Source organism: Netta rufina (assembly GCF_964035555.1).
Source record: "Netta rufina genome assembly, chromosome: 5".
Taxonomy (NCBI): Eukaryota; Metazoa; Chordata; class Aves; order Anseriformes; family Anatidae; genus Netta; species Netta rufina.
The window spans coordinates 21,327,550-21,384,991 of NC_140128.1; the positions used below are offsets into that span (position 1 = coordinate 21,327,550).

At 35.2% G+C, this 57,442-nt stretch overlaps 1 protein-coding gene across 1 annotated transcript; it reads left to right on the forward strand.

Moving 5' to 3' along the window:
- The first annotated feature begins 2,996 nt into the window (after positions 1–2,996).
- HEATR5A (HEAT repeat containing 5A) lies at positions 2,997–56,835 on the forward strand. The gene is made up of 36 exons (XM_084286970.1): positions 2,997–3,040; positions 4,244–4,497; positions 5,496–5,707; positions 9,281–9,389; positions 9,933–10,082; positions 10,367–10,547; positions 12,411–12,571; positions 15,098–15,353; positions 16,452–16,607; positions 17,463–17,713; positions 20,558–20,669; positions 21,557–21,709; positions 22,981–23,080; positions 23,848–23,957; positions 27,971–28,134; positions 28,233–28,408; positions 29,863–29,968; positions 30,915–31,105; positions 31,564–31,723; positions 32,769–32,958; positions 33,527–33,696; positions 38,555–38,693; positions 39,783–39,962; positions 40,707–40,946; positions 41,670–41,851; positions 43,693–43,761; positions 44,190–44,369; positions 45,613–45,847; positions 46,282–46,530; positions 47,310–47,437; positions 49,187–49,334; positions 50,021–50,293; positions 51,893–52,117; positions 53,020–53,174; positions 54,700–54,913; positions 55,193–56,835. The coding sequence occupies exons 2-36, from the start codon at positions 4,372–4,374 to the stop codon at positions 55,492–55,494; spliced, it is 6,153 nt and encodes a 2,050-aa protein (XP_084143096.1). The 5' UTR covers positions 2,997–3,040; positions 4,244–4,371; the 3' UTR covers positions 55,495–56,835.
- Positions 56,836–57,442: the final 607 nt, after the last annotated feature.

Here is a 57,442-nt window from a genome sequence, read left to right on the forward strand (position 1 = left end):
ATTTGAACATACATGCTCAATCTGTGTGGTAGGTTCCATTACTGTTGCTGGTCTTCCTTGAAATGATGGTTTATAATTAAAAATTTATTTTTTGGGGGGAGAGGTTGGTTTGGAGTCTGTTTTATTCCAGACTCTTTTTTGTTTGTTTGTTTTTACACAGAAGCAAAATATACTATGGGTTGGAAGGAAGGGGAAAAGTTCATTACGTTGTCATTACTGTTCATAATTTTTCATTTGCAGTTCATTCGTCTTAGACTTGCATGTGGAAGGAGTACTGTTGTCTGTGGACTGCTTCCCTCAGCCTTTAAAACATGAGGTCAGCTATCTCAGAACAAGCTTGATACACATAATAAATCAAGTTTGAATTTCAGCTCGGTGTCTTTGTTATAACTTTGTAATGGGTGGTGACCTGTTGGCTCTCATATTTTAAAGCCAGTTGCTAAAGGAAGCTGTTCAGATGGGTCTTACACTTGTTTGGTCATCTTTTTTTTTTCCTCCTTTTTTGAGGACTGAAAGTCCCTTTTTTCTCTTTGATGTAGTTCATTAGGATCTTTTGAAACTCGGTTGCTTTACCCTTTAATGCTTGATTTGCCCTATATTCCTTTAAATTTACAGGAAACATTCCATGTAGAGCATCTTCAAAGCTCTTGCAAGCTGTCTTCTGTCAGTCTTAAACAAAATCCTGCTTGCCAAATTGCTAGTTAGCAAATGAAAAAAAATAAATCAGTACTGAGTAGGAGCAACTTCTGCTTTGTCCAGTTCATCTTTGTGACAGTTTTGTAGCATAGTTAATGCATGAAATAAAATGAACCTAGTTCATGGCGGGGGAAATTGGGATGTTTATTTGATTTGCTCTTGTAGCACTGGTGGGAAAGTGAATCTTACTACTTTTTTTTTTTTTTTTTTTTTTTTTTTTTAATCTAAATAAAAAAAGTATTGCATATCATACCAGCTGGGAAATGGAGATCCATGTTTTTGTTTTATCATCCATTTAGGTCTCTTTTAATTTTTGTTGATGGCATGGCATTTTATTCAATGAAACTTCACATTTATTTTTTCCAGATTTCTGTTTCAGATTGAGAAAGATCAAAATCATAACGTCAGGGGGAAAGAAGAATGCCAAGGGACTATCAAATAACTCAGCATTTTAAAACAGGTTTCGTGTGACTGTGGCTGCATCTTCACATTCATAAATTGTATTTGCCTCAGTTCACTGGTGTGTGAGGATGTTCAAGGAAGGAGCGCCAGCCCTGGCTGGTGCAGCACTCGGTCGTTCCTCGTTGTGGCCTGGCCCACCCCACAGCTTCACCTTTCTTCTAGTCAGAGCAGAGTTGCACCCGTGTTGGGTGTACGCATTGAGGTGTGAGGTTTCCTTCTGCACTTAGGTATCGCCTAGTAACATCTTGTGTGCATAACAAGGTTATATTTAGTGTGAATTAATCCCAGCTTTTCTCCACATTCTGTGCTTATTTTCTGTTTTGCATAGTCCCGTAAGAACCATGCTTTCTGCACTGTCCACCAGTGTGATTGCAAAACCGCTGTTTTGTGGGAGAAATGTGATTGCCTACCTTCTCACCCGTGTTCTCAGAAGGCTGTATGGCTGTTTCCTTTTGGTGGTGGTGTTGCTATTCCTTTTGAGGCTGGTGTGCAGGCTTACCATTCTCTAATGGGTGTTTCAGTAGGTTTAAGATGGGCTTTTTTGAAGGGAGTGGGGAGTACGCAGTTTTGTGCCTAGCTTTGTGGAAGCCAAGTTTGCTTGTTGGCCACAATGGGAGAAGTCAGGTCTGTGATCATCTGCTGCACTGACAGAGCTCAGCTTCTGCAAAACCAAGTCTTGCGTAATGAACAATCAGCCTCTGTAATTCAGAAGTGATAACAGTCTTTCCTTTGAGAAATGAGAGCATTTCTAGCTATGTTAGCAGGCATTCATTACAAGGATCGGCAACTACACTACAACATTTTTCCATAATTTAGATTACGCAAATCCTAACCAAAAAAAAATAAAATTCAGAGTAAGTTCAGCAGAACAATACAAACTTGTATCTTTGACTGCTATTAACAGAATACTTCCCATAAGTTGACAGCATGAGTTGTGAGCGGGAGAGTTGACAGAATATAGGCTTGTCCCAGGTGAAAGGTGCCTTAAGAGGTCTTTCTGTAACAAGACCCTAGTCCTTTGGTCTGCTGCCTGACCTCCTGATGTTACAGCCTGGTGTGCTCTGGTCTTGCCACACTGGATGGGTGGTTAGGACAGCTCTGAGCAGTGCTGCAAACCTGCAGCTACTTTCCTTCGTGGGCTTGTTTAGCTGTTAACTTCGCTGTGCAATATCTAACGAGGGTAAACTGTCGTACGGAGAAAGAAGTAAACACTGATAATGTTAGCGATCATTGAATTTGTGCTTTGGCCATACAGCACCAGCTGTTCCCTAACTACCATTGAAGATGGAAATAATGAATGGGAAATCTTTGGCCTTTATAAATACTAGAAATAAAGATTTATAGGAATGAAGTTTAAGTCACATGTGAATTTCCAAGTAATTTGAAATTGCTTTCAATTTTCAAGACTGATTGATAAGTAGTTACTTTTAAAATAGCATGCAACCTCTGTTTTGTGTCCTGCCAGACTAAATTCAAGTTAGATAAGGTTTAAAAAGAAATGTTATCTTTGAGCATGACACCACAAATGTTTTCTACTATGAACTTACTTTTTTGTGTGTTTTCAAATTAGTTAGCAAAACAGAAATAGGTGGTTTCAGTAGTGAACTTAATCAAATTCTATGGTGATATAGTAGGTCTGCCAACTTCAGATGTAAAATATGATGAGTTAATATTTGTGGAGCTCCATTTCGGCGTCTTTTGGTGAGCCATTAAATAAAAATTGTCAGTATGCAAGTCTTGGAATTGTTGTTTCCTGTAGAACAGATGCTTATATCTCATGTGCTTTTCAAAGCTGATCTTTTGTTTCCTTTTCTAGGAAGGAGTTCTTGACATCCTTTAACAGAGAACCTTTTTTTTACAATGAGAAGGAATTATCTGCTAGGTAAGTCAAGGGCCAGTGTCTGACAACGATCCATGATCTTTTCAGCTGGGGGAAGAAAGCTGAATTGTAGTTCTCATTTCTGCACGCATGTTGAAACAGTTACTGGTGTAGTAGTTTGATTTAGAGGTGTACTAGGTAGTGGATGAGGAAAGAGGATGCTGTGTGACCTGCACTTGTGATTCCTGTGCTGAGCAGTCGGGAAACTCTGCTCAAATGTTCAGTGAATACATAATCCTACAGATTATGTACATTTATCTGTACTTGTTTTATAGCATGTTGCCTGTTATTTCAGGCAAATTAAAAATCGAAGTTCATTGCAGGAAAATAGATGTGCTAGTTTCCTTTGAGCGAATTTTGTATACAAATGTGTAGAAGGTAGTAAAGGTAACCTTCTGCAGTGTCTGTGATGTAAACCTGGGTACTGAATTATTTAGCGCTGCTTTGTATTGCCCACTGACTGTTTGATAGATCATTTTACACTATAATATTGTTAATGCATAGGGAAAAATGTGTGTTCAGCAGTCTCAGTGACCTCTGGAAAGGATAATTTGTTTGGGATTTTACAATATGGTTAACATTTTAACAGAATCTCCTTGGCTATTTTTGTTTACAAAGCCTACAGAATACTGTATTTTGTAGTTTGAGGCTACGTGGCATTTAGATGGGGGAGAGGAGAAAGGTGTCATTAAAGTATTTTTCATCTTGATTTGCTTCTAGCTGTTACTACCCGCAATGCAGGAATTACTAAAATAGTCTGAGATAAGTAAAAAATCCAGCAACTTCAATGGGATTTGTTCTTGAAATATCAATTTTTCACTTTCTTAAAAAGAAAAGGGGGGGAGTACTACAGTGTTTTTTTTTCTTTATAGCTTGCTTGGCATTGCAAATAGATAAAGTCTTTGAATATGATGCTAACATTGGTATTTGTGGACATAATTAACATGTTCTTAGGTGTGGGTTGCTCCCACTGCTGCACTTATTTGAGACAATAAAATCCTTTGTGTTTGGGGCCAGCTGATCATTATTTTCAAGTATATGCTTGAGCATATGCTAGAAAACCTCACTTAATCCAAAGCATAGTGAATTAAAAATAGTAGTTCAGTAAGAACCCCTCTGATGTGTTATTTGAAATATTAATTTTTCCTTTCAAAAATAGTTTTTGATTATATAATTGCTGATATCTAAAAACATTTTCCTGTTTAGGTGTTCAAACTTCTGACATCTTCTATTAATGGAGAAGAAAACCTGAGTGATTAAGCCAGTTCTGGTAGTTTATTGTTGTGTTTTTATTCTGTGATTTTTGAGGAGAGATTTGAGGAAAATTTCAAGGAATGGAGTTAGCTCACAGCTTACTACTCAATGAAGAAGAGTATAACCAGCTTGGTGAATATCAAAAATCGGAGTTCATTTTTGAATGGTTACGGTTTTTGGAAAAACTTTTACCAGTGACTAGCAGAGTAAGTATAATGACACTTGAGAAGAAGAGCGTGTTATAGAGCTATTTTTCTCCGTCTTGTTCCTTATTTTCTTTCAAAAAACAAACCATTCCATTTCCTTTGCTTGATGTCTTTTACTTACACGTAATGAAAGTACATTCAGTGATAGCAGCAGCTTCCTCAAGCCTTCAAGTGGGAGATTTGTGCAACAAAACAAATTTGGGAAATAAGTGTTCTTTTTAAAATAAAAACCAACCATACAAAAAACTTGGGTTATTAATGCAAGGTTTTGCAACACTGTGATGAGTAAGAACAGTCATACTTCCATCTACAGTGGCACAATTATTTGATATCTCTCTAGCAAGCAGGAATTTAACATCTTTCCCTTTGTTTTTCTTTTCCTAATCAAATCATATGAGGTCAAGCCAGCTCTTGAATTGTTTGTTTCATTGTGTTGTGTATATTAAGTAGGGTATGTGAGTAGGTAAGAGTAAAACAATCTAGATAATGTTATTTAAGAGCTAGATATTTTAACACAAATAATTTAAATAGAATACATTGTCAGCCTCCATCTATTTTTAAGGGGAATTTGGAAAAAAAAGTTGAGCTAAGACTAAAGTACTTGATTATTTTAAGAAATAATGCTCAACTTCTTGAAACTCTGGTAAAGTTCTTTATTACTTTAATTACCTTGAATTACCTTGTGTTGTTTTCCTTTAAAAGAAAACATAAAAGAAGCAAAAAATGGCAATTTTATTTTAGCAAAACTTAGCAGTAATTCCAATTGCCATAGGGAAAATGCCCTTGAAATGCTACTAGAAAATTGTGTTCCGACGAATATTCTTATTTTTGAGATAGGTTTTCTTTATGTAGAAAGGTGCAAAGAAATGTTAATTTTTAACCAAGAATGTCATAGTATTAGAATAGTAATAATTGAAAAGTGAAGAGAATTTGCATTAATTAATCTCTTAACCTTTACATTTAACTTAAAGTTAACTGGTTGCTGATTTTATTTCCAGGCTGATATTAGGGAAAACCAGAAGAAGCTGGTTGAACAATTGACTTCTTTATTAAACAATGCACCAGGACCTCCTACTAGGCGACTAGTTGCCAAAAATTTAGCTGTACTTTATAGCACTGGAGACACTTTCTCTGTTTACCAAACGATTGAAAAATGCAACGAACTCATTCGGAGTAAAGATGATTCACCAAGTTATCTGCCTACAAAACTGTAAGTATTTTTCTTTTAACCCCAAACAATAACAACGGAGACAGATGTACATGATGAGAGAGGAGTGTTAGGGGAGTGTGTGCTCCCTCATTTCTTCCAGTTGGTCGCCACAGGCATTTTACTGTATGACACACAGAATTTGGGAGGCTCCCTGATTAAAAATTATTATTGTGGGTGTACCCAGATAAATTTTTTTTCCTCTAGAAGTCTCTGAACTTAAGGCTGAGTACTACAAAGAGGAACTGACTTCATCTGAAACGTGAAAGCAAATTAAAATTACTAAGCATTGTAATAATTGGTCATTTAATATACACTGTCTTCAGGACAAAGTTGTGAATGGTTAAGTATTTGTGTAGCGTTTTATTTATCCCTGTATGTGTCTTCACTGGAAAGTTCTGGTTAAGTGCAACTGCATGTTATGAATAAACTCAGGTCAGTACTTTATAACATAAATCACCTGTGAGTTCATAAACTCATAAGAGTTTAATGAAAAATGGATTTTTCATCCTTATTTAAAAGTTTATTTTCATTATTTGCATAAATACAGTGTAAAAATCAATCACATCAAAACTCATTCAAATCACATTACTTTTGAAGCATTGAACAAAATGGTAATTTGGTGGCTGATAGGACTCAGCATAGACTGAATATGTTAGAGCAAAATTTGACCTACCGAGATGTTTAGTATTTACTGCATCCACTGGAAGGAAACACCTTGAGTGATTTGAAAGCTAAGCTGAATTAATTTATTTAGGAATGTAGACATGCTAAATCTGTATACATGTGCTGTTATTTAAAACTATAACTGACCACAGCATGCTTTAAGGTAATAAGGTAAAGTAAGGATGGTTTATGGTTTTGTTGAGTGAGGAGACAGACAGTTTGCAATACATGTTGCTATATGGAGGAAACCATGCTTTACAGCAAGTCAGATAAACGCTGCTTTTTACAAAAGAGATGAAGAAAGCTTTTAATACATAGCTTATTTTAACATTAATAAAAGAAAAGAATTTACCTGACATGATAAATCTGAGTTCACTGCCACAGGATAGATAATGAAAGAAAGGATGTGGTAGTATTAAATGTTGTATATGTGCAGCAGGAACGAAAAGGATAGAAGACAGTTGGTGATCTCCATCCAGACAATTGAAAATCAGGCCAGAGAGAATAGCAGCAATGGATAACAGAGTGTGAGTGGGCAGGTGTTCTAAAAACAAGAAGAAGGCTGAGAAGAGCAATAAAGCAGATGAATACAACTCCAGGTACAAAATACAGTTATTGAGCAAATTTCTTAATCAAAGTTAAACTGGATGTAGTTAGCTATTTACAAACATTTCAGGTGTTTCTAAATGTATAAAGTTAAGCCAACAGAACAGAGGCAACATGAACTGCTCTTGCAGGATGTGAAAGCAAATCTTAAGGTACAGAAATATTATGATTAGCCTTCATGTGTGAAATATTATGTATCTTTGATTGTAGTCAAGTTAATTTAAGTTAAAGGTGGCAGCAAGGCAGAAATGACAAAGACAGAAACAAGGGAGAACCAGAGACAGAACGTAGAAAAGTAGCTAGGAGAGAAAGAGAGAAGAGGCAGTGTTCAGAATCCTGATGGACATGATTGGTGAGGAGAGTGAACGTGGAGAAAAAAGCACTGGTAAAACATGACTTACTTTAAAATGGGCATGAAAAAGAGATTTCTTACAGTAGTAGCAGTGAGACAAAAAGCTACAGAAAAATAATTGAAACGGCAGAACTCTATTGAATAAAAGCTTTCATCTTGTGCTGTAAGTAAAGGGACTACTTGGAGTTCAGTGAGGGAAGACTTTTATTTTTTATTTTATTTTATTATTTTTTAATCTTGATTAAAGTTGTGTCTTTGCTTGCCATCTGTCCTTGTCATTTAGCATACATTCCCATGTTGTCTGGTAGCAGTCTTTGTTAGTGTATGTTGATTCACCTGGAGATTCCTTTAAGTAGATTTTCTAGTGATTTTCTTTTCCTCTCATAATTTATCGTTTTTCTTCTTTAATATGGGTGGAAGATAGAAATATTTTAGGCAGGCGTGTTTAAAAGAATGTGGTGCTCATGTAAAGCAGAGTGTGATGTCAGTTCTGCATCAGGTCAGACATATAGGTCATTTAATGTGACTACAGCTTACTATTTTACTTTAAATTACAAAGTTTTAAAAATATCCACTAGGGTTTCTTTAAATCGTCAGTATTTTAAAAGCATTTGGCTGGTTAGAAAACTTTCATAGTTGCTAGAAACATTTGTGGAAAAAAAAAAATCAGACAACTAGAGTTACGATTCTACAAGGCAGTCAGAAGAGCTTTCTAAATTCCATGCTTCCAGCTTTTATAGCAAGTTAAATACTGATGTACAGAAATAGGTTGATTCTCATCTTTAGGTGACTAGATGATACTTGTCAACAAACAGTGCCGAGTTGTTGCCAAACATTACTATTTAACGCAGATGGATCCTACCATCAGTAAATGGTGGTACTACCAACCACATGAGAGTGTTTCCAGGTCATTCCATGATGTAGTCAGGTAGTCCTGGGGATATTTCTTTTTATCTGTGTTTATTAAATATTCTATTTTTCTTACTGTGTTTTGTTGTTTTAAGGAGTTACAGTTAATATTCAATTCATTTTCCTAATTAAGAATGTGTTCAGTATGGGATTTTAAAACTGCTTATGTAACACTCGAATTCAATTCTCATCAGGAGAATACAGTTTTCCTGAAGGTGATCCTCTGCAGTGTCACTGCATGTTTAGGAAGTCTGACCAAAGAGCAGAAAGCTGAGTAAAGATACCATTTATTTTTTCCTTGTATTCATCGTAAAATTGTTTAGTTATAAATACATCAATACAAAACCAAACTGTGTGCCTTAATCATTTAAAGGAAAGCATTCTTTAATTAAGCAACTCTTTCTATTTCCTTTTTTTCCTCAAAATTTAGCACTTTTTGCTTCTGCTAAAGGAAACTCCAATAAGCACACAGAGCACGCAGACTCCAGTTGTCAAGTATTTCACCTGGAAACTAAGCTCAGCACCCGTATATAGTGAAAAGAACATGGGCTTAGACTTCTGTTTCCTCATTATGTGTTGTTATACACATATGCCAGAATTTTAAGTATTAGACTGTTTGCAGTCTACTCCTGACCATCATGTTGTAAATAAACCAATCCATGTCTACTTCTGTCAGTATCTGTTGTAGCGCAGTGACATAGACTGCAGGATGCAGGGCATTCTTTGTTAGAAATTCACTTGTAAGGCTTAAAGGCGTATATGAAAAATGTATGTCAATTGTAAAATTTATTGGAGGTTTGTATTACCATAATTTGTTATTCAAGTTATCTTCTTAGCCCCTGTATGTTCAGTTCTCCTGGAGTGTGAATGTGTGCCCCACTCAGACCACTTCTTTTTTTTTCCTTTTGATAATCTGCTTACACTTTTGGAACATTGTATTTAGTTATTTTGTTATTTGCCCATTGATTACGTTAGTCTTCTTAATCCCGTTCATCTGTTGTTGCATCCATTTTCACGCGTTTTTGGATTTGCTTTTGTTTTAGTGCTGCGGTGGTATGCTTGGGCTATTTATACAAAAAATTGGGAAGAATTTTGGGAAACAGTTTTACTGACACCGTTGGGAATGTGCTTAAAGCAATGAAGAATGCAGAGGTATTGGAATGGCATGTTTAAAAATGAATGGAAAAATAATGGGATGTTTGCTGTTGGTAGATGGACCAATGAGTATGAGAAATTGCATGATACCAATGTATGAAATGGAAAGAAATGTGGAAAGTTATAGTATAAAAATGAAAGTCTAAATTCTGAAGAGTTACTAATGGATTATGACCATAAAATGATAGTGTGTAGTTATTCTCATTCTGCTTTCATGAAAGAACTTGATAATCTAGAAAATTTAATTGCCTTTACTAATGAGAATGTTTTTGCTCCAGCTTGTACTTCATATTTCAAGTATTAAACTGCCTGTATTTTTCCACAGAATGTAGAACTTTTATGTTCACTTGGTTATAGTGCTATAGAACAAGTTTGCTCTTTAACTCATCTCAGCCTGAACAGATCTCTAACAGTAAGAAATAAATAAATAAATAAAAAGGACTCAGACCATTGTTTACCTATATCAGTGATGACCATTTTTTAATTTCGAAGAAGCACAGGATTACAGAAATCTAACATTTCTTCTTTTTAATTTTTCAGTCTCAAGGTCGTTATGAAATAATGCTTAGTTTACAAAATATATTGAAGGGTTTAGGAGCTGCTGCCATCCCCTGTCATAGAGATATTTACAAAGCTGCCCGATCATGTTTGACAGATCGATCTATGGCAGTCCGCTGTGCTGCTGCAAAGGTAAAGTGTGCTAATAACTCCCTATTTAGTATGCTCCCTAAATAAAATTATGTTTTAGTGGATGACAAACAGAGCAGTAAATGCTTCGTTTGTATGTCTATATTTCTTTGACATTGTCTTGGAAGAAAAAAAAAATCAAGTATTTGTTAATGTGAAGTACCGTGCTTATTTTAGGGAGAACTCTTGTCTTGCAAGCTAAAATCTGTACCGAGTGCTTTTCCACATCAAAATGTTGACGTTAAGCATTTTTATTTCCTTTTTTTTTTTTTTTTTTTTTTGTCTAGTGTCTTCTTGAACTTCAGAATGAAGCAGTATTTATGTGGAGTACAGACCTGGATAGTGTTGTGACCTTGTGTTTTAAATCCTTTGAAGGTTCCAATTATGATGTACGGTTAGCAGTTTCAAAACTTTTAGGCACAATTTTGGCTAGAGCTTTAACATCTAAGCAGACACCAGGTGAAGTATGTACTTTGTTTGCTGATTCCTCATCTGTAAACAAAATAAAATAAATAAAAAATTGATCAGAAACTCTGAAGTTCTGAAACATAAAGTGAAATCACAATGTAAACTTCATCTGGCTCTTCATATTTGTACTTTGGTCTTTTTTTTTTTTTTTGTAATGTTTCTTCTCATGTAGTGCTATGCTTTTATAGTTTTTTTACTTTATATATATATATGTACACACACTCAATAGCAGTTCATGAAGTGGTCAACAAGGAAAAATATTTGGTAAAACTAGTTTCCTCTGTTACAAGATTATTATTGTATGTGGAGAATTCAGTAACCTCAGGAATTTAAAGGAAAGATTAATTTTAGCACTGTAAAAGCCACTAAGATGTGAGGGAGTATCTGCCTGTCAAACAAAGGAGTTGAGGATATCTTTTCAAGCTGTTTTTCCAAAATCGTCAATGCTATATCTGGATTGTATAGTACTACAAACATGATCTGAAGCAGAAATGACCATGCAGTTCTGTTAATAGAGCTTGTAACAGTTTTGGCTGACAGACTGAAACATCCTGGCACAAAGTGAAAAGATCTCAAATATTTGTCATTCAAACTGGAAGTTTTTAGTCCAGTCTTAGGAGCCCAAAACTAAATACAGAACTGTAATCTAAGTGAAACATAACGTGATGCAGAGTTCGCATGAGTGTGATTCTGCTTTTAAAGGCATCAATACAGTAAGCACCAAATGACAAAATTTTGTCATTAAGTCCTATTTGGGGCTTAAAGGCTGTGTACAACCATTAGAGACTCTAAAGTCTTGATTTCTAAAGGTATTTTTCTAAAAATCTTTTGGGAGAGAATTATGATGTTACAGAGAACAATTATCTCTTGTATTTTACCATTAGAAATAGAAAAAAATCTCTGACCTCTATATAGACTTTTTTTCTTTACTCTCTGTAAGCGATGTAGTTACATAACAGTAATGTAGCACTTCAGTAATACAAGAAGCCCGCCCAACTGTTTAATTGGTTATTTTTAGTATGGAAGCACTAGGTTAAAACAAGTTAGAGCTAAGTGAGGCTGAAGCTGGGTTGGAGCTCAAGTGAGCTGGGAGAGAAGAGGAGGGAGCAAGACATGAGGAAGTGCTTAGTTATGAAATTTCTGGTTTTGTATCTGATAACCTATTGGTGCTGGTTTTTGTTGTTGTTTTTGAGATATTAGTAGCTTAAGTCCTCTCATTCTTTTTCTCATCCAAATATTTGGAAAACAATGAAAAATGTAGTGAAAAATTTAGGTCACTTAGTTTGCATACTGTGCGGTAATTGTGTGAAGTTGGCATGCACAAGTCTCAGGATAGGTTTTATATGAACTTTCAGGAAATAACATAATAGGAAATAAAGATAAATACTTTTCTAGAACATTGTAAAAATACTTTATTAATCTCATTATTTTGGAGAGTTTATTTTATACTAAGGTGAGAAGGTTTTTGTTTCTAAAAGAACCAGTTGCTATACCGTGTCTGGCTAAGCACAGCAGAAAGGTAATCTGCCCTGTCTGAGGTCTGGAATTGAGTCATCTTCAGTAGTAAGGTATCCAAAAGTTTGAGCTTTCATGGAGCTTAGGGTGGGAGGCATAGGCCGTGCAGACAGGGGAGGCTTAGATCTAATGGTAGATACTGAGGGAGGTACATCTGTGTGTGTGTGTGTATATATAAATATATAATTATTATATATGCATGTATTGTGTTTCAATAATATTTGACTTTGGTTGTGGAAACTGGTGCTTTTATTTTTTTCCTAAAATGATTGGAGCTGAATTTTTCCTTCTGAAATATATGTAAACTTTACAGAACTGTTCCTCTAAACATTTACATCTCTCTTTTAGCATCCACCAAGCATAACTTCCGCAGGATCTCTTTGGAAGAAGTGATGGAGCTTTTAGGAACTGGATTTCTGCGTGGAAGTAGTGGCTTCCTACGAGCCAGTGGTGATATGCTGAAAGGGACCAGCTCAGTCAGCAGAGATGTTAGAGTTGGAGTCACGCAGGTTTGTATTACATTATTTATAATGTTATGAGATTGCCAAATGTTCCTCTAACAACTGTTTTACTTTCATATATTTCTCATTTCATCCTGTTTGTTTCTGTGACAAAATGTATATAATTTACAATTAGGATTTACATCTTCAGTTAGGTCTGAAAGAAAAAAAAATCTGGTGTTGCTTATTGTTTATCTAATGGTTTGAAATTTTCAAAATGAAGTATGTAACACTAATTAAATCTTAAAGAGATAAAAATTTCAATTAAGTGATATAAATAAGTATTTAAAATATTTATTTATTTTTTTTTTTAGATTTAAACTGTTAAACCTTATGCCTAAAAATCAGAGGAGGAAGTTAAGAGAATTCCAAGTTATTTCAACTTGGAATGATTTCCTTCTCTATGCAAACATTCTTAGTCCCCTTCTGAAAGAATGTGTTTGCTTTGAATAACAAGTGCTTGAAAAGTAGGGGAAGCAGAATGTAGTGACAGAAAGCAAGTATCTGCTGATTGGTTTGTTGTGTTCCGGGGATAGAATCTTATTAACTGAGAAAGGCTGAAGTTTTTACCAGTGCGTGCTGGTAAAAACAATGTAATTTATTTTTTATTTTTTTCAGATAAAATGTGCTTGGCCTCTTGCAGTAAATGTATGCTTAATGTGTGTTTAAACAGCATATATATGTGAAAACCTAGATATTCAAATGTTAAACCTGTGAATCAAGACTAAAGGTCATGCTGAACATAAACGTATCGAACAGTAGTGATTGTTTTAATGCTACAGTCCCCACAGGCATATGATATGTGTGCCCTTTGCCAGTAAGGGGATTTTTAATTGCCTTTTTACTTCTGCAGTGCAAAAATAATTTGTAAATTAGCTTGAATTAGTGATATAAGTTGCCAGACTTAGCATTGAGGCAGCTAGAAGGTGCTTGCAAATTGTCTTCTACGTGCAGCTCATGCTGGGTGGGAACATTAACTTCTGGCAGAATGACAGAAATGCTGGGGAAAAAAATAATATATTGTCAGCTATTTGCCTAGAAAATGCATGCCAGACTCCTAGGGTATTCTACGTACACAGTGGTTTATTAGTTTTCCAGGAATAGGTGTTTGATTTCAGTGTTTTGACTACTTGCAGTGGTGTTTTTTTTTGAAAAAGATTATCTTCTTTTTTCATGCACTTCTGTTAGTACAATAGTATTGGTGCTACACTGTAACTTTACCATCACAGTTTGATCAGCATGATGTTTCTATAAGAAAAATTTGAAATTGTGTGTATACCAATGCCTGTAAGTAGAAAATGCTTGCATTTATAAAATGTATTAATTGTTATGTGAATTACAGCTTGTTATAAATTTAAAAAAAAGAATAAGAAAAATACTGAAGATGACTTTTTACATATGTAAGAAGACTTTGTATTGTTCAAATATGCAGGCAGGTTCAAGATGTAGTTCAAGATGTAGCCATGGCAGAATGACTCTTCACAAGTCTATTGTGTTAAATTCTTCAGTTTTCAAATCTGTAAAACAGGGGTAATGTACTGGTGCATTATTAAGCCTAAGTAGTATTTGTCAAGAGCTATTAGATGCTAGATGCGAACAAGATCATCTAGTACAGTTTCTTCATCTATAGTACTTCACTTTATTTTACATGAATCATGTAGTTGTTAGTGTTAGGCATGAGACAAAGTATGTATGAGGTAAACACAGAAGTTTGTTGATGGGGTAGTATTTGTGAACTGTGTTATAAGGACTTCTGTATGTTCATTTGCATATTCTCATTTTATGTTACTCGCTTTTCTTGGTGGTAGCACATTAATTCATTAAAAAATTCCAACACATGCACATGGCAGAGAATTGTAAAGGAGTGTATTCTGTGGCAAAAGAAATGGTCTTGTGGTGATTAGATTTGTGAAGTGACTCTGCATTCTTTCCCTTTGTTGTGACATCCATACTCTTTTTATGGTACCTTCATTGCAAGGCAAACAATTAAAATTCATTGAGATGAAGAGCAGTACTTGGGGGCTGCGAATAGTCCCTAATTCCAAGTCTATAATAACAAAATTCTCTCAGGGTTATGGGTTATAGTATTGAAACATAGTAGTTCTTAAAATGCATTCATACATTAAATTTGTGTTCCATGTGCAGAATGTTAAATAGCTGGAAGCTGTTGTTCAGTGAGACCAAACACAATGTTTTACATAACAAGTGCCTGTGCAGAGTAAACTGCCATTTCTCACACCATGGAATGAAATAAAATGGGCAAGCACTGTGAATTAACTTACAGTCAAACTAAGCTGCAATATTGCTAGCACAGTTTTGAGAGTAATTTAAATTATATAAACAGATAAAAAATGTGCAGCTACATGCAGGTGAGAACGTGCATGATTTATGGACATGTATAAGTCATCTCAGTTCAGTGACGTTATACTTCTGGCAATGTGCAGAGATAAAAATGATGATGTATGTGGGATAGCTGACAGAAGTTTTCCAGATGACAATGCTCTGAAATATGGCTTCTTTTCAAATCTTTTCCAGGCATATGTGGTATTTGCCTCTACATTAGGAGGACAATGGCTTGAAAGGAACTTCTCTGCCTTCCTTTCCCATATTTTAGATCTTGTTTCTCAGTCTCACCCTAAGGCTATTCAGAGTCAGATGGATGCTATCGGCTGTCGCCGCTGCGTTTCGTTTATCCTTCGAGCTACAGTAGGAGGCCTTCTTGGGGAAAAAGCTCAAATTGCAGCTGCCAAGGAGATTTGTCAGGCCATCTGGAAACTGAAGAAAGTTGTGGGTATGGGTCTAACAAGATTATCCATTTAGGCTTCTGTTTGTTTTTTGTTTTTTTTTTTTTAATTTAAATGATTGTCCAATTTCCTAATCCAGACGGCAGAAACAAACTATATAGTGCTGGCTTATTACCATACTAATGTAGAGGGCTTTTGATGGGGTACTTTTTTATTGGTTCGTGTGTGTTTGTGCATGCGTGTAAACGAAAGCGTAAACATTAAAAAAAAATACTTTTTCCCTGGCAAAATCACTTGACTCAATTACAAACGTAATAATATAATAAAAAACGTATTGTAAAATAAGTGAAACTGGCAGTTACAATATATCTAGCAAGATTCTGCTTTCCTGTTCAGTAAAGGTGGCACTACTGATGGTTTGTTATGACAAAATAAGCATTTCTCCTGGAGAAAACTGATTTTTTGCATGTTAAGGTCTTGTACAAGGCTTCCAAACTGCTGATCTCCCACCATCATCCACCTTGGGGTGGGGAGAGAAAAAGAATGCTATACAGTTGCATATTGTATCCTGGATAAATATCTAAATGTTAAGTGTCTAAACTGACATCATTTATATCTCAGATGAACATATAAAAATAATAAACACCAGAAAACAATTTTTTAAATTTATTTTTTCTCTATTTTTCCCTTTATTATTCTCTCTCTCTCCCCTCCGTTGTACATCTTTACATGTTCACTCATGTGCTCTTTCTGTCTTTTCTTCCTGTTACTTTTTCATACTATATAGTAAAATCTGTCAGGTTATATCCATTCCTTGTCAAACCATGACCTTTTCAAGTTACCTTCAGGAAGGCTGAGAATAGTGTGCTGTTGCAAATCATGTTCTAATCAGCAATTATTTTTGTTTCCATTTTGTCTACCCCGCTGCCCTCACAGATGTGTTACACTACCCATTTGAGTAATAGAAATGTATTGGCCTCAGTGAAAGTAAACCTGTATGAAACCACGTTGGTCAGTGATAAAAATGCTAATGATAGAAGCTCAATTAGTAATACAGACAAATTACCATATCAAATTCTGTTATCCTATCTCTTTGTTTCATTTGTGGTAGCGATTTCATGGGGTTCTTCATGTATTGTTATCAGATGCTGCAATAAGTGACAGTAACTTGGAGACACGAATTACGAACGCAGATGTAACAGCAAGTCAGCATGTACTTGTGTGCGCACTTCAGGAACTTGGAAGTCTCATCCATGGTTTAGGAACTACAGCAGCACCGTTACTACAAGATTCCAGTACAGGTATATGCCCTGAATTATTCATGTACCAGAGTACAAAATATATTCCCTTGTTCACTGATCTTCTCTGATTGCTTATGGCTAGACTGTTAATTCTTAACAATCTGTTGGGATCCTTCTTGTGGCATTGGCTATATCAACCTTTCTTCTGGCATGCAGACTCCTTAATGGGACCTCCTTAATTCTGTCCTTTTCTGCTTTCTTCTACTAAGCGAAAAAGAAAGGGCAAGTTGACTTACTGCATGCCATATGAAATCTTCAGGCATTACCTTAAGAGAATTATATCATCTTCTGCCTGTACTAGTACACTAAATAAAATTTAAAAAAAAAAAGAAAAAAGAAAAAAAAAAGATCAGTATCAAAATAAACTTCATTAAGGGTTGCATTTACAATGCACTATTTAGATCAAGCTGAGTGTCTTCATCTACCTTTATTGTTTTATTTTAGCTGCACTGAGAGTGTTTTTTTGTTTTATTTTGTTTGTTTTATTTTCTGGGTAGGTTCCTGTGGACATCTGTTTTCACTGCTTGGATATCTGATTGCTTGAGAATACTTACAGACACTTTATATTCATGTTGATGAACAATGACATCATATTTTAGGTTTTGGTGTTTTTCTTCATCCTATTTTCATTTGGGGTAACTTGTCATCAAAGTTAAATGCTACAATACTTAAAAAAAAAAAAAAAAACCCAAGTAGTTCATAATAAAAATTGATAGTACTTTTAAAAGAAAAGTACAGAAATTAGATGCTAGCTTGTTCACCAGTTTCCTGTATGTGTTTTTTGCTGGTTAACATCATCTTAGGCATCACCTGCTTGCCAACTACTTAAACATGTTTATGCATTGTATTTTTCAGGAGTTCTGGAAGCAGTAATTTCTGTCATCCTTCATCCCAGCATTTCAGTTAGACTAACAGCAGCATGGTGTTTACGCTGTATTGCAGTAGCATTGCCCTCCTATGTGTCCCTACTCTTGGATCGTTGCATTGAACGTCTGAGTGCATTGAAGTCTTCCCCGGAAGCAGTAACTGGCTACAGTTTTGCTGTTGCTGCTTTGTTGGGTGCAGTAAAACACTGTCCTTTAGGAATTCCACATGGAAAAGGGAAGGTATGGTCTGAATACTTTACTTCTAGACAGTTATTTGATGTCTTTTGTCGCAGTATTTGCATGTATTCTTTATCACATGACCATAAAAAACGAGATAATGTTGTGACATTTTCTTTCCTCGAGAAGGGGATTTCAAATAAACAAGTGCTTTTCTCAAATGTGTCAGGATTTAGAATTTTTTGGGAAACATCATTAGTGACTTTATTAACCATTCAGACTCATTTTTTTTTCTAATGAGGAAGTTTTTTATGTACTACTACCTGTTTTGGGATAGAGTTTGTGAGGACTTAAATTTAACATACTAAAGAAAGGTTTACTTAGCAAAACCATTTTTGAGTAGAGTTAAGTTTTTCAGAATTTCAAACTATACTATTCCCAGCAACATTACAGCTTCTGTAATGCTGGGCCAGTTTGGCTTAAATTAGAAAGCTGACATTTTGTCTCTTTCCCACAAGCTTCACAGCAGTGTTAATGGTGAGAAAATGCTAGACTGGTGAACTGCTGAAATGTGTCAAGCTTTGCCAAATGAAGAGATTTTTCTTTTCATAAGAATGCTAAATAAAGAAGTATAGATAAAAATCTACTGCACACTGTGATGTTAGAAATAAATGTCCTGAAAGGAAATCCACTCAACCACGGATTATGCCAAAGCAGTAGGATATACTGTGCTTTGAAGTTTTCTGGATATCTTGGTAGAGAAATGCAGGTTTGAAGAAGCTGTTACCATCTCAATGAGCACTTCATCTATAGGGTTACTCCAAGTTGGAAAAAACACAGTGCAAAACGAATAGCAGTACATTCTCTGCAAAATGTAGAAACTTACCTTCTCCCTTACGTCCATTGGCTGTGAAAAGGATTTTTTCAGAAGAGGCGCGCCTTGTCAAAAGGATTGTGGGTTCTGATGTTATCACATCACTGTAAAATGAAAGGAGTGCTTTAGGATATTAGCAAAAATCACCCTTACCAGTGATTCAGGGCCACCTTTTCACTGTTACTGAGCACTAGCAGTTCGAGCACTAGCACTCCACTCCTCAACAGACATTACTAGGTTCAGTTCTCATGCAATTTACCAAATGCTGATGGAATAATTCATGTTGTTAGGGGGAAAAAAAGTTCTTAGCTTTTAAAAACTGTTTCTGAGGATTGTCTCTAAGACCACGGGGAGAGAACAAAATGACTGTTGTTTGGCTAGTTGTATAGAAAAGGGCCATTCAAATACTATACACCTAAACAGAGCTAAAATATCTATTTGACTGAGAAACTTAATTCTTTACAAAGATTTCTTTTAGAGTAATAGAATAGGATGAAATAGGGCCAGGAGGAGGTATGGGAGGGCAAAGAAAAGTGTGGGAGAAACACTGTATTCTGTACTAAGCTGGCAGGGGGGAGAACAGAAGAGTTGACAAAAGCCCTTTTCCATTCTTTCCTAGGAACACTGCCAGTTTCCCAACTAACTCCTCTTCTGAGGAACTGAAAGAGACCAGTGTTAAACAGAGCAGTTCTGAAAAGGAAATATCAAGTGTAGACAGTATTGACCTGGACAGAAGCTGTTTTATATTAATACTTTTTCCTTTGAGAGCATGGTTAGAGTTGCAGGTGGAACCTATTCAAAGCAAGACAATAAGTAGTGGTTTTATATGTAACATTCCATACTAGTGCGTGTACTTCAAAAAATCTTTTGAAAATAAAACATTTCTACTAGTACATGGATAGAAAAATTGTCAGAAATGATTCAGTGAAATCCTTTCTAGGATGTTTATCAGGTACTTAGAATATACCAAGTAGTTTTTAAATTTTAGAATCAAATACTTTAAACCTTAATCAGAAATCTATCAAAATGAATTTATTCATTTGCAAACAACTGATAGTATTATGGAATTTTGAAAATACTTTACAGTCTATTAATGTTTAATGAAGATTTCTAAGGTCACAAACTTCAAATTTTCTTGAAGCTAACTCTCATGCAAACTTTCATGGTTTTGGAAGTGTGCAAAGAAATTATGTAAGGATGTTGTCTTCACTAAGGCTTTTCATGATATTGTTGATAATGGCACTTATTTGTAATGGTAATTTGCAAGCAATTTGTTTTGGCAATCAGTTATAACACAATACGAAAAAAAATACTTTTGAACAGTTAAGAAATCTGTATGTGAAACACAATGTCAAGCCAGCGATTTGGAGAATGCTTTTACAAGTTTTAGTCATCTGTGGCCATTGTCCAATTTGCACCCTCTATGTTCTTCCCTGTAAATTCTAGGTAGTTTGTGCTCTGGTAGCAAGTGAAGATCGTCACTTCGCATGTAGCACATCAGTAGGCACATGCAATTATTGTGGAGAAGATCAGACAGGATTGAGTTATGCCTTAGCATACACTTTGAACTTGCTTATTTAATCATACTATTTGTTGATTTCTCAACTGTCAATGAGAATTGTAGGATTTATGCTAAAAAAAGGATAAAAAGATCTTTTACTCCTCTTGAGACTTCTGAGCTGTAATTGATAGGTCTTATGGTATCCTTTTTCTATATAACGGTATAAATAGAGTATCAGAACTCACAGTAATATGTATGGTAAGGATTAAAGAGAATTAGCAGCTCTCCTTTTACTATTGGTAAAAGGAGAAGAAGCTAAGTAACTTAGCTGGTACCCCACAGCAACTATTGAAGCCATACTAGACTAGTACTGAAGTCTGTCATTGCGCATTTATAAGCCTCAGTTTTTTGCCATAGCCTGAGAGAAAGATGACATTGTATCTGGGGACAATGAAATAGCAAATACAGTTAAATAAGCATTTCAATTAGTTACTAAGATGCTGATGCTCTGTTTTTCTCTTTAATTTTGAAGGTAATCATGACTGTAGCAGAAGAGTTGTTGTGTTCTGCTTCTCAGAACAGTCGCATTTCAGTGCAGCGAACACAGGCTGGATGGCTGTTGATAGCTGCCCTCATGACGTTAGGTAAATGGCTTAGTACGTTTTACTTAAGCTAAATTAACCTGTTCAGTGTTCTGTCTCTGAGTTTATTTCTTCCAATGTTTAATTTCACTTACCACTGCAAAATAATTCTAAAGTAACAATGTAAATATGTAGGAAAATTTTCTAAAATAAAAATGCCATTACTTTAAAATTCACTATTAGATCATTGGAAATCATGTCTAAAAAATATTGACTGGTTGGGACCGCTATTAATTAAATATGGGAAGTAAAATTTCCATGTCAGTCTAACCAAATGTCCTTGTGGTTACGAGAATTTACAGTGATTATTTATTGATTTAAGTATTTATTTCAAGATTTGTCCCAGCACAAAATGAATAAGAAGAGCATATTTCCCTCTTGTCAGATACTTGAAATACTAATGAACTTTCTGATATGTATTACTGGTCAGATTATTGACTCTAATATTAAACTACTAATGAAGAATGTGTGTTGACAGCTTTGTTCATATATTAAACTTTTTATGTTTTCAGCTATTAATTCAGCCCAGTGGCTCTCAGTTTTCTCTTGTACTACAAGTACATTACTACAGTACATTAAACTATAACAAATGTTTGCTTTTCTGCATGTTGCTATTGCATTGTATCTCTTCTGTGCTGGTGATCTCCAGGGTCTGTGCTTAGTAAGGCAGAGGCTGTAGCTGACTTGGTGGCTTACTAGTAAATGTATCTGTGGATATGTAGTCATGTATGAAAATGGAATACCAAGGGAACATTTGACCGAAGATATGTGAGTAGGCTAGGAAAGTAGCATAAAGATCTTTTTGCGGCTGTGATTTGGTGAACATACAAAAGGGGAATATGAGACTTTATGGGTCTTCACATTGGTATGAAAGCTGTCAATACCTACAGGTCCTGCAGTTGTCCAGCACCATCTGCCACGAATGCTATTACTGTGGAAGTGCGTCTTTCCATCATCCCCCAAAGACCTAGAAACAGAGAAGACACGAGGAGATTCTTTTACATGGCAAGTAACACTGGAAGGCCGTGCTGGTGCTCTCTGTGGTAAGTGGGATGTGCTGCCTTTATAGTTGGGCTGGTAGTTTGGTTTTCCATCTGAAAGAACAAAGATACTTCATATTGATTTTTTTTCACTGGGTGGTAGAGATTGTATTCATTCTCCAACATTACAGGCTTGTGGGTGTGTATATATACATTTACCTATGTGAATCTATATACATGTGTTTCATTATCGCAAAATAAAAAATAAATAAATAAATAAATAAATTAAAACAATATGTTACGGAAGAGGATTTTTCCTCTTGTTCTTAAAATTGGTTATTTCCAAGCAGTAGGTGGTATCAGGAAGGATTCTCTTGTTGATGCTGTTTAACATGCATATCACAGCAGCATCTGAGGACACAAACCAGGATATTTTCTGTTGCTTGTATAGTCTACTGTGTTTAGTAAATAACAGTTCTGTTACCTAATATTTGAGTTACTGTAAGCAAAATAGGCTTGGTGAATCAGTCAAACAAATTTGTGAGAGCATTTCATTGTGAAATGTTGGGAATTCCTGTTTTCAAAAGACCACTTCACTGCTCTTCAGATACTTAACGTGTTGCAGTCATGTACTCTGAAGTATTAAAGAGACCTTTGCATAGGAGAGATGTGAGCTGCAGAGATCACCATTCTCTCACTATTAAAATATGTCAGAAAGCGTGGAATTCAACAGTAATTTCATTTTAGAAGTAACCTGAAAAAATAACTTTTAAATATTTATTTTGGAAGTATGCCTTTTATGCTGTATATTTTCAAGAATATTTTAAGCTTTTATGCAGTATATTGTCTTGAATATTAATTCAAGTTTAATTTTCTGTAAACAGTGAAAAATAATTAAGTTTACATATAAGTTGCTTCTTAAACTCCAATAATAAAGCTAAACTTAGAGCAAAAACTAACAATATAAGCAGTAGGTAGTCCGATCATCATCCTTTTCCCATTTTTTTTTCTTTCTGTTTTATTATAATTGTCATGGAGTTATCATGAAGTTGAGTTGTATTCAGTAACTCAATTCATAGCAGAAAAATGCTTGCATTCATGTATGCAATTATACGTCGAAGTACAAATATTCAAGCTGAGACACCAAAACAATGCATCTGTGAATGTAATTTTTTCACTTATGATTTTATCAGTTTCTTAAATTATTCGTCAAAACGCTTTTTTTTTTTTTCCTCATGCTTTCTTCCATTTTTAAATTTTAAGTGAGGTAATTATGTGATTTTTTTTCTATATATCTCACTTTAATTAAGTTGAATTCCAATTCCTTTTTTTAGCTATCAAAAGCTTTGTTTCCCACTGTGCTGGTCTTCTTACGGATGAAGTCGTTCAGAGACTTCTTCCTCCTCTCCCAAGTGCTGTTGATTTATTGACACAGTAAGTGTATCAAACTGTTAAATGAGATTCTGATTCTGAAAAGCTACAGAGCAATTCACTTGTAATTGATTTAGTGCACGTTAAGAACTTTCTTTTCAAAAGAACAGAAGGTAGAGTATAGGATTTAGCTGTATAGCTGAAGGCTTTAGCTAGCATAATAACGTCTTAAGTATTGAAGTATTACATAAAGAAACTAAGGGAAGAAATTATTGTATGCTTTTGTTAATTTAATGCCTTTATTCTGCTCTTTTTTTTATTGAACATAAACATTTGTGTGTATCTGTGGTCATTCTTAATAAAAAAAAGTTAAGTTCAAGAAAACCCGGGGACAAAAAGTTTAATAAATTGACAAAAAAGCTGTAAAGGGTTTTGTCATTTTTGAACTTTTGCAGACTAAGTAGTATTTTGAACTATTTCAGACTAAGTAGTGATTAATGAGTTTGGGCTCTAAATTCTAACTCACAAAACGTATATGCACAAAAAAAAGTTAATGGTAATAAATATAGGTAAAACCAAAGGCAATAGAAAACCTAATTTATTTCTCGAGTATTAAATAAAAGGAATGACTGGGAATGGACCACCAAGAGGTTCTGCCAGAGGATGTGAAATAAATAGTTTGCCTTCTGCTATTGGTAGTGCAAATCAAAACTGTACCTACAAGATGTATAGATTTTAGAAGTATTCAGTAGAGTCTAATACAAATGAAACCAGTAATGCATAATGCTTAAACTCTTTAAAATGTCTTAATATGCTTTTTGTATTTTAAGGCTTTCTTCAATATGTAAGTCATATGGAAATTCCTTAAAAACATCATCAACAGTTTACAGACATAAACTTTATGAATTACTGGCAGTATTGCCTCCAAAAACATATGAAGGTAAGTACTTTTCTTACAAAAAAAATCTGTTTAAAAATGTCATGGTCTTATTTTTAAATTTTTAGTCAACATATTTTCAGCTAGCAAAATTCAGTCTCAACTTTTCTAACAAATTTAGTCCATCTGTTTGTATTTGATGAAATTGTAGTGAAGTCACAGTGATTTTGAAAAGCTGGTGTTCACTTTCTTCCTTTTTTCCATCTTCTACTAGAAATACAGACTTGTGTGATACTTTTAGTTGAAACTTGAAGGTAGACAGCCTTGCTATTTTTAATGGGTAAGGCTGGCAGGGACCAGTAGAGGTTATCTGATCCAACCCTCTTGCTCAAGCAGGGACACCCAGAGCAGCTTGCACAGGACCATGTGCAGATGGCTTTTGAAGATCTCTAAAGATGGAGAGAGTAATTGCCTCAAGAAGACTTATGTATAACAGATATATTAATCTTATCCTTATTGCTTTTTTTAAAAATGTATTTAAAGAAACTTGTAAACAGAATCTGGGAACAGACTCACTGTTCTTTAGCAGAATATAACTTGCCATATTTAAAATCTAATCTAATACCATAGCTACTACCAGATCAACTAAAACGTTATTTTTGTAGTTTTTAAATTGTCATGTGAGTAGCTTGCCACACAATACTTTATAGACTGAAATGAATACAACCCAGCCCATATGGGGCCAGGCCATATTTATTATGGGCCCATATGGGCCAGCAAGCCATTGAGTTAGTTGTGTCCTCTGTATCATGGAGGAAATGCTTACTCAAATAATCTGCTCCATCTAGTGGTAACTGCTAAAGGAATCCTCATAAGGATAAATCACTGATTTCTCTGTCTTAGTCATTGCCATGTCTCAGGTCTGAATATAACACTCGCTATACATCACATGTAATACTAATGCGTGAATTGAAGCTTAAAAGCTTGAAATATCACCTCCATCCCTCAAAGCAAGTTCTTTCTTTTCTTCTTTCATTACAGGGGACAAAATTTTATAGAATGCAGGTGTTTGAGGTTGGGCAGGTTTGACAGTTTCTTGGTTTGGTTGGGACTTTTGCATAGTCTAACTATTGAAAAATAGTATTTTATGGTCTGATGCATAACATCTGAGTCTTGGGAGAAAGCAGCGTCCTAGCTGAGGGTGTTGCAATCTAGAACCAATAAGAAAAAGAAAGTTTAAAAGATTGGTTATAAGTAAGTTGGCACGCTGCTGAAAGCTTTGTAAATAGCATCTAGAATCAAAACGCTAGTTTGACACATACAGTGTCTGAGTTGTTCACCCATTTGTAATACAGCTATGTGGGACTGAGGAAAGAATGGAAAAAGATAGATTGCAAGAGCTTATTTTCAAGCTATATTTTATTTTAATTATGTAAGTGTCATTTAGAAATGCTAAAAAACTTTTTAAGGAAAAGATTATAAGAAATACCTCTTTTCCATAGTATTTCTAGTATGACAGTTTCATGGAGAAACAGCAAATTAAAAAAATACATATTTTAAAAAATATGATTGGGAAAACAATATGATTATGGAACTCTGGATGCTTTCTTCTATGTCTAATGTTAGTTATTATCACAAGGACAAACAGTAGTGTTGCACAACCTGGCACGTTTTGCATGGCTCAGAGTGATGCACTGAACAAGAAGCATTCGCCTGTTTTATTTCTTTAATTTTCACTTTCTTAGATCCAGGTAGTTAGCCAGAGGCTAGAAACCTGAAAGTGTTTCTTTTTGTTGAGGAGGGCCGCATATAACTTGAGTTTTAAGTCCAATTATTTGCGAACAGTGTGGATCTAAAAACAAATAAACAAAAATGGGGAACAAAATGAAATATCCAACAAAAGAAATGTTTGGAAACAGTTTGTAATCATAGATCTAAGCCTATTTCTGAACTCAAACCTTCAGATTTCTGAGGTCTGTTATACTAGGGCTGGTTTAGGTTTTTCTTGGTTCTTTCCTTCTCTTTCCTCATCAATGATGTTTTTCTGTTGATGCTTCCAGTCACCAGTAAGATCAAACAGTGGAGTTTTGAAGGCTTACTGTGAGTGTGCAAGAGTAGAACCTGATTATTTACATTATTTTAACAGTTGACAGACATGAGAATATATTAGGGTAATTTGAACAGCAATGAAAAACGCTTAATGTTTTAGTTGCTTTCTTTGGTCATGTGCAAAGGGTTAAAACATTGCAATGTAGAAGATAGAAAATACGCATTTGTCAGGATGGAAAAAGGTGTTCTTGTTTCGAAGGTGATGATTCTCATTCTAGATCACTTTCATGTGTTGTTAGTTTTGGATGATAATGTGCTTATGTTTTTAAGGCTAAAACATTGCTTTCTTGTGAATTAATATTCAGTTTTTAATTATTATGTTCAATATGAGTTTCACACAGGTAGTTTGAAATTTGTTTATTAGTTTTGCTTCTGTTTTCTGTGATCTGAAATTAATGCCTTTTTATCATATGGCTCATAAGGGTTCTTTACATTCTTCAGCTTTTCGTGCTTGTTATGTTCTCCTGTCTAAACCATAAAATGGAATGCAAGCATTCATTTCTCTTCCTTAATAGGATGAGATGAATGGTTACAATGCTAGAACAGCATTCTGGCTCAAAATTTGGATCCATTTTATGCTGGGATAGTATTATTTGGCACGATGAGAATGGTTAAGTGGCTGGAACTAAAATAAATGTTTACTTTGTTAGAATAACTGTTAAAAAATGCTGAGTATCACCATTAAATTTGATTTGGAAAACTGTTTTCTTAGAAAGGAGATTTTTCACTTTTGCTTTATTCTATTGTGATGTATAACAACTCATGAAAGAGCAGTTTCTGGTTGTTCTTAGTATGGTGTTGGTTTTTTTTTGTTGTTTTTTAAAGCTGGTTTTCTGTCCCTTTGACGCACAGTTATCTGCGTCTTAGAATATATTTGACAGTGCTATCATTTAAAAATTGAGATTTGAGTTGAGCATTTTGGAAAAAAATGACATACTTGCTTTTTAGTCAGAGGCTAATCAGAAGCAGGATAGAGAGAAGTGGTGGCAACTGTGGTGTTGTGCTTTTTGGAGCTTCTGTGTGTTGACAAAGTATAAGCAACTTTAGTGCTACAGAGTAATGGTGTGAACATCTAACAAGAAAACTGAATGCCAAGGGCTGGATGTGTGGACTTAAGCCTCTTATAGTGATGACATTTACTAAATTGCTACACCTTGATTTTGCAATCTTAAAAGTCATATGTAACACTTGTATGAAGAGTATGTATACACTTTTAAGATCAATTCTGCAGTGGTTTTCAGTACTATTTATCAAATACATGAGGCCTTTCTCAGCAGGTATGGTTTAGCAGCAGAAAAGGTTCTTTCAGTGTGGGGATGGTTGAAAAAAATCTGAAGTAGTCTGACTCTGAATGCCTGGTGTTTTTTTAAAGTATAATAATGTACAGTCTTGGCTGAATTTTTAGACACAAAAATATATGAAAGTTTTAATTACTAGTCTAAACTATCGTAATATAATGCAGAGTAAATTCCACACGGTTTGCTTTGTAGGAGTGCAAACTCCTGGAATAGTGGAGTACAGTCTGTAGCTTTTGGTTAGTTACCAACCTTATGCATGTTTTAAATGGCTTCTGCTTGCCACGTCCAAGTATTCCTGCCTGGTTATGTAACACATTCCACAGCACTAATTTTCAGCATATTTGTGGTAGAAATATGTCTGTCTTTCTAAGTGCCTTTTAGCCTCTATTTTAACTGTAAATGTACCTAACTAGTGGCATTATGCCTTCTGTAAAGATAAAGGTTTCTGTTTTTCGTCTTCTAGATCACTGTATGTAGGGTTTGTTTACCTTAAGTAGTGCTCTGTTGTTTTCTCTGTAGCAAGAAGAGTGTTCTCCAGTTAACTACTTGGGAACTTCAGAAAAATGTGAGATGGATATTGCTATTTCAGTATAAATATGTTCTTGCTCATAAAGTTGCACATGGCAAGTAATTAACTGAATTTTTTGAATATTTTTCTTTCATTTGAAGGAAGCTTCTGTGCTGTCCTGAAAGAGTTGGTTGCAGACTTAACTATACCAGATAGCCAGATTGATGCCTCCACATTCTTGCTTCCATCCCTTTGTCATGAAGATGATCTCCTTTTACTTGGTCCCTTACTGCAAGAGACTGACCACCGATTTATTGAAGAGCAGGTATTTCTTGTCCTGATATACTGGTGGCACTGTGTTTTCATTCAGTTTGAATCATTTAGGTCAGTGCTGGTTATGACTTGGTTACTTGTATCTTGCAGCTCGTTTTAGGTAACAGCGTAGCTGGAGGCAGCCTGGAGTATGACCCTTACTCAATATATGAGAAAGTTGTAAAGCGTGATTCAATACCTAAACCACTACCTCCTGTATTGTCTGTTGTCAGTGCAGCAACTCGTCTTTTTGGAGTTATTTTTTCCCATATAGCAGAAACTCAAAGGTAAAGTAGTAATTTCAACTGTTGAGGAATTGGGGAGATGCTAAAAGATGGTCAGTGTGCTTGAGATTGAATACCAAAGAAGTATCTGAAAAAATTAGTGAATTTTCAATGAGTGGATTTTGTCAACTATTTGACTAACATTAATCAGACTAGAAAATGGTTAGACTTTCTGTTTAAAGTTGCTTACAATACAAAGGCACATCCAGTAAGAGTTTACTGTCGTCATAATAAATTCTGTTGACCGAGAAAAATACTGCTTTTGTTTTCAAAGCCTGAACAATAAAAAAAAAAAAAAAAAATTACACAATTATTATAGTACAATACCCAATTACTGAACATTTTGAAACAAAATAGGGGAAAAGGTAATAAGTCACAGCAAAAATTAACCCTTTCACTGCCTCATTCTGCATAAAAAACAAATGGAGAGAAACAAGTTTATGTGTCTTCATACAGTTCTGTAAAGGTACAAGAAGGCTGAAAGGAATGAGATAATTCTCTTGGGTTTTGTGTGTCTGTATATGTCTTCCCACTGCCCACATGGCATTTTGATTGCCACATAAGCATACCAATTGCAGAGGCATGAAATTCATCAACATTTTTGCATGCTGGTACTTATTCATCATGCTGTTGGTAATTTTCTTGAATGTAGCATCACAGCAAATAAATTATTTTTTAATTAAACATACCTTGGTGTTTCTAAAGCCAGTTGTAGTTAATTCTCAAATCACAATCCCTGTACATGAAGATGGTTTTGTAATTTCCTGTAAAGGATGAGTGTTCAGCATGCAAGTTCTGAGTCTTGATGTCTTCACTGCTTAGATTGGCTACTCTGTCACTGTATGGAGTTTTGTTTAGTGTAATCCCAAGGCAGTTGTTTTTATACATGCATACCTGCCAGGAAAATTGCCCCATGCTTAATATTATGTGCTTCATATTATGTTTTTCTTATTTCCATCTTCATTCTCTCATGCGTAACTACTTTCCCCCTCCCCTCAGTTTGTCTGGGCTTTTTACCCTCTCCTGTCATCAGGTTGCTGGTTGTTCTTCACCCATTTCTCAATACCTGTATTATTTGCTGCATATAACTAGACTTTTTTTTTTTTTTTGACTCATCCTTTCTCAATTATAAGGCAAAATATACCATTCCCATATACAGTACCTTTTAATAGTATGTCTTATGTTACTTAAATATCAGCAATTATATGCAAATATATAAGCTATAAGGGAACAAAAGTAAAAAGCTCATGATCTTAGAGTATGATCATGTGATAGGGAATATTTAAAAAAAAAAAAAAAGTAATAGGATGCCAGTTGAAGGAAAAGGCTTGAGACTTAAAATATTTGTTCTAACTCTTTCTCTATACAATATAGGCTTTGATATGTGTTATAAAGTAAAAAGACAGATTGATTTTCCTTCACTTCTTACTGTGAATTTTTTTCTCATTTTGTTTAAGGCTCCAGGTGTTAGAACAGTTGTTGAATTCCATAAAACAAACAAAAGGATCACGGCAACAAACAGTACAATTAAACGTTGTGTCAGCCTTTTCTACTTCCTTGAAGGTAAATCTTTGTTTCTCTCCATTGTTTCTTTCACTTTCCCAACCCAAAATGTTGCCTTGGTTCAAATGGGTCTTTGTAGAAGTTATTTTGACTAATCATATAGGTAAAAATTACCCCCTACTGTTTTCTGTGGCAATATTTGTAGTGTCATATTCCTGAAGTACTGAATAGTCACAGTTATTTTTTTCAGTTTTTGACATTAAAGGGTGATAATAAAAACTTTTTTAGTACACTATAGCATATTACAATCCATACTAGTGTAATTCCAGTAGGAAATAGATGGAAAAATTCTGTTAGCATCATTTCTGTTTTTATCACTGTTTTTCATATTTCATACTGTAGGGATAAAGACAAGTAAAGAGGAGTAAACATCATCTCATTGCTATCAGCTGTTTTTTGCTTTTCCCTGTTGCTTTATATGTGTTTTCCTCTATTCATGTGCAGTTGTCATTATTTCCTTAGATTTTCTTCAAAATAAGACAAAATGTTTTCATAATAGGCAAGACCTCTCGTTATATAGTGTTAGTATTTCTGGCACATTTAGTATGCAATTCAACTGGTTTAGTTTTTGCTCATATTCTTTTTTTTTTTTTTTTATTTTGGACTGGGATTTTTTGATTCCCTTTGTCATTATTCTGTTGTCACTATTTTTCTTCTTGATGTTTCTTGAATTTTTTGCTGGGGTGTTGGTTTATTGTGTTCTTCTACAGTTTATCCGTTATTTTTAAAAATCAGAATGTTGATAGTATGGTATGATGCTTGCTTATGTGGAGTTAGACTTCTAACTCTCAAACAACAAATAAAAATTAAGGAACTCCTCAGATGAGAGGGGAATAAAATCCAACTCCTTCTGCAGATTTTGATTTTTTTTTTTCATGACTGACAGAAAAACACATTTGATTACTGTACTGCGTTGAAGTTTAATATATTTACTGTCTATTTTTAGCACTTGGCCAACTGCAAGGGAAGTTTAGGTCCAGAAGAAGTTAAAAGGTCTGCTCTTACATTGGTAATGGGTGCCTTGGAAAGCAATAATCCCCTTCTAAGGTGTGCTGCTGCAGAGTGTTGGGCCAGGTTGGCACAGGTGGTTTCTGATAGTGCCTTCGCTGCAGGATTAGCACAAGTTAGTTTTGACAAGTAAGTTCAAAAAAAATACAGTAAATTACTCGTTAAGTTTTTAAAAACACTTGAAATATATCGGTCCCGGTATTATGATAATTAAAAGAATACGCACAAAATCTGTATGTCTTTTTAAATTTGATGTTACTTGAGAAATTAACAGGAAAAAGCATTGCCTTGTTTCTACATATAGCTCTTAAATAGCTTTACTATTTAAGATGATGGTCTAAGTAAGCATATGAATTAGTCAAATGAATTAGATGGGCTGCTGTTCTAATGACATTCTTTAAGTATATCTAGAAATATTTTTGCTACTTCCAGGTGATAGATGGTAAACTTAAAATTTCTGCAATATAACAATGTCTAATAAAAGACTTGGCTGATTATGTTTTACACTTTCCATTTGTAGATGTGCGTATTGCATAACATCAGTCTTAGAGATCAAACTAACAGCTTTCTTTTCTTATAATTACTAGGCTAAAATCTGCTAGAGATGTGGTATCAAGAACAGGCCATTCTTTGGCTCTGGGATGTCTGTATAGGTACTTAGGAGGAATAGGTTCTACTCAGCACCTGAATGCATGCGTTGGAATCCTTTATACCTTATCTCAGGATAGTACTTCTCCTGATGTACAGGTACACTTATCTAAAAACGTTCTGTTACAAATTAATTTATTTATATTTTCAAGTGTAAGTTTTTTTCATGTAAGAATAACACTTCACAATCTGTTAGATATAACTCGCAGGTGATGGCTGGAGCAGCAATGAAAACTGTTAGCCCATGCTCAAAATCTACCTTCCAAGAAAGAGCTATGATGAGATACAAGAGGTTCTTTTTGAATGATCAGTGAGGATCATAAGGCTAAAATATGCTGGCTTCAAAAACAGGATGAAGTGTTTTAGGAGTTGATTAATTTCATCTTTACTTCTATCTTGACCTTGAGATGGTACCTGTTTTTTCTGTTCTTGTCAGTTTTGGTCTCTGCTATGATGTATGCTTCATAGCATTTTTCCATAAAGGATTACATAGTAAATGATGGATTTGTAGCTTGAATATTATAGAACTTGGTCAAGATAGTTCCTTGAATAAAGCAAGATGTTTAGAAGATTATTCCTGTCTAAAACTATCTAATAAAATAGCTTTAAGAAACATTGATTGTATTGCATGTGATCATCTAAATCCCAGCTAAAGAATTATTTTAAGCCTTATCTACATTATCTTTACTTAGAGAAGCACTGTATGCTGGCATGAAACAGATGTGGCTATTGGTGCAAAATAATCAAGATAAAAACAAACCATATTTTAGTCACTCATGTAATATTTTTGGTAGTTCTGTTGTTCTTGCACATGGGACTATAAGACATTTTGCAAACAATGTGTGTGAGGAATAATAACATTAATTTAACCTGCCATTAATTTATTTTTTAGAAATGAAGAATGATATTTTTTAAAACAATTCTTTAATTGCAGAACAAAGTTCCTCATGAAATATTCAAAGTGGCTTACTAAGCACCTGGTTCTCAAAAGTGCTTTCTAAAACACTTCCGTTTGCCCCTTGGGAGCCTAGAAGGACAACTTCATTATCACACAAATTGAATTTCTTTGCACTATCAATTTTTAAAAGATGTTAAGTTTATTCTGTCCTATAGGCATAACATGGTTGCTTCTTTTATTTTACAGGCATGGGCACTACACTCTTTGTCATTGATAGTAGATTTAGCTGGCCCCTTGTATCATGTGCACGTGGAACCTACCTTATCTCTCATTCTGATGTTGTTGTTGACTGTGCCTCCTACCTACACTGAAGTTCACCAAAGCCTTGGTCGCTGTTTAAATGCACTGATTACCACACTGGGCCCTGAGTTGCAAGGTATGGATTATACAATATTGCCAGTCTTTCTTGGTTTAAGCATCAAAATTATGAAACACTGTTTCAATGTGCAATTAAAATTTAATAAGCAAATAAGCATCTGTGAAGTTTTTTCATTGTTGTAATTCAGCAGCATTTCATGGACCATGAGTTTATGCCATCAAGTTGACATGGCTGCTGGTTTTCCAAAAACAGTGTTTCTTTTTTGACATCTTTTCTTTAGTTTGAAATGGTTCTCCAAGCCTTGCATTGGGCTGATAATTCTTACATGTAGCGTGAAAACATAAGGTATTACATCATAAAAACTTTGGTGCCAGTCTGTCTTAGCTGTGATTCAGGCACATAAAATTTGGCTACCTAAAATGATACATCAAATTTTACTTACCTGAACACTGAAATTTCCACAGAGCAATAAGATTCATTGTTATCAGAGTATAACAGATACACACAGTATTCTTCAAGAGGATGAGAGTTACGGGTAGCTTGGGGAAAAGATGGGTTATCTTTTGAAAGAAAAGTTGGTGTTTTCAAAGAACAAACAAGCTAACTTATTTTCTTCTGAATATAGGCAGCAGTGCGACAGTTTCAGCCTTAAGAACTTCCTGTCTCCTAGGCTGTGCAGTGATGCAAGATAATCCTGACTGCCTTGTTCAGGCTCAAGCCATCTCTTGTCTTCAGCAGCTTCACATGTTTGCTCCACGTCATGTCAACTTGTCTAGCCTTGTAAGCTGCCTATGTGTGAGTATATGTTTACTAGTCTATATCAATACAATACTAGTTGTATTTTAAAATATCATGTTCAGAGATGCTTAAAAAATGCAGATGGTTCTTTAACCAGTGTAAGTGATCATTATGTAGTGGTAGGGTGTTCTTTTAGGCAAGTATTCTCTGTGTTTCTGGTTGTTTTCTCTGTTTCTGCTTCCCCTTTATAAGAGAGCACACTGTAAAAAAATCTTGTCCTTCTGAACTGCTTGAAAGTGTGTTCTGCTGCTCTTAATCAGGCCAGTTGTCTGTTAGAACATACTATCCATTACAATCTTTTGCTGGATTTTACCAGCTATTTTAACTGGCCAAAATTTTTCATCAGTTGTATTTCAGTCTTAGGTAAAGGAAAAAAAATGGAAAAAAAAGGGGGGGGGGGAAGGGAGAAGAAACAAAAAACAGTGTGTATACTAACTGTTGAGGATGGGTTTTGTTTGTTGTTGTTTTTTTTTTTTTTTTTTCCATGACAGTGAAAAATTGTAGATTTCTATGTTTTGTAATGTCTTCAGTAGTAATGATTTAGACTACTAACATCTTGGTAGCCAGTATAAAATTTTCTGACACTTACATAAGTAATAGTCTGAAATGAGGTCTTAAGAAAAAAACATTTTTCAACCCTGTTTGACAAAGAGGTGGGTTCTTTTGCTTCCTGCTTTTTGTTTGTTTTCCCAGAGTACCTCTGTCTTTGAGTAGCTCCCAGATACTTAGTTCTATCAAGAAAATAACAAGAATTTTTTGGTAGTTACTAGCCTTTGTGTCTTTTTAGGGGTTAGGGTTTTGTTGTTTTTAAGTAAAACTCTGTCTAGTCTCCCCATAAATCAGAGTAGAACAAAATAAAGACAAAGTGTGTGTGTGTGTTTATTTTAAGTCTGTGTTGTCTATCTTAACACAGCTCTTATTTACATCTTCCCCTGGGTAATGCTTGTATATCAATTCTGACCATATATTGGCTTTGTATCAAGTTTAGATACCTTCCATTTATCTTCATTCCATTTGTCTACAAAGATGGCTGTGGGAGCCAGGAAAAATTGAAGGACAAACTCTTTCAGATTCATATTGTCATAGGCATATATATACTAGTTGCAGAGCTGGAAGTAATCTGAAGTGCTCTTTCTTCTAGCATGCATCAGCTACAATTTTCTGTTCTCTGGGCAAAGCACTATTTTTCTTACACTGATAGAGTTGAAACAAGTCAAGTGAGTCACTCTTGCACAGAGGATGTGTTTAGGATTTGGGATCATTTGAAAGTCCATGGAGTTTACAGTCTGCTTTCATGTACAGTATGATACATGTATGTCTAACTAATACCAAGTAGCTATGAATAAATAGGTTGTTACGATGAAATCTTTGTCTGTATGATGTTATAAAATTTCTATTATTTCTAGGAATTATCTCAAGTATTTCACAAAGTACCTTATAAACTTTAAAGTAATAATTACTAAATTAAGATGTGTACTTGATGGCTTTGGTGTATGTGGTTGTGCATCTGTACACACATTATCTTCATCCTCAGAAATTCTAATGAGCTTCACAGAAGCGGAATCCACCAAAGTCAGGGGCCTTACAACTTTACTCATGGTAAAGAAGTTCTTAAAGAATTAAGGCTGGTGTTGCTGGTATTCAGGACATGTCAATATGTCACTCGTGAGTGTCATAAACAGGGATGATTTGAATGTGTGCTTTGCAGTTCAGTGAGAAGATAGTTGCACAAGCAGACGTATTTGTAAAATTCACCATGCATCCACATAGTTCCCAACGTCTACCTCACCATCTCAGTAGGGAAGCAGAGGAAGCCGTTGGTTGGCCCTAAGATCTGCCCTTGACTGTACTTGGCATGCAGGATGACTTTCAGCAAGTCATTGTCCATCAGTTTAATTTTTTATATGTGGTAACCAAAGTGTGACACGCCTCCTTTGCAAGGCATTTTGAAGTCTTAAGCAGAAGTAAAGTATAAAAGTTGGGCATCAGATACTGTGGATGTTCATCACTGCACTCATTATTTAAGGCAGAAAAACAGAGAGGCAAAGAACCTGTTGTCAAATAAACGATCTTTGAACTTTCCTTTCTACTCTGCTCCTCCAAGGTTTGCAGAAAATTTGTCTTCAAACTTATTAAGTTCTGAATTAGACATTCTCTTTGTATTTATTTATTTATAAATGTAGCATTAGGCACATTAACACAATTGCAGCTGCAAAGTACCTCCTCCATCCACTAGAGGATAACATGGGCTCAGGTCCCCACAGAATTTAGACCATTATGCTAGCACTAACAAAACATGACTTGGGCAACAGTTTCATGAGTTCGGTTCTTTATTCATTTATTTCATTAGCTGGTTATTTTACTGTGTACACATGCATGTCTTCATCTAGCTTTCCTTCTCCAGCTTCTTGAAGTATGCCTTGTTTGTCAGCTGGATCTTTTGCACTGGGTTTGGCATCTAACAGGTGCATATCTTGTCAGTTAAATTTTTGGCTCCGGCAGAATATAAATCATGTCTTTGAATCATGTCTAACATTAGCTCTAAAGTTAACTTCTGTAAGTACAGCCTTCTAGGGAGTTTGTCTGTGGAAGCATATGATGCAGTGAACACTCCAGTTTTCAGCTGCAAGACATTGAAGACACTTTGCAACAAAATGAGCATACAATGTCAACAAATATGCTATGATGCTGTCTTGGTACTATTTAAGTACTAATTTTAAGGGCAGCTGGCTTGTGATTTAACTTTGTTCATAAAATATAAGATATATTTTCTGGTACGTTTGAGATAACATTCTGAACTTTAATATATACTGAATTTTCATGTAGTGGTCTCCTTGTATGGTTGGTATCACTGTGATTATTTATATTTTTGGTTTTGTCTTGACTGGTTTGTCATTTGTTTTTGTGCAGGAAATCTTGTTGGATAATTCTGTGTTGGTAGGTCCCTGTGCCTTGTTAATCCTGAACTTTAGCAGTTTGCAGTGTTGTTTTTATTTCATGTTTTGTCTCTTCCTCTTAACCATTTTAATGTAATTTCTTTTAGCATGTCAAGTGACATTTGATTGCCATCCTAACCAGACCCTTCCTAACCTGCAGAAGGCGCACACATTTCATTTATGTGCTTAGTTAGGTATCATTTTAACCTTACCATGTCCAGTACAGAAAGGGAAATATTTGTTCATTTAAGTTTTTCTGTGGTGCTTGCATTTTTGTGTCTCTTGTTTAGTTTTGTCCCCAACTGAGAACACGGGAAAATGAGAGAGATGAGAAATGTGCATCTTGCCTCGTCCCGTAGCTTGAATCAGATCCTTTCTTTTTTTTTCCCCTATTAAAAATGAGCATGCAGTTTATGCACGTCCAACTTGCAACAGAATGTGTAGCCTGCTTGCATAAATGTTGCATTAAAAGCCTCATTTTTTGTTTGTGAAGTTTCAATTGAAGTATGTTGCAGAAATACTAAGTCAGGTTGCTTTTCTTTTAGAAGAATAATGTAGAGAGTGTATCCATGTGTGCATTGAATATATGATTCCACATATCGTAGATTCATGTGCATGTACAAAAAAAAATTCAGAAGATGCTGCTTAGTTTTACTAACATAACAAAGCTGAGAATTTATATCACTTATTCTTTGTGTTCTTAAGTTGTTATTTTTAACTACATTAATTAACTGATAAAAGATTAGTTATTTTGATTAACATACATTCACCTCTTGCCAACAAATAAGGAGCATGACCTTACCGCGAGGTTTCCCTGCAGCAGACACTAGCTCTGTCTATTTTAGTTAAAGGATCAGCTCCTTTGTGCACCAAAGGGTACACAATTGCTTACTTGCAACGGATAACTGTTTTGATGATAACGTAACCTTAAATTAGAATTTTCATTAATATTGTAGCTGTCCTGCCTGACCATGCATGTGGTTCATTTATCTTTGGGATCCCCTTCAGAATGTTCTTAAAACTGAAGTCAAGCAAATTAAAAATCAAAATGCTCTGACAAAGAAACTTGAGGCAATTGGTTTGGTGGGGGTTTCTTTGTTTGTTTGCTTTTGTTTTGTGGTGATGTTTTTTTTTTTTTCCCCTTTTCGAGGGGTTTTGCTTGTTCTGTGATAGTGAATCTATCATATGTTTTTCAGTATTTAAAAAAAAAAAAATATACACTGTCTTGGTGATGCTAAAATATGATGACACCATAAAGTTTTTGCTGGAAACTGCTCGGCAGAGCTGATTTGTCTTAGTGTGATACATTTACCAGTAACTCTCTCCCTTCCTCTCACCTTCTCCAAAACAGTACGATGTAATCTGACAGTATAATAATTTTTTGGAAAGAAATTGTAGCAGTGTTGCTTGACCTTTCTTATAAACTTCCTTTTATGCATGGAATTGATTTACTAAAGCCTGGTTGACTGTCTCACCCTTTTGATTACATTGGTATCTCCCTATTTACATGTAACAACAATGATTTGAGTATGTTTCTCTTGCACTGAGTTTTCAAGTCCATTACATATACTCTGTAGGCAAAGAATAGCCTTATGCATTGAGACCACAATTCAGCTGTCATTGAAGTTAATGGGGCCTTTCTACTGACACTGGTGAGAATTGGATCTGGCCCAAAACCAGTCTTGTAAATTACTTTTAGTGAGAAAATATTAAAAGCATTGATATGCTAAAACTGATGATAGGAGTTGCGAAACCTTTTTATTTGTAGTTAAAGAAAAAAAAGCTGAGAAAAGTTAGCATTAATTTCATGCATACTGACTTCACAGATTTTCATAACTGCAATTATGGAATAATTCAGAAATTAGCAACCTTATAAAGGCTTGTTAGCCATCTTCCTGTTTCTTTTTTGCACGTTTCAGGTGAATCTCTGTAGCTCATATTTGTTATTGAGACGTGCAGTAGTAGCTTGCCTACGTCAGCTTGTACAAAGAGAAGCTGCTGAAGTATCAGAATATGCTGTTGCACTAGTTAAAGAGAGCAGAGAAGATTTCACTCCAGGTAAGCATTGAAGTTCTGAGATCAAAGAATGAATTCTAAACACACTCCACTATGAGTATGAAAACGTTGCTATGTTCTTGTTGAAGTCTTTAACCTCCCAAAATTTTCTACTTCAGTTTTCTATATAGTATAAAATTTTGGAAGCATCAAACCTTTCTTAGTGGTAAAATACTAATATTTTACAAAGATATTATTGCTTTTCATATACTCTAGATAGTAAAGGTCACTAAACTAAAAAAATGCAGATGCACTTCTAGAGAAACCCAAGTCTATAGCTTCATAGACCTGCATCTTACATGTATTTTCATACTTACTTCTACTTTCCCATATAAATCTCCTCTTAAATTAAGTCAGTCATTGAAGGAAGGTATGTAAAATATGCTGAAGAAAGTTCCTGTTGACCTCTTCAGAGAATTAGCTAAGTAATGATTAGCTAGGATCCCTAGAATTTTCATGTCCTGAGTGTATGGAGCCCTCTTTCCTTCTAAAAGGTCTGAAAATGATCACTAGCTCATCCTTATATACCCTTCTGTACAGGTATGGTGGTAATAAATTATGTCACTTTGTATTTTAATTCAAGCTCATCTGAAATTTTTCAGAAGATGGATTATAGCCATTCTGTAAAAATGCTGATTTTTGAAAAAAATTCTGTGTTTGTCTTTTTGAGTTGTGCTGGTGAATTATTTCAACTTCTGTTTTCAATTTAAAAGATTATTTTAGAGTTACCTTATGTTTCAGTGTGAGGAATCAGATAGCCAAAGACAAATTTTTTTTCAGAGCTCAGATGCTATGGTGATAGTAGTGTTGTGAAATTCCGAGTGGGATTATTTTATTTCCCTGCAGTAACTCTTTTCCTATCGGTAGTATTATCTGTAAAAGTTCCAAGTGTATTTTTTGTTGTTGTTGTTTTTTTTTAACCCAGATATCTTAAACATGGCATTAAAGCAATATGTATTATTATTTCAAAAGTATTTGAGTACTAGATACTTGTTGTCTACATGCTACTCAGTGTGCAACCTTCAGTGGTGTTTCTGTGGCAATTAGTTTTATGATATATAGCATTCATCTCACAGACTTTGTTCTTAGTAGATATTAACATCAGAGAAATAGGCCTGGAGGGGGCATTGCTGGGCTTGCTGGACAAAGAATTGGATCAAAGATTGTGCCAAGATATCAAAGAAACTCTGAGTCATATGCTTACTTCAATGGCAGTTGAAAAGCTCTCTTTTTGGCTGAAGCTTTGTAAAGATGTTCTTGCTGCCTCTGCTGGTAAGTACTATGAGACTCTAGTAGAGAACACAATGAAAATAAGGTCCGTAACATTACATTCTGTTACTGAAGAATTGTTACTGCTTCTTGAATGTTTGATGTTCATGAAGTGTACCTCATCTTCCATACTGAAACAGTGAACCCTTTAACTTACTTTTTTCACAACAAATAAGACTTTTTCTGATTGCGCTTTGGCTACTGAAGAGGTTTCTGTAAGCATATAGTATGTATTGGCTGTTCATATTCTGGCTGTTTTACTACCCTAATGTTAAGTTACTGGCATACCAGGAAGGGAAGTACGGAGTACATTTGAGCTTGTGGATCCAGTGTAAATACCTACAAGAAAAATATTCGGACTATCTTTTCTATGGATGATAGGAATGATGCAGACCTATTATATCATTAATGAATCTCCTAGGCTAATAGAATTTATTACTAGGTTGAGTATTGCAAAAGGATTTCTCTTTCCCCTTCTCTCTCTCTTACAGTCTCATCTTATGATGCAAAAGGAAAACTGGTTTGATTTTGGATTTTTGGATTTGGAAAGGCAGTGACTTGTGATGTGTCACTGCAAACAGTTTTGTTGCACTTTGTTTCTAGATCTAGCATTGACTTTAATACACTGAGGTTGAATGGGAGTCACAGCAAGTTGAAGGATAGAGATGAACTTTTGAAGAGATTTTCTTATAAGTCCTCCAAAAAAAAAAATGTACGTTTCACTTTGTTTCCCCTGTGTCCTAACAGATTTCAATACAGTAGCTTCAATAGATACCACTCAAGAAGAAGAAACTGCTAAAGTGGATGATGCATCTATATTAACGTCTGAAAGTGATGAGAGGTTTCATCCCTTCAGTAATCCACGATGGTCTACCAGAGTTTTTGCTGCAGAGTGTGTTTGTAAAATTATAAACCAGTGTGAAAATGCAGGCAGTGCACACTTTGACATAACCTTGGCTCAGGAAAGAAAACAACGTGATTCAAGAGGTACATCTTAAGCACTGAAAGAATTTTACAGAAAGCTAACACTAAAATAAGTGTTAGCTTTTTGCATCTTAATGAAATCTATCATAAATATGTTGTTTGTAATCACTGAAACATCTAATTACTCTGATTTGAAGCCTATATTGATTAAGGTGTAGAGCAACTTTAATTAGTCAAAATATTGGCATATCACTGCAACATCTACACATATTTTCCTGCTTGTAGGATGGTGATGTGTATGGAACCATTGTTTCTGCCTTAGAATTGGCAATCAGAAGTGATAGCTGGCACCAGCCTACAACAACACAGTTAGGTTATCTGGGAGTATTACCAAAAGAAATATCCACATTTTTCTTTCCTTAATTTGCCAGTTTCTTTCCTTAATTTTACTAATAAAAATGCAGTGTCAGTTTTCAGTACCTGCCTGTGTTTATTTAGAGGTGTTTTCCTCAAAACTGTTTGTTTTGCTTCTTTTTTTAGAAAATGGGCATCATACATGAAGATATTTATGCTTTATTCTAAGTACATTTTTACATTCAAATGGAAAGTTGGCTAGATCAGCTAGCATAAGATGTCCAAGTAAGATTGTTGTATATGTTAACTGCCTTGAGTGAATCCTTGATGTGTTGTAGAATGTGAAATATGCATTTTGAAAATGTTGGGAGCAATGTTATAAAATATGTCTATATCTAAATTCAATAAAACTATTTTTTTTTCTGTTCTTAGATGACTTTTTGGTACTGCATTTAGCTGACTTGATCCGTATGGCTTTTATGGCTGCCACAGATCACAGTGATCAGCTTCGTCTTTCTGGGCTTCAAACATTGCTAATTGTTGTTCGGAAGTTTGCAGCTGTTCCAGAACCAGAGTTTCCAGGTCATGTCATTCTGGAACAATATCAAGCCAATGTAAGCACCACTGTTAATAAGTTAGAAAAGTGTAGAGTTAAAGGAATTTGCTTTTGGTGGTAGGTAGTGCTGTAGCCGGGTTTCAGTTTGTTAACAAAACTATTACTCATATGTTTTTATCTTAATTTATCTAGAAGGCATCTTTTCAGTCAGTGTATGATGTTTTAGGGCTAACATTTTTTAAGTTTCAGCTTTTTCCTTCTACCCTATTCGATAACAATAAACAGAAAACAACCTAACAGTATTCTTCTGTTGGCACACTGTGGAAAGGAGGATTGCCTAGAGTTAGTCAGGAGCTACCATTGGGAAAAATAATTTCCTTGCAATCCAAAATCATCAAGCAAGTTACAAGTAGATCTAATAATTGTCCTTTTAAGCTTCATTACCCTTAAAGTGTTTCTGCTGATACTATGCTTAGAGCTTCTAATCAACTGTTTCACAGAAGTTGAAGAGATGTGAAGCCATTAAAATTTATTTTGTCAAATGTTTTCCATAATAATAACCAGAAATAGAGAAGTAGAGAAGAATGCGTTTTTCCAGATTTAAGTTGCGGTTTCCTGAAGTCTTGTCTGCGAGTTCATTAAACGAAGTCTAAGTTTTAGGGGGTCTTAACAAATGGTCATTATCTGTCACTAAAACCAACTACTTTTCACTTATTTTCACAAACTTAAGATGGACAGTCATAATTCCTGTACCTTTATTGTGCTGAGACGCATCATCAGTGAAGTGTATTTATCTTTAGCAGACCTGTTGTAAAAATTGCTTTTGATCGGTCATTTGGCATATAACAAAATCACATGGTGATACTTGGATCTTCAGCGTCAATTCAAAACAGAACCCTTTCAGTATGTCCTTAAAATGATGTAAACCATCATCACTGTAATGGAACAGGCTCCCCAGGGAAGTGGTCACTGCACCGAGCCTGTCTGAATTTAAGAAGAGATTGGACTGTGAACTTAGGCACATGGTCTGAACTTTTGGGTAGACCTGTGCGGTGTCAAGAGTTGGACTTGATGATCCTTAAGGGTCCCTTCCAACTCAGGATATTCTATGATTCTATGATTCTATGATTCTAATCTTTCTGTAGGGGCTTCATTCACCTGATCCAAAAAGATCCTAAAAATGACAGGTAGATATTTCATTACTGTAGAGGCTGACAGTCTCAGTGAGGATGGTGCCATTGCACTGGATATGATATATATCCTCTACTACATGTTGCAGTTTCACCCCAAATTGTATCTGGCTAAGTTTGAATTTAAAGATATCACCTAAATCAACAAGTGAAATTTTCGTTAGCCTTTAGGGAAAAATAGCTTTCAACAATGACAGTAGGTGAAATCTCTGTAGCCTTCTAAGTATGTATTGGTGTATTCCTTTTTAGGTAAATGGGGTTTGTGTTCTCCCCTTCTTTCACTTACCAAAGTTGCCCAACTTCAGCTGTTTGTTTCCTTAGAATTGTATTCTTTCTGAGTAACAAAATGTCACTTATTAGGTATTCTTGTAAGTCTTCCACAGTTTGGAACATAGCTTTTCCTTTTGAAAGCTACTCATCACATCCAGAGGTCGGGAAGGTAGAAGTTTCTATTTCAATTTTAGACTGCAAAGAACAGAAACCTCTTTGAAGACCTGTTTCAAAGAGAACCATGTCTTCTGTGTAAGCAAAACAAACAAAAAAGTATGGCTGCTGTGGTCTCCCTCTGCTTGAACCCCACCACAGAATTCTGAAAAATGAAAAGGAAACTATACTTTATAAGGGAAAACTACAACAAAGCCTAGTTATAGAAAGTAATTATTTACTTAATTGCTAACTGTGTACTCTATGTTGTATAACTCTTCTTTAGGTTGGAGCAGCCCTTAGGCCTGCCTTTGCTCCTGAAACTCCTCCGGATGTCACAGCAAAAGCATGTCAGGCAAGTGTTGAATGTCAGAAGTCCTTGATAATAGCCCCTGTGAATATCTTTTTTTGCTTGGTACATCACACAAGAAAAAGGAAATAATACATCATCTAGTCTCAAATTCTCAATGCACACAAAATAATGTCACCTGTGTTACCCCTGTGTAACATGACATAAAATCCCACAGATTTTATGCACTTGAAAATTTTTTGAGAAACTTTGTAGCAGTTGAAACTTTGGTTGTTTATGACATCCTTCTTAATGTTTTTGGCTTTTGTTACTTATGTATACTGAACTGTAATACCATTTAACATTGATTATTATCTGAGAGTAATTATGTCTTAATAGAAATTAAATCTCTTTTACATCATTTTACAGGTGGAAAAATAGAGTATGTAGTGGTGTTTGGCTCTTGTCTCTAACTAACTGTTTTACAACTCTAGGTATGCAGTGCCTGGATAGCAAGTGGTGTAGTAAGTGATCCTAATGACCTTCGACGAGTTCACCAGTTGCTTGTATCCTCTTTGGTCAAAGTGCAAGCTGGGAAAGAAGCACAAGGTCAACAATATAATGAAAGTACCTCAACGATGGAGATACTGGCTGTGCTTAAGGCTTGGGCAGAGGTTAGTGTAACAGCTCCATGACAATAGTCTTGATTTCTGGTAGGTGAATTGGAACCTTTCACAGAGTGGTTTCAGAAATTTCTTACATGTTTCATTAAACAGAAGTTTTTCATTCTTTACTATGATTTGTTGCCTCTAAATAGTACATGAACACCAGCCCTACCCACATTGAAAATACATGTGATCAATGATATGCTTTGTAAACTTGGACAATAGCACTGATTGTTAAATTGCTGCAGTATATTATTCATATTTTATAGAGTCAGAATTCTTACTTTCTGATGTTTCACTATTCAGTTTAAATGAGCAAGGTATAAATGGTTATGCGGATGGCCCACTGAACATAGCCATTTTAAACAGCTATCATTTTTCTCATTGCTTATTGGCATTTAATTTCTTACAGGTAGTTCTTTCAACAGTATAAGTTCAGTACTGCCTTGGCTAACTGCCTTTAATTCAGCTCACATGATTGCATGTTTTAATACGTGTATATGCAAAATTAGATATTTAGAAAACGTGAGCGATGTAGCTAACCTATAGAAGACGTCTTAGAAAGCACTGACAATGAACTTGGTGCTGTGAATAGATAACCAGCCAAATACGATCACATCATGCAGTAATTCTGTATGGTATTTCTGTATATAAGCAGGCAGGTGTGTTGAAGAAAGCAGACGAGATGACATTTACATGACCATTTGTAGAAACACATACCAACTTCTGGTGTCTATACTGGAGAAATAATACTGGCAAAATAGGAAAGCCATCAGAGAAAAGCCAACAAGTAGGAATAAAGAAAATGAAAATAAGCCTACACTGAGAGACTTAAGTAGATCAACCTATTCAATCTATTCAAGAAAAGATAAGGCGTGCCATGATCAATTTAAAATGATTATGTGGATAAAAGTTTTTTAATGGCATACATCAATAATCCTTTCACTGGTCAGAAACTGAGACAAAATTCAGATGAAATGTGAAGTACAGATTTTAGAACTGAAATTTGTAGATTGTTCCAGTCACTAGAAGTCTCCAAAGTAAACTGTTAATAATTTCTGCTAGATCTTGGATATGAAAAACTACTACAAAATAAAGTGGGGATAAATTTTTGTAATCAAGTCATCCAAGTCTACTGGACTTGAAGCAGGAAAAGATTGTAGTAAACCTTATGCTTGCTCAATAGGCTGTGGTGATTACAGTAGTTTTCCAAGTGTTAATATTTGTAAATGTCTTTTCAAATATATAACAGGTTTACATAGTTGCAGTTGAAAAGCAAAAAAATGCAAGTGATGCACAAAACCACTCTTTAAAAAATACAAAGTCTGTGGAAGAAAGCTACAGAGATACGTCATCTTCAGCCAGTGGGCTTCTGGACTTAGTACAGGCAGATCTTGGAACGCTAAGCAAACTCTGGCTTGCTGCACTTCAGGATTTTGCTCTCTTAATTTTGCCTTCAGAATATGCATCACAACTACCTGCTGAAGGTAAGAAGGCAAATAAATTGTATTTTTATAGCTCACTTGTAAGTACATGTCATTTATGTCCTAGGTGACTTGTGTTAGATTTCAGTGAGATGAAATTCTATAGAGAATATGCATACTTGTGTACCTATCTAAACATAGATTGCTTTTTAGAAGGTTCAGTGATGTGAAAAGCAGTTTGTTCAGTATTGTTAGTTGGATATTTTTATGGTTGAAAGAAGGAAAAGGTAATTGTATTGGATTCTATCAAAATAAATCAAAATGAATTGTCGTCGTTAACCTAAATTTTAATATTCCACACTTAAAAAATAATAATAAATCATATAAAATATGGTAAATATCATTTCAATAAGAAGAATGCCAGTTTCCTATGAAAGAGGAATTATTATAGATGAAAATAAATGATATCCTTGAAACTGTAACTTCTCTTTTTGTAGGTGGTGCATTTTATACAGCGGAGACAATTGAAAACGCCAGACCTCATTACTACAACTCCTGGGCACTAATACTTTATGCTACAGCATTGTGGCTTACTACCACAGGTTTCATTGTTGTTGATCCAGATGAAGGAGTTACTAATCTCTCTAGACCTGTCACCCCAACTACAATGTGTCAAGATTCTTCTACCAGGCCATCAGTGAAATCTCCTGAGGATGTGAATACTGACAGATTTCATCTTATTTTGGGTTAGTGCGTGATCCGTCTTGATTCTGTAACACCAAAAGTATTTTTTTAATAGATAAAACTTGAAACATAAACATTTTCTGTATCACAGCTGTTCTTATACATACATTGATCAGTTTCCCAAGTCATCACGTGTTTTGGAATTACAGCTGTACAACTGGGTTGAGAATATGGATCACAGTTTGTGTGTATTTCATCTCCATTGTCACAATATGTCCTCTGAAAAGTCCTGAAACCTCAGAAAAAAAGTTATTTGATTTTATCTGGTCTAGGAGTTGCAAGCTTAGGCCTAGTGTAATCTACTTGTAGGTGATGATCCAGTTATGGTAGCTGTAATCTTTAGCATTTCTGTAAAATAAGAAGAAAAACTATCAGCCTTGGAGTTTGTGAACTATTATTAATCTGTCTGTTATTTTCCTCTGTTACATAAATCAATTTAATTAAGCAAATACTCTTCTGTGTATTCGTTATGACTCATAGAATTGTCTGCCTGTTCATCAGACCTCAGTGTTTTACTTGGAAATTGCTCTAATTTATTTATTGTTATTTGTTACAGGACAGTTATAATCACATCTTAAATTGCCTAGGACTTCAAGAACTTTTATTGTTTTTGGGGAAGTAGAGTTCTTTCACTAAAACATAAACAATAGGAGATCAAAAAATACAAATATCTGTCTGCTCAGCATACTATTAGATTACTTTTTATTTGACAAAATCACTTTTTAAAAAGCACTTATTACATTTCTTAAGAATATTTATATATTACTTCTTATCTGTACAGGAATTAGTGTGGAATTTCTCTGCTCTCCTCGATCGGATGCAGCAATGGAGAACATTATTGCCTGCTTACATGCCCTACAGGCACTCTTTGATGTCCCATGGCCAAGGTCTAAAATAGGAGGTGATCAGGTAACGTCTTAATGATCAGAGCCCCAAGCTAATTTCCAGGAAAAAAAAAATCAGGGATTCAGTAAAAAGCTTCTTATCATGTAGACAACTCTATTCCGTAGGGACTTGATGGATTTGTAAACTAGTCATGACTGTATTTCTTAAGACTGAAGGAAAAAAGCTGCTGGATCAATAGTGGTATGAGATGTTAGATACGGAGACTGAAGTTTTATTTCTGAAGATTGCAAAAGTAACATCTTAGTAGATTATTTCTGCATATCATCTGTAACACAAAACACCGTGTATAAGGGCCTAAGTGTAAATTAGAGTCAAAGATTACATCCAGATTGTAAGACTGACAGACAGACCAGGAGCAGGTGCCATCCCAAAAATTAAGGAAGTTTTCACAAGGAGTTAAGCAGCAAGAGTTCTTTTTCTCATTTTGAGCTTGACATATTTACAGAAAAGCCAGATATAATGCATAATTTTAGTTAAAACAGTATCTCTGCTCTGTATTGTATATCCAAGAATCTTCAACACAAAAGCAGTAAGTAAATTATAGGCTTTATCAAGGTCCTTCTTTGTAGAGGGAGGGAGGAGAGAAAAAGCAGAACATTGAACCTGTAGAAGCTGGGGAGGGGCAGAAAACTTGAGCAGATTTTGTCAGGAAGGAATAATCAGCTAAGTAGGATGAGAGCCAGGTAAAGACAGAACTCCAGAAAATTAAGAAGATAATTTCAAGGAACATCACTGATTGTGGTGGAAAGACTAGCAATTCAGAGAGCAATGACATTGTGTCTCTAGAAACAATGTGGTGAAAACAAGGTCACGAGGGATTTCAGCAAGAATGGTTTCCTTGGCATACAAGGAAGACGGGTTAGGGAGAGAGTCTGGGCTAGAACTGGTGTTCCAAATAGTGCCTGTAAAGAACAGAGGATAGCAAATGTCATCTTGTTAATGCTCCTGATCTTGGTTTATGGGAAAGGATGGGAATCATACAGAAAAACCTCTATTACAGGATTTCTCAACAACGGGGAAGAAGAGAAAAACATGTTCTAGATATTCTTTACTTTTTCCTTTAGAAGAGATACCCCATTTTTGTTGTTTGGATTCTCTATTTAGTTTTTCCGTCATTTCCTGCTCTCAGAATGAATACTCGCAGGACAACACATTATCTTATCAAGGAACAGTGCAATTAATGCTGTTTTGAATATTGAAGTTGATAAAAGGAAACTGGACAAAATAAGTGGTATTGGAAAAAAAAAAAAATCTTTAAATTAAGCTTATACTATCCTGTGTACCACACAGTTGTCTAACACAGCTAAAGTGATAATGCCTGTGAACATGCCTAACTTCTGTTGACTATTGTTGCTTTCTCCAGAGGAATGTGCATACTGTAGCAGGGATAGCAAAAGGCCCAATTCACTGTAGTATTCCTATCTTCAAGAGTTAAAAAGCAAGAAGATTACTTTTTTTTTTTTTTTTTTTTTTTTTTTTCAATAGTTTTAAGTGCTTTATCTCTAAATTATTGTGATTACTGGTTTTGGGGGGAGAATTGAGCAGGGTCCCTCCTGCTGGGAGCTAGGAGGCAGGTCTTTTAATATAAAGCCAAGTCCTGTGATTGTATCAATAGTACTGCTGTGTTCCTTAGTGAGATTACTAAGAGTAATACTGTTGGCTTTAACCAGTATTAACCATTTGTTTGGGAGACACTATTTCTAAGATTTCTGCATCAAAATGTGAGTATATTGCACATTTTTCTTACCGTAGGAGCTGGGTGTAGAGCTGCTCAATGTTTTGCATCGCCTAATACTGACCAGAGAATCACCTGATATTCAGCTTGCTGCCCTTGAAGTTGTTCGGCTGATTCTTTTTGCAGCTCAGGAACATGTGAAGGAAAAGCGGAGAAGTGCAGAAGGTACAGTAATGCACAAGATGCTGAATACATATTAACAGAGTTAAGGCAGTTCTTTTTGCAAGATGGAATTCTTGAAGGTGATGCATCCAACATGCGTCTTTTAATTAAAGCTTTTCAGTTAATGACTAATCCTGGTTCACATAAGTCAGTTCAGGTGCCTGACTTAAGAAATTGGGGTGGTATGATAGACAGTAGGTGACTTTGGAGGTGACTAGAGAGCATGAAGTGAGGAGGAAAACTGCAGTTTGGATACCCTTGTGTGGTGACAGGGAGGGAGAAATCTTACTGGAAAGGTGGGATCAATTGCAGTAGAACAACAGAGAAACTTGGCACACACAGCTGTTAAAAGCCAGACAGCACTAGCTTCTTTGATTGTAACTCCCTAAAGTTCTTTTCCTAATAGGGAAAAAAAAAAAAAGAGAAAAACAACAAAATGACATTGTATTGGCATGGTACCTCTGCATGTTTGAAGTCTAAATACTGCACATGCTTTTGCCTTTTCACAATCAGTGCACAGATTGCTTTTTCAGAGGGATGGATGTTTGCCAGTAGAAGCTGGAATACATATGCACATACATGTAGGTGTTGAGATGGTCATTTGGTGATGAAACAGTCTTAAGAGGTGAACTTCTTGGAAACAAGGTACAGTCTGCAGATTTCTGCTATATTTCTTCTTTTTGTTGTAGTTGATGATGGTGCTGCAGAAAAGGAAACGTTACCAGAATTTGGAGAAGGCAAAGATACAGGAGGACTGGTGCCTGGGAAATCATTAGTCTTCGCAACACTAGAGCTATGTGTTTGTATTCTTGTCAGACAGCTTCCCCAGCTCAACCCTAAATTAACTTGTAGCCCTGCAGTTCAATCAGGAAAACATCTGTTATTGTCAGAAGATGGAAGTAGACTGGTATCAGCAGCATTAGTTATTCTCTCTGATGTTCCTGCCATCTGCTCTCCTGAAGGTATGCTATTTCATCACAAGGAAAAATTAAATGAAAGAGTATTGGGTTCTTCTGAGCACCCTTGTTACTACCTAATTTTCTCAGCTGGATAAATCTGGCAGCAAGCTCTGTGATTTGCCTGTGACAATTTCCTGTCCTCATTTTTTTTTTGACAGTCAGATAACAAAAGTTACTGAAGCAACTGAAAGAGCAGTTTTTCTTTTCCTCCCACATGTAGCAGTGCAATTAATAGGTTCATTTTGTGAGAGAAGTATACAATAGCTACATGCTTCTATCCTACTTCAATCTTCTATTCCAGAACTTATAATGCAAACATAAATTAATTTTAAAAGGGAAATGTGTCGTGTTAGCTTTCACTTAAAGCCATCATTTAAACATTAGCAACCTGCTGTTAAGGATTTATGACAGATTCCTCAGATGAGCTGACTTTCACCCCGTGATTCATCTTGGATGCACACCACACTTTAAGAGGTGAAGATTGTTTCCCCAACAATACCATGCTCATGTGTATGATATTTCAGTGCTGTTTCAGCCACCCTGATAAGACATTTCTGCCCTACTCCTCTTTTCATACCTTACGTATTTATTACTCCTTTGCAAATTTTTGCTTTTACTACTTCTGGAAACTCCTTTTCTTACCTTTGTGCTCTTTGACAGGTTTCTTCTTTGGGAATATTGTACAACTGTTAACTATTGCATAATAGTTCTTGCTATTTGTTTTAGGGTGATGATATGATTTCTTTCTGTAGCCCATTATTAGTCAGTTCAAAAAGAAACTGACATAGCATCATTTACTTCTTTTACTTTCTTTACTTCATTTACTTCTGAGGGCAGCTATATTTTAAGAAAAATAGTTGTGAATTTTCTTTGGGCTCTGTAGTACTTTTTGTCTTTAACCATTTAAGTTACTCCACAAGCAAACAGCTTGCAGGATTGGAGCAGATGGGATGTTTACACCAAGGAACTTAGCATTTAAGTCAGGTAACTAAAAAACTTAAGCTTGATTATACAGTCAGTTGGATAAGATTGGAAAAGGAAGCATGTCCAAAGGTCAATTCATATAATTAAAGGTTTTAAAAATTATTTTTAAGTTATTTTAACAGGTCCTTATTCCAGAATGTCAACTGCCAGATTGTCAGTGAGAGGTGATTGTTCAGTAGGCTGTGGGACACCTTACTTCTCTTCTTAAAGAGGAGGAGAGGTCTCCTCTCTTCCAAAATTATTGTTAGACTTTGCTATTTTAATTCTAGGAATTCCTGTTACCTGTTTTTAACCTGAGAACCTCTTTCTATTCATCTTGGTAGATTCTTGATTTTCAGTGATTTCTAAGAGCAATGAGATCCTTGACTAATTACACATCATTTGAGAGAAATTTTACCTCCTACCAGTTTTGGAATTACCACTTGTTAATCACAGAATGGTTAACGATAGCAGGGATCTCTGGACATCATCTGGTCCAAATCCCCTGCCAAGCAGGTTCAGGTAGTGACCTAGTTGACCCTAGATAGATAAGAGAATCCAAGAAAAGTTCTTCATATTTTTAAATACCAAAGGTCCCTTTTTTTAACTTCTGTAAAATTAATTTGCCTTGTTCTACAGGAAGTGTTTCAGTTCTGCCTACTATATTGTACCTAATTATTGGAGTGCTTAAAGAAACTGCAGTGAAACCACAAGATGGCCAGTTACCTTTGACAGTTGCTGCATCTCTGCAAGCTCTTAAAGGACTTTTGTCTTCTCCAATGGCTCGAGCAGAGAAGAGTCGGACTGCATGGACTGATCTTCTGCGCAGCGCTTTGGTCACAGTGCTTGACTGTTGGGATCAAGGTGAGCACGCTTTAGTTTGTGTTTTTTATAAAGTAAAAAAAATTTTGGAAGGTTGGTTGGTTCTGTTAGACTAAATTTCTGCATGTCTTAAATAAATAAACACTAAGAACTTGGTAACCAACTAATTCAACAACAACTAAGTACTGCTGAGACTATAGTGCAATGCTGTGTCTACAGTTCATATGAGAAGTCAAAATCTGTAAAGGATAAGCATGGGATTGCAGCCTTACTCCTGTATTACGTAATGCCACAATGGTACACAGCGTGGTGAAATGAACAGGAGCTGTAACTTCAGTGTAAATGAGCATAAAAACAGTTCTGCACATAATTTCTTTATGAAGAGCTAGTGTCTGTATTGACAGCAAAGGGAATAAAATAATAGTTCAAGAAAAATAACTTCTTAATGTTAGTGTTCTGTGTACTGTTTCTTCAGCTTCCCAATTTTGTATGACTTTTGTCATTCCTTCCATTTAATCTCAACGCTGTAGTTTGTTACTGGAACTTTCATCTGGTTTTTTTATTTATTTGTGGAAACAATGGTCTCAATCATGCCAGAAGGATGTAAGTTCTTAATGCAGATTTTATATAATTGCCAAAGAAAAGATTTTTGTACCCTAACATATCATACCAGCTTTGCAAAGATAATTATTACACCTTATACAAAGAAAAAATGAAATAAAGTATGCTGGTATACCTAAATATGCATATGACCACTCCTGAATTCCCATTTTGGCCTTGGCTTTTATTACAGTAAAAGCCCTTATCAGTGCATCAGTTTGTCATGCATATGTAAAAAAACTCCTAGAGACACGTAGACATTTCTCTTCCATCTCTTTGTAACATTTGAATTCACAGAATTACTATATAATGCAAATCTAACAGTGTGTTTGCTTTATTGATAGTAGATGGTCTTCAACAACAACGTGACGAAGTTAGCCTGCTTACTGCTATTACAGTATTTATTTTGTCCAGCAGTCCAGAAGTTACTACCATAGAGTGCCTTCAAAAGCGTTGTATTGAGAAGTTCAAAATAACACTTGACTCAAAAGATCCTTTTGTAAGTACTGGTGAATTTGTGAGAATATCAATAGCATATTAAATATGTTTTTGTTTATTTTCTCTTCAGTTACTTCTTGTGTTGACTCCAATTAAATCTGCTCTGCAGGATATCTGTTGTATTTTAAAATAGTTTGAACGAGTTAGCGAAAACTTGTCCAGCAGTGCATTTTATCACTTATTTATTCTGAATACAGTTCTGCATTCCTATGATTTTCATTTTTTGTTTCAGACTCAGAGCTTTACACACTGATAAGTACGTGATACAATTGCATAGTTCTTTAGGCACCTGTTTCATTTTATTAGTCATTTTGTTGTAAATGCGTAGATACTACCCCTTTTGGTCAGGAAATACTGCAGCTGTAGGTCTTTAGAAGCTGGAGGAGTATGTTGAGGAAGTACCACTACATAATTTATACCGTATCATAAGCATCATCTCTAGGTCACTGCTGGAGGCAGGGTATTGAACTAGATTAATGCTTTGTTCTGACCTCGTTATAAATGTTTGTATACACATACTTTAGAATGTAGTGCTACAGTTCATTTGTTACTTCTCTTCATCTAAAAGAGCATAGCAAGAAAATAAAATCACAAATTTTATTTATTATTAGTGCAAATACAAATGGCTTTTCTAAAGGCTGGGGACACACTCACTCTGGAAGTCCAGCTCTGAAAATGCATTAAATTTTATGTTCTACTAATATGAGAATTCACTGTTAACTGTTCTCTTGCTCCTTCTCTGGACATCCTCATGTAGTAACTACAGATTAAACTAAGTTACCTTTAACTGGACAGCTAACTCAGCTGTTAGAAAACTACTTTTTTTTTATATATTGACACTTTTTTAGTATTGTCAACATGGTTTTTCCCGATAGTAAACTTGGGAATCACAGAATTGTAGGGGTTGGAAGGGACCTTGAGATCTTCGGGTCCAACCTCCCTGCCAAAGCAGGAAAAGTTGAATATGACAAGTCATATTCAGGAATGCTGAATGGGACTTCAGGAAAATAATGGTAGTATGCATTTGCAAGTTGTAAGTGTTTTAGGTATCTGAGACTTTCAGAAGTTCTGTAGGCACTTCACAGTTTCAGTCCTACTGACCTCCAGTGACACACACAGTAAGCTATTTGCACCTTTTGACACCTGCTAAGTTTGTACCTACAGTTTCACAGAAGTAATATTTACATTTGAAGCATGTATTCTTGGTCAGCAAAATACAGATTATTTTCAAAACAATAGTAACACACTGTCTTAACACATAAATGATATTTTTTCCTTTACCCAAAAATCTAGGAAGATGTAGGACTCTGGAAATAGGAAGCATGATCTAGTTTCTGTTAATAATTTGGTTAGAAGTTATAATGCTCCTATCAATTATTATGCATTAGCGTCCTGCAACTTGATGAATTTTTGAGCTGTGAGGCAGATTTTTCGCCCTCCCTGAAATTTTATCTGACAAGCTTTGAGTTTTAAAACAGTCTGACTTGTATAACACTTTGTAACTGCAACTTTGATTTTCCCTTCAGGTACAGTGTAAATGCTACCAGCTGCTGCACTCCATCTTTCAGCATCCAAACAAAACCGTGTCATATCCTTATATTCATTCTTTAGCACCATCCATTGTGAGGAAATTGCAGGAAACAGAAAAAGCAAAACCTGAAAATGCTGCTGAACTTCAAGTTATTCAGGAGGGAATCAAGGTGTTAACAGCTCTTATAGCTACTGCTGAGGAAGAACACCGTAAGTTACTTCCATTACTAGTATCCAAAGCATTGCACAGGCTTAAAGTTGCCACAGGTAATAAATTAAAACAAAATGATGACTGTAGAACTGGTCCTGAACAATAATTGCCACCAAAATTGTTACAATGGTGGTTTGTTTTTCTGTATGGTTTAAATAACGCTTGCTGTTTTATGAGTTGTGTTAGATGTTGACTTGAATCATGAGAAATTCTTTTAACTAAAATGTTAAGTTGTTTATAAAAAGTGTATGTGTAAGTACTGTTTTCTGTGTTTATAGGTGCTCATTTGGTGGCCTGCCTTCTTCCCATCCTTATTTCATTTCTTTTGGATGAAAATGCCCTGGGTTCTGCTACAAATGCAACAAAAAATCTACATGAGTTTGCCTTGCAAAATCTGATGCAGATCGGTCCACAGTACTCTTCAGTTTTTAAAAAATTAATGTCGTCTTCTCCAACTATGAAAGCGAGGCTTGAATCTGCTGTAAAAGGCAATCAAGAAAGCATCAAAGTGAAGACTGCTAAACATGCAAAAAATCCTGGGAAAAGTTCAAGCATTCAGCTAAAGACCAATTTTCTTTAAAGTCTAATATTTGCACTTTGATATTAACAGCAAAAAATATCCCCTTTAATTTCTTTCAGAGGAGGTCTGTGAGTTGATCACATCATTTGGTTTGCATTGAAAAATTATAGCAAGTTTTTAAGAGAGAACAAATCTCTAGATAACTTCCTGTTAAACAGACTTCTTAAACATCTCCAAGTGCTATGAATAGATCAATCAGAGGTCATTTAATTTGTATTTTTTGATTATTTTGGACTAAAATATCAGAAATGCACATGCCTATATTAAAAAAGTGTAGTGAACTTCACCATAGGTATATTTAGGAGCAGCCCACACTTAGCCATAAAGTAAAATTAACTTTGTTTTAAGTCAATGTTTGTCGAAAATAAGTCACCCTAATTGTTTTCTGGATTTAGCTGGGATATAAATTTACTTGCAGGTGGTAATCCATCTTAATTACTAATTTAACATACTGCATTGTTAAGTAAACAAATTAAATATCCTTGTAGGCCTTACCATAAATTATTGTTGATCTCAAAAAACTCAACTCAGTAAAGGTAATACTGAAAGCTTTAATCCTAATAACTTGTTGAGCTGGCCAAGATTTAACAAATGCTGTTAAATACAGCTTTACAGTGCATCTTCACTGAGGGCTCAATAGTGCTTTACATAGTGGGACTGTTACGCATATGTATGTAAGTATTTGCAGGCTTGGTGCCTTGCTGCTTGACATAGTCTCACTTTTCAGGATGTATACTTGTGTTAATTTTGTATTATGCTAGCCAGGCAACTGAAGCTTACATATCTTGTCCATAATAGGACAGCAAATTTAATACACTGTGCCTCAATTCAGACATCTGTTCTATCTGGATGTCTGTCTCCTGATCTTTAGATGATCAGTTACACACATGCAACTCACCTAAGTCTATATATCTCTGCACTGAGGGATGGGCGTATCTGAAGTCAGCTTGTCTTGTGTCAAATAAAGTACAACAAACTCACAATAAGGAATATTTAATTAACATTTTTATTAAGGAACATATTTTAATATAGAAAAATAACTATTAAAATTGCAATGGCTATAAAGTATTTTCTATATATAGTATTGACTTTTCTTAATACCAGTATTGTCTAAACCAAACACTCAAACTGAGGATAGTGTTTCCTTCTAGATTCTAATTACTTTAAGAAAAAAAAAGAGAGAACTGAGAAACACACTGTGACTCAGGAAAAGCGTGATGTACTGTATTTTATTAAAAGTTTTGTATATAAATATAATTGTAAATTGTACATAATTAACCATTTGACCAAAGTTCTAACAATTCATTTTTCTAATTTACATAAATAAAGCTAATTTTCTTCACTTAAGATTTGTCTTACTTAATTCACCCAGTAGCAGAGGAACTCAAAGGACTTCAGTAACAGAAAGAAATGTTTGTATGCTGCTGCGAGGAAACTAGTGAGAAATGTCCGAGCCAGATGCACCAAGGTCTATGACTTGACATGGCAGGTCGTCTTCTATTCTGCATAGTACAACGGTAAATAAGTAGGATCAGGGAGATACACTTTATATATATGTACATACCAGTTTTGTGTCAAATGCTGAGATGTATGAACTATGAGAAGATGGTTTAGATACCTTCCGTCTTTCCCTGGAGAGCCAGACATTTTGTTCCACTCCTTCACTGCAGTCAAATCTGCAGTTATTGCTGGATGTGCCACAAGGGAGTAATGTTAAATTTGGCAGTTACTGATCTTGATTTCTTCAGTCAGTTCTTGATCTTCCTATTTTTCCTTTCAAAGCTGACTGAGTACATTTGTTTGTTTGATTCTTCTGTTCCTAGGCCACTTCTGGAAAATCATAGGTTCTGATTAAACTTGAAGACTTGAAACTTTTAAATGACTCTAGTGTCCTGTTTACTAACAAAGTGGCCAAATGCATTGCTGGGAAAATTAGCTGCTACAAGAG

Excerpts from the sequence above, each read along its gene's own strand:
- HEATR5A (XM_084286970.1), top strand. The coding sequence starts at position 4,372 with ATGGAGTTAGCTCACAGCTTACTACTCAATGAAGAAGAGTATAACCAG. Across the intron at positions 21,710-22,980 it reads CCGTGCTGGTGCTCTCTGTG|CTATCAAAAGCTTTGTTTCC; the intron begins GTAAGTGGGATG and ends TCCTTTTTTTAG. Across the intron at positions 47,438-49,186 it reads CTAAAATAGGAGGTGATCAG|GAGCTGGGTGTAGAGCTGCT; the intron begins GTAACGTCTTAA and ends TTCTTACCGTAG.